The 70,726-nt window shown below is 37.8% G+C and overlaps 7 protein-coding genes across 12 annotated transcripts in view; 3 read left to right on the top strand and 4 right to left on the bottom strand.

The window, feature by feature from the left end:
* The window catches only part of dtd1 (D-aminoacyl-tRNA deacylase 1), an 8,818-nt gene extending 5,216 nt beyond the window's left edge, over positions 1–3,602 (bottom strand). The window contains exons 1-2 of the mRNA XM_027146324.2: positions 3,491–3,602; positions 3,061–3,151 (exon numbers count right to left, since the gene is read on the bottom strand). Coding sequence (XP_027002125.2) covers positions 3,061–3,151; positions 3,491–3,533 — 134 coding nt within the window. The 5' untranslated portion in view covers positions 3,534–3,602. The remainder of the gene's footprint in view (positions 1–3,060; positions 3,152–3,490) is intronic.
* Positions 3,603–7,950: 4,348 nt separating this feature from the next.
* ahcy (adenosylhomocysteinase) lies at positions 7,951–18,703 on the bottom strand. Its single transcript, XM_027146975.2, has 10 exons — positions 18,545–18,703; positions 17,159–17,349; positions 14,487–14,562; positions 13,944–14,096; positions 13,638–13,750; positions 12,814–13,021; positions 12,646–12,733; positions 11,777–11,894; positions 10,169–10,363; positions 7,951–8,438 (listed from the first exon to the last, which is right to left on the bottom strand). The coding sequence occupies exons 1-10, from the start codon at positions 18,570–18,572 to the stop codon at positions 8,307–8,309; spliced, it is 1,302 nt and encodes a 433-aa protein (XP_027002776.1). The 5' UTR covers positions 18,573–18,703; the 3' UTR covers positions 7,951–8,306.
* A 5,819-nt stretch (positions 18,704–24,522) lies between these two features.
* chmp4ba (charged multivesicular body protein 4Ba) lies at positions 24,523–44,206 on the top strand. Of its 2 annotated transcripts, none has more exons than XM_027147111.2 (5): positions 24,523–24,883; positions 33,547–33,724; positions 36,539–36,653; positions 36,770–36,896; positions 42,624–44,206. In XM_027147111.2, the coding sequence occupies exons 1-5, from the start codon at positions 24,700–24,702 to the stop codon at positions 42,680–42,682; spliced, it is 663 nt and encodes a 220-aa protein (XP_027002912.1). In that variant the 5' UTR covers positions 24,523–24,699; the 3' UTR covers positions 42,683–44,206. The 2 variants fall into 2 exon arrangements, with proteins under 2 accessions (XP_027002912.1, XP_027002911.1); XM_027147110.2 differs by having other exon boundaries at positions 42,621–44,206.
* A 3,194-nt stretch (positions 44,207–47,400) lies between these two features.
* Positions 47,401–48,070, top strand: atp5f1e (ATP synthase F1 subunit epsilon). Its single transcript, XM_027147284.2, has 3 exons — positions 47,401–47,560; positions 47,782–47,906; positions 48,002–48,070. The coding sequence occupies exons 1-2, from the start codon at positions 47,529–47,531 to the stop codon at positions 47,903–47,905; spliced, it is 156 nt and encodes a 51-aa protein (XP_027003085.1). The 5' UTR covers positions 47,401–47,528; the 3' UTR covers position 47,906; positions 48,002–48,070.
* A 1,295-nt stretch (positions 48,071–49,365) lies between these two features.
* Positions 49,366–57,211, bottom strand: LOC113643182 (cytochrome c1, heme protein, mitochondrial). Of its 2 annotated transcripts, XM_027147282.2 has the most exons (7): positions 57,036–57,193; positions 55,003–55,193; positions 54,417–54,543; positions 53,218–53,375; positions 51,876–52,036; positions 50,182–50,282; positions 49,366–49,650 (listed from the first exon to the last, which is right to left on the bottom strand). In XM_027147282.2, exons 1-7 carry the CDS (start codon positions 57,111–57,113, stop codon positions 49,546–49,548), a joined length of 921 nt encoding a protein of 306 aa, XP_027003083.1. In that variant the 5' UTR covers positions 57,114–57,193; the 3' UTR covers positions 49,366–49,545. The 2 variants fall into 2 exon arrangements, with proteins under 2 accessions (XP_027003083.1, XP_027003084.2); XM_027147283.2 differs by lacking the exon at positions 55,003–55,193 and having other exon boundaries at positions 57,036–57,211.
* Positions 57,212–59,232: 2,021 nt separating this feature from the next.
* ergic3 (ERGIC and golgi 3) lies at positions 59,233–70,274 on the top strand. 2 transcript variants are annotated; one of them, XM_027146907.2, is made up of 14 exons: positions 59,233–59,413; positions 59,743–59,813; positions 60,853–60,940; positions 61,041–61,160; positions 61,265–61,358; positions 62,534–62,699; positions 62,844–62,901; positions 66,420–66,434; positions 66,631–66,662; positions 66,781–66,877; positions 68,602–68,666; positions 69,556–69,692; positions 69,794–69,849; positions 69,926–70,274. In XM_027146907.2, the coding sequence occupies exons 1-14, from the start codon at positions 59,326–59,328 to the stop codon at positions 70,003–70,005; spliced, it is 1,167 nt and encodes a 388-aa protein (XP_027002708.1). In that variant the 5' UTR covers positions 59,233–59,325; the 3' UTR covers positions 70,006–70,274. The 2 variants fall into 2 exon arrangements, with proteins under 2 accessions (XP_027002708.1, XP_027002709.1); XM_027146908.2 differs by lacking the exon at positions 66,420–66,434.
* Positions 67,364–68,522, bottom strand: romo1 (reactive oxygen species modulator 1). Of its 3 annotated transcripts, none has more exons than XM_027146911.2 (3): positions 68,371–68,522; positions 67,834–67,981; positions 67,364–67,576 (listed from the first exon to the last, which is right to left on the bottom strand). In XM_027146911.2, exons 2-3 carry the CDS (start codon positions 67,962–67,964, stop codon positions 67,468–67,470), a joined length of 240 nt encoding a protein of 79 aa, XP_027002712.1. In that variant the 5' UTR covers positions 67,965–67,981; positions 68,371–68,522; the 3' UTR covers positions 67,364–67,467. The 3 variants fall into 3 exon arrangements, with proteins under 3 accessions (XP_027002712.1, XP_027002710.1, XP_027002711.1); XM_027146909.2 differs by having other exon boundaries at positions 68,353–68,511; XM_027146910.2 differs by having other exon boundaries at positions 68,313–68,473.
* Positions 70,275–70,726: the final 452 nt, after the last annotated feature.

The following is a 70,726-nucleotide window of genomic DNA, read 5'->3' as shown; positions in this document are numbered from 1 at the left end:
TATTTGCCCATCCACCTCTTGAGGATTGACCACAAGGTCTCAATGGGATTATGGTATGGGGAGTTTCTTGGCCATGTACCAAAAATTTCAATGTTTTGTTCCCTGAGTCACTTAGTTATTACTTTTGCTTTATGGCAAGGTGCTCCATCATGATGAAAAGGCATTGCTCATCACCAAACTGGTCTTGGATGATCGGGAGAAGTTGTCTCTGAAGATGTTTTTGTACCATTTTTTATTCATGACTGTGTTCTTTAGTCTACTTCCTTGACTGAGAAGCAAACCCACACATGAATGGTCTCAGGATGCTTTACTGTTGGCATGACACAGGACTGATGGTAGAGCTCACTTTTTGTTCTCCAAACAAGTGGCAAGTGGATTTATCAGAGAAAATGTTGTTACCCCAGTCCTCATCAGTCTAATCCCTGTACCTCTGGTACAAGATCAGTCTGTTCCTGATGTTTTTCCTGAAGAGAAGTAGCTTCTTTGCAGCCCTTCTTGATACCAGGCCATCATCCAAAAGTCTTTGCCTCACTTTGCATGCAGATGCACTCACAACCTGCCTGTTCTATTCCTAAATAAGCTCTGCACAACTGGTCCTGATCCTGCAGCTGAATCAACCTCATTAGATGGTCCTGGAATTTGCTTGACATTTTGGGGCATCCTGAAGCCTTCTTTACAACAACTGAACATCTCTACTTGATGGCGCCATAGATGGCAGCCTCGGCACAACTCTCTTACTTTCTTTCTTTTTGTTTACTGTCTGTGTGTTTGGTTACCCTAAAACTGCTTAACATCAGGCAGTTCACTCCAGACACTTTTTCACCAGTTTTTACAAACTTGAAAGTTTTTGGAACTCTTAGTTATAGGAGCAGCTTCTCTCTATGATACACGGAGGAGACGCCGGCAAGGGAAGTGTGCAGGTGTGCTAGTGAAGCTACGACAGACGGGATTTAGAACTGCGCTACCGTCGATTCACCTGGGGAACCTCCGCTTATTGCCAAACAAAATGGACAAACTGATTCTTCTCAACGGAACAATCAAACACTTTGCATGCTCTGCTGTTCTCTGTTTTACTGAAACTTGGCTCAGTCACTCAATCCCAGACAGTGGATTACTTTTCTCAGGCTTCCACTTACACCAAGTGGATCGCGTAACGGAGCTATCGTGTAAAATGAAAGGCAGAAGAATCTGCTTTTACATTAACGTATGTTGATATATAGATGTCACAGTGCTGAATAAATACTGCAGCCCAAACTTGGAATCACTGTTCATATAAACCCTTTTATTCACCGTGTGGATTTGCCTCATTTATTCTGATCAGAGTTTACATCCCACCGCAGGCCAACGTGAGTGATGCACTGCAAAACCTGGCAAACCAAATATCCGGGTTTTTTATTATCTTTGGAGACTTTAACAAAGCAAAACTAACATTTGAACTTCCAAAATATACACAGCATATTAGCATAAATACACCGGATCTTTGGGCAGCCTTAGGGAACTCCGATCACTGCTTGGTTCATCTTATTCCAACATACAGGCAGGCTGTATGAGGCTGGAACTGACAGCCTTAATGAACTGACTGACACTGACATCTTACATCAGTTTTTGTGAAGACGTGTCTGCACCATCCAAAACCTTCTGCAAATTCTGCAACAAGCCACGATTCACAGCCAAACTGAAAAAACTTCAAAATGCCAAGGAAGATGCCACATAGCCCTGTATAACCAGTCCAGGAACCTACTGACAACAGAGTTCAAAATAGCCAAAAGAAGCTACTCTGCAAAGCTGAAAAGCAGGTTTTCAGCTAAAAATCCTGCAACAGTGTGGAAAGGCCTGCAAGACATCACAAACTACAGAAGACCTTTGAACAGCTGAACCAATGTTGACTGGATCGTCCACTGTTCTGTTTGCCTACCGAGCAAACAGAACAGTGGACGATCCAGTCAACATTGGGCTGCATTACATTCTGCAACATCCTGACTGCCCAGGGACATACACCCGGATTCTCTTTGTTGACTTCAGTTTTCAGTTTTAATACTATAATTCCAGAAATTCTCCATTCCAAACTGCTAAAACTCACTATAGAACTGAAAACTGATGTAATCAGACAATCACCCTGATTAACAACTCACCATAATTATATTCCCTGCTTCATATCTATAAGTACTGCATTATCAGAACTGTCAGTCATCACATCATCTGTATATTACACACACTAATGCTGCTGCATATTGTACAAAAAAGCAAAATATTGCACAATATTGTTATTTGCACTCCTATGCACTTCTCACACTTTATGTACATAACTGATCAGTCATATATTCTGTATTCATATTTAATACTCGTAGTGTCTATATTGTCTCACATCATCTGTATTGTCTTTTATAGACTGTTTTGTCTTGTATATCCCAAGCTAAAAGTACTGTATAGTGTTATTTATGTCTGTACTTTTGAGAGTCACAAACAGCTGGAACGAAATTCCTTGTGTGTGTCAACACACTTTGCCAATAAACCTGATTCTGATTGAAGTTCCTGATGATCCCATAAACAGTTGATTTTGGTGAAATCTTACTAGAAGCAATATCCTTGCACATGTTTCCTTTCAGATAATCTTGGTTAACAAAGGAAGAGTAATTATTTTAAGCACCACCCTAATTTCAAAGCTTCCAGTCTGTTATTCTAACTTAATCAGCATGACAGAGTGACCACTCTCAACTGTGTTAACAAGAGAATGGCTCATCTTTTGTTTTTGGGGTTTTGTTTTTTTTTGCAGACTTTGTGAAAATTAATATTTGTCATTCTCAAAACGTTCGGCCATGGCTATACATACATACATACATACATACATACACACACACACACACACACACACACACACACACACACACATATATATATATATATATATATATATATATATATATATATATATATATATATATATATATATATATATATTTTGTGTGTGTGTGTGTGTCTGTGTGTGTTTAATTATGTATAAAAAATGTATAAACAGTGGGGGACAAAAATAGAAAAAGTTAAATATATACCAACACTTACATGTAATCTACATCCTTCTGTGTATCCTGCGTTGAAATCCCAAGAAAAACACAAATGCCTCTCCCAATGGAACTGATGTGGTTCTCCCCAACTGTTTCAGACACACAATTTATTAAACAAAAATGACCACTGATCACTACTGCAATCTAGACCACTGCAATCTAGACCACTGCAATCTAGACCACTGCAATCTAGACTACAAACCAGACTACAAACCAGACTACAAACCAGACTACAAACCAGACTACAAACCAGACTACACTCTAGACCACTACACATATTGAGCGCTCAGGGATCTGTGACCATTTTTTGCTTTTGTTTATTTTTTGTTGTGTCTCTAAAAGTTACTATTATTATTGTTATATGAATGAAGTCAGAAAGGACATCTGTCATTACTGCACAACATGTCTAGCACAGACTATGTTCTTACCTGTTACACTCGCTTTAACGACTCTTTGAATAATTGCTTTCATACTTTAACCGGTTCCCACCCGTTGTCTACATTTCCGGTTTCCAACACTAGCCTCACACTGACAGCGCACTTTTACACCGGAAGTATTTTCTCCACAGACTATACAGAATAGTCTTTAAAAATTGTTTAAAGCGTGTGGGGAGGAGAAACAGCTTCGAGATTAACACGAATGTTCACACGAACATTGTTTCAAATTCTGAAAGCAATAAAACTGAAAAAGGGTGAAAACTCTTCTTTATATATTTTACAAGAATTTGCAGGAACTACCACTCCCACAGTTCATTGCGTTTGCTAAGGTACAACTGGGTGGGTAGAAAGATGCTGCCCCTGACAGAGATGAAGACGTGTCTCTTGTGTTTGCAATTATAAATGTAGGTCAATTATACAGTGGAGAACCTCAGTGTTTTAAGTCTAATTGCTGCACAACTAGTTTCACCAAACAAAACTACAAAAAAAACAGAAAGAAAATAAAAATTGTTTCAGACTTATACTTACTTATAGTTGTCTCTGCTTAATAAGCTGGGATAGGAGAATGTATTTTAATAAAAAGGCACCTGTCAGCTAGATATACAGAGTTCTTCTATTATTTTAAGTATTCATAGAAATAAGAATCAAGGAACTTTTACAAACCTGTGGAGAATATGGTTTACAGTTAGGTACAAACTAAGCCACCTGATGCTCAAATGCTGCAGTACCTCTGTGTACATTGTATCACAAAACACACTGAACAAAACTATCTCAGAGAAGTGAGTACACACACTCATATTATTGTGTTCATGTGACAACAATTCATTAATCAAACACATTACCGTACTATATACTATGTACCTGAAAGGCCGCCCTTTCTTTCTAAGGTTTTAGAAAGTTTTATATATTGTTTTATATATTGTTTATATATTAAGTATATATTGTGTATATATACAATTGAACAATTTTTTGGACAAACACAACATCCTGGAGGATTTCCAATCCGGATTTAAAACATTGCAAAGCACAGAGACAGCTTTGTCTGCGTTTTTAATGACATCCTCATTGCGTCTGATGCTGGTGACTTTGTAATCCTCATCCTGCTAGACCTGCTGCGTTTGACACAGTCAGCCACCACATTTTAATATTTTTAATAGCTTGTGGGTATTTGTGGCCCTGTTTTACAATGTCCTATTTAACAAAACAGAACTTTTTCTGTTTGTCAGGTTCACTTGCCTCCACACATTAGACAGGTGCCCACTGTTTCCATGAAAACCGAATTAAAACATTTTTATCAGCTGGCTTTTAAACAAACATGAATTATTATTGCTTTTATTTTATTTATTATTTATTTATTTCATTATCTGTATTTAATGGTGTACAGCACTTTGTGTCAACTGTGGCTATTTTAAAAGTGCTTTATAAATAAAGTATTGTTATTATTAAGATTTTATATCACTTCATGAAATAGAACTTGTGAAAAGGATCTAAACACAGAAAACATTGTGACTGTAACATTGTGAAGAAATTACCTCTGAATACACCAGTACATTTTGTGTACAATATGGCAGGGACGGTTTAGAATAAATACTGGTCCAGGACCCTGGAGAATGAATTTTCTTTTTACCCATGCTGATAATGGCCGTTTCAAATGCATAAGCAACACAGATGCTTTATTAGATGTTGTAACATTTTACTAAAAATGGCCTCTGCTTTATAGCAGTTGGTCACTCAAGTTAGGCCCATAATGAGAGATCTGTGAACCACGCATTTTCCATAGTTTCTCCATAGTTTCACAATGATTGCATTCATTTTCTGTCTTCCTCTAAAAATGAATATATCCAACTTTTAAATATGCTTATCATAATATATAACATTTAGCATCTATGAATCAAATTAGTTTCAAATATTTATATTATAATTTATATATTTAGGAATATATAAATGATTACTCAATTGTACATAGACCTTAGTACTCAGAATCACCTGTTCAACATGTATACGCACACCAGTACTGTAGGCCACATTGATGACTTTAAAAGTCTGATTACAGAGGTTCTTTACTAGTTCATTCATAAGTTAGGGGATACACACTTGTTGATTATGGTATTGGTGCAATTTCTGGCAGAAAAATAAGGAAGCAGTTCTCTTAAAATCTCAATTGAATTGAATCTTTGCATAATAAATGTTGAATTTTCTTAGTTTTTTTGGAACTATGAATGATTTGAAAAACTAATAAGGTGACTGTAAATATGGTGAGCCCCTGTTTTTATGCTTGTGACAATTGTAATATTCTGAAAAATTATCAAAAAATTATGTTCAGTAAGGGATTTGCAGCTCCTTGATTGAGTGGTAAATTGCTGTAATAATATTAATAATTAAAATCTGTAATAATGTCATACCCCACCTCATGTTTAATGCACAAAGCAGGTTTTAAAAAAAACAACAACAACATGAACTTAAAAAAAATTATGCAATATTTTGGACTGAATCTGCAGTACAGCAAGAAATGTAGACAACAGTGAATAGCTTATGCTAATGTTAAAGAAATAATGTTGATAATTACTTTTGATAATTATTAATGGCAAAACAGCCATTAGTATGGTCAGTGTTATGGATTTAAAAGGTTGTGAGTCTGTAAAGAAACTAATTTAAAGACAATACTGCTATAAATTAATTCAAAATTTGCACTATATTCACACGGTTCACTGTATGCTCAGCCATGTTGATTTGGCATCACTCTTTAAATGGGGAAGGAACTGGCAAGATGGCAGTGAGAGTGGATATTTTGTTAAAATCGTGAATGTTGTAAATTTAGTTGTGTTATTACAAGGATATTGTTTTAATGGATAATGATTTTTTTTTAATTTACAGACTATTGATGTTTGTTGATATTGATGACTTCTGAAACCAAGTTTGTTCTTGTACTTTTACTTTGGTAATCAAAATAACACTGCTAATCAAAATTTGACTAGACAAAAGACAAAATATATTTGTACTGTATTTAAAAAAGAAGAAACTCTTGATGATGTTTTAGAAACGGGTTTGGTAGATAATTATGTTGTTATTCTAGGTGAGGATTTTAATAATGTGCCAGATATTAGGATAGACATCATTCTTGTTCTTATTAAAACATCTTTAACTGACTCATAGCTATCTAGATTATCTTAAAGGTTTGGTGATAATTAATATATAGAAATATAAACATCCAGATTTAAAAAATATATATAAAATGGAATAACTGGAATCTAAACAATAAATTATCAGAAATTAATTGCTTTAAACTTGAAATTAAGAATACAAAATAATACAAAAACAGACCTTTATGTCAACAGAAGTGCATATTCTGTAAACAAAATAATACTTCAGACGTGTTGATGAAACGTTTAAAGCCATTTGTGATAAGGAACTTTCCATTTTTGATTTTAGAACACCAATTTAAAAAGTATTTTAATAGATCAGGACAAATTTCTTTTAATGTTTGTTAAGGGACCTTATTTATCAGGGTGTTTTGCCACTCTCCATGACATAATGTCTAATAACATTTCCAAAGCCTGCTAAAGACCCTTTGTTAGATACATATTTGGTGACCTATCATTTCAATTAGTAATGACTGACATTATAGCTTACATTTTTTGCAGAAAGGGTAAAATCAGGATTTTACTGAATTACTGAAGAAATACAGTCAGGTTTTATACAAGGAATGCAAATTTGAAATAAAATTCATTATTAAATTAATTTTAATGCCAGAACATGACATTTGCAGGCAAACTGACATCTGCCAGGCAAATAAATTACACAACTCAAGCACTAAATCCCCAAAAGTTTAAGGGACCACTATCCATGCCATTAATCCTTTTCTTTTAAACATTTTCCACAAACTCCCTCCTTATTGTAAGTGTATTGCGAGTATGATTCTTCCTGGCTCTGTCTATAAAAGGTCCAATCTTTGAATCCTCTTCTTGCAACAAGCCAGTCTCATGAGGATTTTATCTATTGGGGCCATACTCTGTTCTACATGATATCAGAACATGCTGCAACAATTTGGTGTTTTTCTTTGTCACCTCTGTCTTCGATTTCTTAGGTTTGGTTGAACCTCAAGGTCGCACCCATAATAAGGTAAAGCACCAAGGTACTAATTACATGCAGTTTCTTTCTTAGCCATTGCCCATGTTACAGCTAAACTATAATTATTATTGGTAGGAAGGATGTCTAGTGAACTTGATCCAAAACTACTGGATATGGCAGACTCACAAAAACATGAAGACTTAGAGAGGATTTTGATTATATACCCTGTGGCATACTGAACACTCCAATGTATTCTTTACATTTTTAAATAATACATGATCGAAAACTCAAACCTACATTTTAAATATATTAACACTGGAGCTAATTTTGAAGTATGGCAGCATAGGCTTATTAACGGAAAGAAGAAAACAGTAACAATGAAATACAGGCATGTCCTTTATTTGTCAAAAAGGGTTTTCTGAAACATGATAGCCAAATGTTCCATGTTGTCACTGAGTATACTCATTACTTTTAAAGTCACAATTTTCAAAATAATACTTGGAACATAGTAACAATAAACTAGTAAACTACTGTAACTGTGCAGCGACAGAGTGCTTAAAAGTCTGACTTCCAAAAAAATAGCCATTGTTTTCACTTTGGAGTTTGTCTTAAGGGTGAAAGATATGTCATAGAACAGCCCGAATAATCTTTTTATTAGGAACGCAGGCACAGAAAAGGCTAGTGCTTGTGAACTGCCAACTACTTTGATCATGAACAAAGACCAATTGGTAGAAGCTCCTCAGTAGCGATAGTGGTCTGGCTTGAAAGGTCCCTCACAAGGTAGCCCCAGGTATTTGGCTTGACTCTCTGTTAGTTTTGTCAGTCTAACACCAAGTTTGTCCAAGTGGGCAGCAGCTACCTCCTCATCCAGCTATATGTAATTGGGAGAATAGAGAGAGAGATTTGAAAACAGCCCATGAGAAAAATCCAATGTATGGCCAAAAAAAAAGACACTCAAAATCTAAGATTTTGTTACAAAAAAAGCAAACAATAGACATTCTAATAACAAATCAGAAAAGTAAAAGAAAAGACAATTACTCCCAGGTAGTCTGTAGAAATGGTTATGGTGATAAGGCATGCATATTCATTACCACATAATACTGGTATCAATGCTGGTGTACATTATTAGTAATTTAGCCGGCTAGTCCAGTCCAGCTTGCTGTCATAACTTCTCAGGAAACCAAAATGCTCCTATACACAAGACCTTAAGAATCTAGAGGAATCTTCAATCTTCTGCTTGCTGCTAGTTTAGCTTTTGGAAAAGCACCAAACTAGCAGCCACTTTAGATGAATTTTTAAAACCCCTGTAGTCTAGTCTGATCTGAGATGTTCTGTATAAAATAGGATCCAAGCCAAATTAACCAATTTAAAGGCAATGCTATCAAATATTAAAACTACAACCCAGTGTGAATGATTTATTGCAGCTTTTAATTCTTTTCACGGTCATTCTCTAGAATATTATTCTAACATTTGGCATTCTTCCTCTATTCCCTCATGACTGCAAGCCTGTGGATAAATCTAATTCCATAATCAAGTTTGCTGCCAATCACTGTGCCGTGGTCCTCATTACCAACAACGATGAGAAAGCCTACAGGGAAGAGGTACAGAATCCGGCCGCATGGTGCACCGACAACAACCTGCTTCTTAACTCCAGTGAAACAAAGGACTCATCATGGACTTCAGGAAGGAGAGAGGGGAGACGCAGACACACCAACAAGTTGCCGGTTGAACGTGTTTTCAGCTTCAAGATCCTAGAGATCCACGTCTCTGGGAACCTGTCCTGGACCACCAACACCTCCAGCCTGGTCAAGGACACTTGAGGACACTGAAGAGACATCACCAGTCTTCAGCTATCCTGGAGATCTTTTACCGCTGTGTGAATGAGAGCATCCGGTCCAGCTATGTCACAGTTTGGTTTTGGAACTTCACTTCAGCCATTGAGGCGGTCCAAGAAAACAGTGTCTGTTGAGCTTGTAGCATTCTTAAAGACTCCTCCCATCCTGCTCATAGACTGTTTGCCCCCCTTCCCTGAGTTAGGTACTGTAGGAGCCTCCAGACAAAAGGAACAGCTTTTCCCCCCCAAAGAGCTATCCTTCCTGAACTCGGTCCTCTGGTGACTGTACCCTCCAAACCCCAGTTTATTGTGTCTATAGCACACAACCTGTATAATATTCAGCTTATTGCTGCTTATTGCACTTCTGGTTACATGCCAAGCTGTATATCATTGCCTTGTACATGTGTAATGACAATAAAGTTGAATCTAAATTAACTCTTAAAATAAATTAGTGATCATAATTTCCCAATTGATTTCTATGGCTGGATGTCTGGAATGGTGAAATACTGACCTTAAAATGTACATAGTGTGTGTGCGTGTACACATGTATATTTTATACATGTATATATAAAAACTTGTTCTACACACAATTAAAAAGAGACCCTTGGTTTCCAATAACCATTTTGTTCAAAATGAATCCTTTGCCAAGTAAACTTCAGTGGTATTCTTCCTGCACATGTTTGGATATTCAACTTTTTATATGCGACTTCAACAGGGCAATTAAAAAATTTATTAAAGAAAAAAAAAAAAAAAAAAAGATAAATTACCTTCTTTGGCAGGAAATGCACACCTAATTTGTATTTGCTACTATTGGTCCAGAGCTCAATCTGGGCAAGCACTTGATTGGAAAAGGAGTTGCTCATAACAAAGCTGGGGTGACCCATGGCACATCCCAGGTTCACAAGTCGCCCTTCAGCCAATACAATAACATGGCGCCCATTCTTCAAGCAGTAACGGTCAACCTGGTGAAGGAAAAGGGCAGAATTGAGAGGGGATCCAAACAGGTGAAACGTGTACATTGTTAAACTAAATCATTAAAACATTATCTAAATTCCAATTTTTTAATAAGAACAATATCCCAAAAATATACTAAAGACACTCAAAGAACTGTCATAATATTCTGATTCAAATATTTCACATTGTTGGCAATATGGCAGTTAGTCCAATAGTCTAAGGCGGGCATCACCAAATGGCAGACCGCGGTCTGGATCCGGACCGAGTGATGGGTCTGCCCGGACCCGGTAAAATTCTAATATTATCACTTATAATTTTATAAGTGCTTAAGCATCTCATTATTATCTAATATTATAAGATAATATAAGCTCTTTGATATTAATAAAAAAGATAAATCTTTCGTTCATGCGCAGTTAATCTAGTTATTACGACAGGAGCGTCATCAAAAGCCAAGCCAAAAACAGATTGTTTCTGTTCCATACTCCAGAGCAGAAGGTGACAGTAATGCACCTAATTACGGTTACATGCCCATTTCTCTCAGTAGGAACGGAAGGTGGAAAGGGAGTAAAGGAGAGGTGGAAAGGAGAGAGGAAAAAGGGAGCTGCTCAAAGCTCTGTACTTTTCTTTTATTCAGTATATTCTGCCCTGTTCTATTTTACTTGAAATGCTCTTTTGCCTAAGGTTCCTGTGTTATTAATGTAGTCAATGTTTAAAAAGGGCAGCTCAAAAGTCTTTTGTTTAATTTTTTTCTTAAAGACCAAAAGCACTTTTATTTTATTCAAAAGATTCTGAATGTTTTACATTACTTGAAATATAGGCCCTAAGTTCAGGCTGCTCAAAGCTGTGTTTGCACTTTTTATTTATTTTATTCAGAAGAAATTCAGTGTCTGTTGTCTGTTACTTGACATGTAGTAAACTACAGTATTGCTTTCCATTCAAGTGCCATACAAGTTCAGACTTTGAAAACACTTGAAATTTAACAATAAATTATATAGAAATGTATGTGCATTATTGATTTTATTAACACGAGGGTACACTATTTTAAGTGACAATATAAGATTCGGACCTTTCCTGGGAGGAAATTTTAGTAACTGGGCCTCTTTGAATTTGAATTGAATACCCCTGGTCTAAGGCATCCAAGCTTGGGGGTCGGAGCCCAGACCACTTGATGGCAGAGCCCAGACCACTCGATGCTTCTACTACTACTGCCCAAGTGCAGAAAATACAACCTCAGCACCCTTGATGTGGAAAACAGCACATGGATGGAAGGTGGGGTGGGCAGAAGCACGCAAGGCTAAGAGTAGTAGCAAAGACTTCTCATGCTCATTGAGAAGAATAAAATGTTTTTATGTACAAGATCATTGTTTAAACTACAGTTTCTCTGGGTTAGCACTCAAACACCAAAAACACCAATGTACTACCTGAGGTTTAACGTTGATTTTCTCTGCAGCATTTCCATTGAGCCATTTCATGTCAATCTCACAATCAAAATGGCCAATGTTGCAAACAATGGCATCGTCCTTCATCTGCTCAAAGTGCCTGGAGTTTAAAAGACATCAAGAATGATTATGATAGTCTATTACAAATGATGGAAAACAGAACACCACTTAGTAAATCCTTTGCTGCAAACTAATTCCTTTAACACTGATCATTACTGTTGATACATTTTTAAAGAACTATGCATACATAAATTAAGGAAAAACTAACAAAACAATGAAAATCACTTCTTTAATTTCTTTAAAAGTTGCAGTATAAAATACATTACAAGCTATGCCAAGTACAGCCTCTCAATCCCTTGCAGGTGCACTTTCATTGGTCTGGTTTCTGTGGTTCACATCCTGCTATGATTTCTGCTATTGACCTTATAAATGAATATGGACTCCGCTAACATACAGGTACCCGATAAATATCTTGTTACATTATTAATTTAAGTTATTATGCATGTTGCCCTAGAGTTGCATGTCTGTTATTGGCACTTCCATCACTGTTCGTTACAATAGAGGCAGTGCCATGTTCAAATGTACACAGATGACAGAGTGGATAAAATAAGAAAATAAATGTAATTTGTTCGCCTTGGAGATATGCCCCATTAGAGGCCTCCATCACTGACTAAGCATCAGGCAGTCTGGTCCCAAAGAGGCATGTGGAAACCTAGTGTGAATCTGCAAATTCTTATTATTTGAGACATCACCACATTGCACCTTGCTTGAAATGTGGCTTCAGTGAAAACACAAATACATACGGTCTCAAACAGTATGTGAGGAACGAGTGGTTGTGCCTAATCACATACCTGCCCAAAATTATATCTTCACAGCCAGTTGTTGTCACAAAAATGTTTCCCTCCTTACAGGCCTCATCCATTGTAGTCACCTCATACCCTGTACAGCCAATAAAAAACACTTAAACACAATCAGTATATTTTAATTTGAAAACATGATAGCTAAGCAAAAGTTCATACCTTCCATTGCAGCCTGTAGGGCATTGATGGGGTCAATTTCTGTGACTATGACTCTGGCACCAAAGGCTCGAAGAGCCTGAACACATCCTTTACCAACGTCACCATATCCAGCTACCACAGCCACCTTACCGGCAATCATTACGTCAGTCGCCCGTTTGATTCCATCAATCAGGGATTCACGGCACCCATACAGATTATCAAATTTACTCTGCAAAGAAAAGAGATTAAATAGCCTCCTCAAAATATTCCCTAATTTTTTTTTAGGTCACCTGAGTGTTTAGAAACACTAGTCATCCATGACCTCCTGCTTCACCAGGGTTTACCAAATTGTCAAAGTGATTCCTCAACATTGTTTGAGATGTTTCAGACAATACAAAAAAAAAATAAACTGTGTGTTTAACTGTGATGCTTGGTGGATTGTCTGATATATGAAGTTCAAGATTTAAATCAAACACCACTGCAATTTTACCATTGTTAACTCCGACTAATGAAAGCATCCAACTTTAGTACCTAGATCTTTAAAAAAAAAAAAAAAGCACTTGCCTAATACTTGAAACTAAGTTCTAACGTAAAACTGAGATGTTAAGTGTGAAAAACAAAAGACAAAGTTACATGTAACTGTGGGGATGTCTTGATTAGCTAGTACATAATATGTGAAAGTCAGTGTATTAATTGAATTAGCAACGATTGGCAATCATTCCCAACCAACTATATTTTTTACTACAGTACGAAAGTCATGAAATATGTTCAATGTATTGATGAATTTGTATTTATTATTACAAACAGTGAGCAATAGCCAACTATGTAGTAAAATTTGCAGGTACCTTGGTAACGGAATCATTCACATTAATAGCAGGGATTTTGAGTTCACCCATCTTGAGCATCTTGTACAGTTTGTGAACCCCAGTAGTGGTCTCTTCAGAAAGACCCTTAATTCCTGAAAACAGTTGATAAAAATAAATAAAATCATTTACTTTTAATTTTTTAGTAAATAAAAAGGTTAGACTTGTGTAGTGAATGGCAGCAAAATAGCATTAGTATAAGGAAATAGGGATAAAATAAACCGCATAGCCTTTTGTGACATACATTTCTAACATTATGTGAAAATGTTACAGGAAAATGAACTATACCTGATAGCAATTTAGGATATTTCTGGTGAACAAGGTTGGTTAGATCTCCACCATCATCCAGGATCATGTTGAGAGGTTGACCCTCCTTGAAGTAGATCGTCTGCTCGATGCACCACACATACTCCTCATCTGTTTCCCCTTTCCAAGCGTACACTTTAAATAAATAAATAAATACACAGTGAAGATAGCAGAACACTAAATTAAAGCAGGAAGCTTTATGCTGCTAAATATAATAGTTTCAGATAATCTTACAGTCAGAGGGTAAGAACATCATTTCCATTTATTTAACCAGGAAGGAGGTCAAGATGTTCTAACAGTTCCATTATTTGTCTTTGATCCCACAAGCAATAAGTGTTGCAAAACATAGGCAGTACAAATCTTTACACAGATTTGCAAACACTTATCGTGCAGATTTTGGAAAAGGTTCAATATCCTAGAATTTTTATCTACAAATAGCCTACCACTTTACACACAACTTTAAACTGTAATGACAGTCAGTCTGCATTGACTAAACCAGCCTTGTAAAGACATGCACAGACACACCTGGAACACCAGTTTTGGCGATGGCAGCAGCAGCATGATCCTGAGTTGAGAAAATGTTACAGCTAGACCACTGAACCTGTGTGGAATGAGATGGGGTGGAACAGAAAGAGAGAAGAAAGTAATTTTAACCACAAAATAAAAATGTATAGACAGCTTCAGTCATTTAAAATGAAATCTTTTTGTATACTATATGATTTGCATAAGAATTTGCAACATGACACCAAATCAACTTGTTTAGCCTTAGCAAAAATGATCTGGCAACAATCCAGTAACCCAGAAAATGCCAAATGTTCCAGCGAGGCTTTTAATCTCCAAGCTTTGTAATATTTTCAGATATTTCTTTGGTACTATATTTTCACCGCTTTTGCCCTCAGCCCTGACCAATTATCCAAAGTTTTGGCACCTTTACATGCACTTTAGTAAACTTAATCCATTAGGTTTAATATGGAGTTGGCCCAACCTTTGCAGCGATAATGGCTTAAATTCTTCAGGCAAGTCAGGTAAATCCTGTTTTCCAGGCAACCACCAAACCCAGACTTGTCAGACAGACATGTGATTTGTTACTCCAGAGAACACATCTCCACTGCTATGGAGTCCACCGCTGCATCCGACAATTAGCATTGCAATTGGTGATGTAAGGCTTGGATGCAGCTGTTCGGCCATGGAAACACAATCCACGAATCTCTATGCACTCTTCTTGAGCTAATCTGTTGGCCACCTGAAGTTTAGAGGTGTGCAGCTATTTACGGAAGTTAAATTGCTTCCATTTTGTCACCCTGTAATATTTAGTAGAGAGGAAATTTCACGAATGGACTTACCAGACACACGTTTGGAAAGGCCTCCCAAAACATCTGCCAATATATAGCAATCCTAATAATTATTTTAAAAAATAAAATAAAAAGAAGAAAAATCAAACTGAATGCCAAGAACCTGAATGTATACACCTCTTACATGTACACCAGTGGCTGAAACAACTGGAATGTGAAGGGAATAATTAAAATTCTCGTTAGATTTGCACCAGTCAAGGATTAATATTAGGCAGCAAGTGAACAGGCAGTTCACAAAGTGGATGTGCTAGAAGCAGGAAAATAAGAATGCATAAGGATCTGGGCAACTTTGATGGCAGGCTTTTTGGAGTGTTCCCTGTATGAAGTTCAGTTGTGACCATGCCCTGGGTGAACTGGTGCATGTGGAGAGCAAAAACTTGCCAGTCAGGTTCAATTCCACACAAGAGCCAACATGGCTTAATTAAATTGCTGAACAAGTTACTCCTGGCAATGATAAACAGAACACATCACATCGCAGTGTTTGGGTCTCCATAGCCACAGACCAGTCCGAGTGCCCATCCTGACCCCTGACCACTACTAAGTGCATGTGAGCATCAGAACTGGACTATGTAGCAGAACAGACGAACGTAGCCTGGTCAGATGAATCACATTTGGATGCACTATGAAAAGAAGGCCAGCTGGCAGAAGCAGTTTTCTGCTAGGAAATCTTGGCTTCTAAGAGGACCCCTGGATGGGAGTGTATTTCGGATTGAGGGTCTGTGGTATAGGATGAGAATGGCTTAGTGCCAGATACCATAGCACATTTTCACAGGGTTTGGAGGGCAAATGCCTCATTGGGTCAGAGCACTTTAGACAGCACAAGGGGGGAAAAAATACAATAACTAGGCATGTGGTTTTAATGTTATGGCTGATCTGTGTATATCTTCTTTAATAGAAACACAGCTAAAGCACAGTTATTGCATCCATTAACTGAGGTCCCCTAAAATATCTTTTCTTTTTAAAATTTCATGGACCTATTCATTGAATTAGATTGCAAGAGGGCATCAATTTGTGGTAGTCCTGGTGGATTATATAAACGTGATGCACAGAATCTGTGCCTTTTTGCTCCATCTTGGCACACAGACCTGGGACCTGCAGTTAAAATTGCAAGCTCTTGTGATCAATGTAAGATCATTTGCCACCTTAATGCGATATAGAAACCAAAGTTCAAGTGGATAAGAAATATTTTTTAAACAATTTCCTTTTTTTGGTAGGAATCTTAAATGCACGTTTTGGCAATTGTATTTCACACTTCCATGCAGAAATTCTCCAGATATTAAATTGAAAAATATAATATTGGGACATGCAGAAATACAAAGTTACTGCTTGCATCCCCTTTTGTCATTTTAAATTAATCTTTAAAGTTTCAGAAAGTATTTTTTTGCACCCCTCTCCTGATCTGGGCCTCCTAAGCCTGCTTTGCAAGCTATTTGAAGACCATAGCTTCTGCAGTCATATGAAACCAAGATGAGATGATGTCAAGGGCTAATCACTTCCTTGAATGCAGTTGTATTGAAATTTTGAACCACTTTTGAACATTAACTAAGCAATCACATTACCCATTATTAAAAAGGTTATTGTAAGTCCCCCCCAAAATAAATAGATAGATAGATAAATAAATAAATAAACAATCTACATTTCATTGGTTGCTACATCATAATCAAGGTGTAAAAAGATCTGCCCAGATTCCTCTTTTTTTTACCTCACATGCAAATAAAATAAATGCTCTGTTGGCTCAGGTTGTGGTCATAAATAAAAAATTAAAAAAATTAAATAAAAAAATAGACAAATCACATCTATTTAAACTCAAAGTCAACTTTCAGTGCAAGTCCCCCACCACCTCACCTCAGCTCCAAGGGCCTTGAGAGTCTCAATGAGCACAGCTGTCTGGACGGTCATGTGCAGGCAGCCAGCAATCCGAGCTCCTTTTAGAGGCTGGGTTGGCCCATAAACGGCTCTCAACTTCATCAGCCCTGGCATCTCATTTTCAGCAATGTCAATTGCTTTACGCCCCCACTCTGCAAGGCTGATATCAGCTGTGGACAAACACATGCTCTGATCATTTTACCTAAAAAAAAAAAAAGGCATGGGGGGGAAAGAAAATATACCCTTTGCATTCTATGTTTTTACTTATCAGGGCCTGAATAATTGTGTGGTCTTCAACTTCTATAAACAAAAAAAAAAAAACACAGTAAGTAGTCATTTATTTTCCTTGAAAAGGAAAACAAATATTCAGAAAACAGGTAGGGAAAAATAAGCACCCCCGAATATGCAGAAACAGTCTGAACAACTTGAACATTACCAAAAATGACCCAATGCCAATTTTATTTATAGAAATGTGTGAGGACCACACAACTGTTATTTAGTCCATGGTAAAACATTACTTTAAAGATGGGTGTAGTTTCTTCTTCATGAGTTAGATTACATCCTGTCACTTAAAACAGAGAATACTGCATGTTGCCAGCTGCATCATTATATTCATGCCTTTAAACTGCTTAAGCAATATTCTGTATCCATTTTGTCATGAAAAGGGATATTCACTAGTTGATCTTTCTCAGGGTGCAATGTGTAGGTCAGATATTGTTGATAATCAAAGTGCAACTACATTTCCCCAGACCTGAGCCATACAGATGTCTGGAACAGCTCAAACACAAGTGTTACGAGTTAACAGATTAATGCTTGCCTTGCTTTTGAAACTAACCTCTGGACTCTCAGATCAACAGAACAAAGTCCACATAATCGAGCCTGCTTCAGGTTATTATTTGATTACAAACCGGTCCCGGTTTAAGTGGCGCTTTCACACAGCAGCGCGTTATGATTACAGGGATTACGGAAGCCGAGCAGCTACATGTGCGATATTAAAATACTACATGTGCTATCGCCATTTGTTAAACAGCTTCCAGACGAGAATAATATCGTTTTGTTTTTTTTCTCCGTAAATTTTTTGTCTACTTTCAAAACTTCCTAAAACACACAGGCAGCAAGTAAATAACGCTAATTTACCGCAACTGAGTGAACGTTGCATGTCATTTTCTCAGCCCTGTCACAGCTCCATATGTCAGAACAACAAGCACCTGACATGCGGCTAGATTTAACCAAACGTACACAGAAAAGAAAAAGTGCTATTTGTGGATGAAATGGCTTTTGTTGGTTAGCTGTGTAACGCGTTTTGAAGCTTGCTCCGGAAGTAAAAGTGAAAGTAGCATTTCTGTGCACAGACTCTGTACCGACCGACTTTGAAGGGAAGCTTGTCACACATTGCAGTTCGTCCTGAAGTTCAGCGGCTGGATGAAGACCAAAGACGGATGCGAAGAAAGAAAAAATCCCAACCGGGAGCTTGTATATAAGTAGCTTAGACCCGCCTTGTTTGTAATATTCATAAGCTTGTGCGTCCAATCTGAGCTGCGACCTTAACAAACCTTGCCCCGCCCCTTTTAACCTGGAACCGAAGGAGGGCGCAAAACACTACTGATATTTTTTATTTGGTCAAGTCCGTTTCGGCCCCTAAAGAATCGTCCTACCTTTACAGCACATTCAAAGCTCTTCGTAAAACAATCCCGAAAGTAATTTGTGATATTTAATCTACTTTATATGACTTTTTTTAATCATAATAAAGTTACATATGCTACAAAACTCCATACGATTCCTCAGGGGTGTTTTACAAGCCCCCAACCACCATAATGGAATCCCTGGACCTGTCAGGTGTTCCAGAGGATTACTGGGACCTGCAACAGGTCTTTTTCTAAGCACAGGGCCCAGGCCTTGCTACCCCAAAGGCCCTTTGAGTGTGCTATTTACCTGCTTCCAGGTACAATTCCCTCAGGGCAGGCTATTTTCCTTTTCTCCTCCTGAGTCTAAAGCGATGGATAAATTCAAGATCTCTGGGACATGCCTGCCCATTTATGTGGAGTCTGTGACCCTGTATTGATTACCGAGGCCTTAACGCCATAACCGAAAAAAGACTGCCACCCTCTGCCCCTGATGAATTCCACCTTTGACCACCTGCAGGGGGCCAAGGTCTTCTCTAATCTAGTCCTACATATTGCTTCCAACTTGGTTCATATCAAATAAGGGTTTGATGACAGCATAAATAAAAGAAAGAGCCAGAAGGTAACATGAGGGCTTCCTGAGACATAAAAGTGTCCCACCACTCCACACTCAGCAAACCTGTGCGACTTGCGAGTATGGTAAGGCGACAACATCCAGACATCTCAGTTCACCAAACACTCTATGCCCATGAACCCTTCAGATCTTCTCTTTAAACTAAGAAATGCTATTCATAAAAAAGCTAGACTAAACAAATGTGTTTTCAGCCTGGACTGAACTGGACACTCAGGCTGTGTCTTAGTCCCTAATTGGAAGTCTGTTCCATACTGTAACTGTGGGGATCTGTAAGAAAATATCTGTCCCCATTAGTACTTAAGGTACTACAAAATAGCCTGCACATTTTGATTGCGAGACAGATCATAAAAAAAAACCAAAAGATCTCTCAGGTACTGTGGCGTGAGACCATTAAGTGCTTTACAGTTTAGTTATAGTATTATACATTCAATGTGAAATTTGACTGGACATCAATGCAGTGTGGATAGGATAGGAGTGATGTGTATCTTCTGGTTCTACTTAGGACGCTACCTGGAGCTTTGTTTATGCTCCTACTGGAATATCCAGACAGTAAAGCATTACAATAATCTAACCTAGAGTAAACAAAGGCATAAACAGTGTCTGTGCTTCATGTAGTTACATCATATTTTTTATCTTAACATTTCTGAAATTTAAAAAAAAGGCTACCCTTGTGGTATTATTTGTGAGCTTCAAATGAAACTCAAACAGGCCATTCACACAGACAGTAGATGAGAAAAAAGGTAAAATATTTCCGAGTAGTACATGATTTTGGAACACTTTGGAAACTTCCTCCATCAACAGGCAAACCAACATCACATTGCATCATTTGGTTTGCACAAAACAATCTTTTTTTAAATAATGTGGTCTTTTTTTTCAAATAAAATTAAACAGAAAAGTATCCAACTCTTTAATAACCATTTGTGGAGTGTCTAGTGGATTAGCTGTGTACAATTAATTTGACAAACCTTCAGTTTTGGATAATAATATTTTTCCTTTTATTGACATCTCTCATTAGCCCTGAATTTCTTAATACCTTTATTGGAATAACAAATATGTTATTATTGTTATTATTACTATTACATTTTTTATATTTACACATAAACCAGATACAGATGAGAAAATATTAAGACAATCAATAGATTTAATTTCAATTTTATAAAAATAAATAAATGGCAGTGTCATCCACTGACTGAGAACATTTAAATTCTTTCTCCAGAATTCTAATATCACAAAATTGATCTTTTTTAAATATGTATGGCCATAGTTTGTGTTACAAACAAGAAAAGAAAAGAGGAAGCCTTGTTGTATGCTGCTGTCATTGTGTAGTGTTTAAATAGCTTTTTTATAATATTCTCCAAAACCAAAGAAATGTAAGGCCTCCAACATAATGTTATGATCAATACTATCAAATGCTTTAACAAAATCAACAAATAAAACTATTATCAGTAACAAATTCATTGTTGTCAAACAGCTTAATATTATTAGACATGAGTCTATTTTTTTTTTTTTTTACATTTTTTTTATCTAGAAAGGCTTAGAATTTCATGTAGTATAAGTTTTTACTTATTTTTCTCTTCTATATTGTCATATATATTGCTATTTCTGTTCCTCTCTGTATGGCTAATGTTCTGAGTTTATATTTTATTACTTCCAAGTAACACCAAAATAATTAGTTTAATGTGCCTCATTCCAGCAATATATGATCATCTTTTTTGCTTAATCTCTAAACTGTGCATCTGTCAATATATTCTGGTTCATTTTCCAATATGTATTTTTTATTTTTTTTTGGACTTTAATTTAATGATGAAAAATAGCTTTATATAGTATGTCAGAACAGATGGCTCTATGTAGACCTCATTAAAATAATTTCATTTATATCCCATGAAATTAACCAGTAATCTATTATCACAGATCACACCGTGTAAACTGAATGTTTTCTGGATACTTATGTCTCTACATATCAATCATGTCAAGTGTAGAACATAAATTACTCAATTCTGAAAGAATGGACCTGTTACTTGGACAGGGTGGCAAACAATCCTTTTCAGGATCCCATATTGTATCAAAATCCCCTCCAACCACTAATTTTACTCATTTTAAAAATGATTCGGACTTCAGAATTCAAGAATAAAGTTCAGCAGTACTTTTTCAGCATTTTCTATTAACAATATCACCTGTCGACCTGAATTATGTATTCTAGTTTGAATTAAACACATGGACAAAAACGTTAACATCCTTCCATATAAAGAATAACCCAAAATGGTCACTTAAATAAATACAAAAATACTGAAAACTGACTTTGGAATTGTGGTTCAACAGAAGCATTAAAAAAACAAAGAAACTAGCCTGGACAAAAATTATGTTGAAAAATGTTGAAAATAATTTGACCATAGGGACATGTTAACCTAAAGTGTGTCCTGTAATCACATGTCTTTAAACTTGTAATCAGTCAGTCTGCCTAGTTAAAGGGTAAATAGTCACTTTTCTTTTTGGTGTGCATCACACTGAACATGGACCACAAAAACCTAAGGAGAGAGTTGTCTCAGGAGAAGAAGCCTTTAAGAACTTCTCCAAGCAGCTTTGGTTTTCCTGTGCCTGCAGTTGCACATATTATTCATAAGTTTGTAAGCCAACCTCCCTGGACGTAGCCGCAAAAGAAAAATGACAAATTGTAGAGACAGATAATGCATATGGTAACCAATAAGCCCGGAACAACTTCCAAAAAGAATAGAGGTGAACTCCAAGGTCAAGGTACATCAGTATCCGATCAAACCATCTGTCTCTGTTTGAGCCAAAATAGACTTAATGGAAGACAACTGAGGACTCCACTGTCAAAAGCAAATCATAAAAAAGCGAGACTGGATATAATACTAGTGTGACTATCTTTTACCTTGCTTCGAATCAGGGGCACTCTGGTGGAATCCAGTGAAGGAATTGTAGCACCTTTCACCACATATGAGTGCATTGGTTGAATGTGCCAGAAATGTGCACTTCTTTAATCTTCATCTTTGGTAACGGCTTTGTTATGCTCTTTTCTTTGTCTTTAATCTCTCACTTTCTCTTCCCTTTTTTCCGCCATTCGATGCGGTCTTATTGGTTAAGTTGCAAAGCTTAACAATAACTTGCAGTAAAAGTTAATTAGACAAGTAATGAGAACTTACATTTAGATGTCAGAATGGTCGACTTTTTAAACAAACAAACAAACAAACAAAAATACAAAAACAACATGAGGTCTCCGAACTACCTCCTTGTCATCATCTTGCCCGAGCCCCCAATCTTTTTCTCACAAAGACTCAAAGTCAAAATCTGAGCTTTTAGGTCATTAATTGCTTAGGGGGTACAAGCTGTCCTGAATTATTTATGTGTGTTTACATGCTGTTTTGCACACTGTTTTTGCTCTTTCCACATGCTGGATCACATTTCATTCGATTGCTGTTTTGCACAATATCTCATGTAACTGCTGCTATAATAATAATGTGTTCATTCCAGTATTTCTGCACACGCAATATTTTTTGAATATACAGTATTTACACTGGTCTGCTCTGTTTCTGTTTATTGTCTTTTGTGTATTATCTTGTATTTTTTGTTTGCACTGTCTTTTGTCCTGCACTGTCTGTTTGTCTTGTCCTGCACTTTTTACACCAGGTCACACAGATACACTTTATGAATCTAGGACTTACTTGCTAAGTCCATATAGCTCTGTCCATGGTCCTGGAGAAACTTTGTCTCATTTCACTGTGCACTGCAACAGCTATGGTTAAAATGACAATAAAAGCTTCTTGACTTGACTTGGCTAGCGTGTGAACAGTCAGTGGACCAGGTTAATCCTTCTCTGATTGGCCTCATGAGTTAAGATTATTTAGATGAATGCTTCCCCTGTATTTCAGAAATCGGCGCATTTTACATATCGAACATTATCGTGCGACACAATAAAAATCTCCTGGTGCGAACTGGGGACGCGGATCGAGTGACAATGCCACCTTGGGAAAACATGCAGTAGTTACGTGCATGCACCTAGATGTCGTCGCCTTGGGGTTCTAAAAATGCATCAAAACCATCTTGGAACAGGGGTCTTGTACGATTCCTGTGCTGCGTTTGGATGTTCAAATGAACGAAATCTAAAAACCAGACAGCAAGGGATTACAGTTCACAAGTGAGAATGTGTTTTATGATATTGAATGTTATGGAATTATATTTCTTGTTAAGTTGGTTTGTTTCGTTCCTTGATTTACAACCGCAACTAATCCATGCTAGTTACCCATTAGTTTTTTACAGTTAGAAAAACCGACAGAAAAACCAGAAAAACCGAAAAACAGAATATGGGGCCAACTTTACTTAAGTCAATGTTTGTACATTCCGAAGCTCTTAATAAGGACATTAAAAATTGACCCATGCTTTTTTTGCTTAAAGGTGAAAAGACCCAACTTTATGTATGCATTGTAAAATTCCCTTATCTGTGAAACATATTTTATTAGATTGTCCTAGACTTAACACAAGCAGAATGCTCTTTTATCAAGTTACTTCACTTATGGACATATTTAATGACATTATGTCTGAAAAGGTTTTGGATTTTTTATCGTATGTTAATTTAAAAAAAAAATATTTTTGCCATTAAAATAGCTTTGATTGCTGACATTGCATTAAATAAAATAATCTGAATCTGTCACACCATTGTAGTAGTGTTGCATGCAGTAGGCTAAGGCAAGTAGCAGTTGTTCAGTTTACTCAAGTGGAAGAATGTAAGTAATAAACTTAGACCTACTAGCTTTATGCATTATATTTTGAAAAAGTCGATTATCTTAATATCAAAACCTTACATTTTCTCTGGACTTAATGATAAATACATGTCTGACCTTTGGAGCGAACGAAAAAAAAATTAGAAAATCACATTCATGACGATTTATGGTGATTTTATTTCTTTGCCTACATTGACGCTGATGCATTAAGAAGAAGGGGTCCCCTGTACCAAGATGGCGGCTCTATTAACGCATTCGTTCCAACGTACTGCCGTTGCCAAGGCGACATCTAGCTGTAGATATCTATCTATGCCGTTCTATTACGTCATTACGTCACTCATTCGCGACGTTTCTGTCGTCACAGGGCCTGGTTAATAAAAACACAACACGGCTAAACCTGTTTGGTCAGTGCGAAGTGTTACAGGGAAGCCGCTGTGTTCTCTTTTATATACAGACGTACAAATTAGACGTTTGTGTGGTCCCATATAAACGTTTCTTTCGTCGATTTTCCTGGTGTTAAATGAGAGGATGTCTTTGTTTGGGAAATTATTTGGTAGCAGTGGCAAAGGAGGTAAAGCTCCCAGTGCCCAAGAGGCTATCCAGCGGCTTCGAGATACAGAGGAGATGCTGACGAAGAAACAAGAATTTCTGGAAAAAAAAATTGAACAGGAACTCCTAACGGCAAAGCGAAACGGCACAAAGAACAAAAGAGGTGAAGTTTCCGTAGGTTTAAATACTTCCCAAAGATACACATGCTAGCTAACGAGGCTAGAAATGCTAAATATCTTACAGCAAGAATGAAACAACTCGGCTAGTCAAATTGAACTAAGCGAGTTTCGTCTTTATTCGTTGACTTTACCAACATAAAGTAGTTAGTAGCAAATGTAAAGTGAAGGTAATATTTATTATCGTGTTATATCAATCAGACCCATGTATAACGCCTCCCACTTAAGATTTACCTTTAAATCAAATATGTCGTTAGGAAAACTTTTCCCTTTCACTGATTAAACCACAGGTTCACAGCCCTGGTCCTAGATGACCACTTGTCAAAATATTTGCCTGCTCCAACACGTCTGATTAATTTAATTTGAAGCTTTTAACAGCACTTCCTCAGTTGATGCTGTTGTGTAAGAGCACTAAAATGTGGAGTTTCAGGATCAGGCCTGGCAACCTGTGGAATAAGCCTTCACAATAGCATCCAGATTCACTTCTCTCATCATTTTGTATTGTGAGGTTGTGTATTAAATAGGACAGTTTTACATGGAGAACAGACCTAGAGTAATCATTTTAATTCTTCTTAATGCTACACCGATTGTGAATAGATGTACACTGGGATGGAAAACTAACATCAGATACTCATGAGATAGGATGGAATTCTCTTCATGGTTTCTTTAAAAATATGGGTCTATTTCTACTCCGATTCTATTCCTAAAATTCACCGAAGGATAAAAAAGTGACCCTTTTGAAACGACAACATTTCTGTGAGACCACCAATTTTTAGGTGCATAAAAGTATTAGAACATATCTTAAACTAAATAACACTTAATATTTGGTTGTCTAGCTCTTGCCTGTAATAATTACATGAATCAGGTGACCCACCAACACCAGCAAACACTTAAATTCTTCTGTTGTAGCCTTTTGATAATTTTATAGGATTATACTGCAGTTATCTTTTTCTGTTATTTGTTTTGAGGGTTTCTCCCTTCTGTCTCCTCTTTTGGAGGTGAAATATGTTAGTCTGGTCGTAGCCAATATACTGTAAAACCTTTCAGTTTTTTCCCTGTTCGATTGGATGCAGACTTTTGAATTCATTATTCCGCTACCACCATGAGTTCCATCGTCAATAAAGTTTTTGGAGCCTGTTCCTGAAGCATTGCAAGCCTAAGCCACACCCACATTGCTTGACCGATGAGCATGTATTTTTTGACTCTTCTGGGGAAATGATGCTATAGCCTATTTAGTTCTGTTTTATTTAGGGCAACTATAACAATTATGCAGTTCTCACCAATGTCTGTGAACAACAAAAAACTAAACAGGAAATTTCAGTATGTTGTCAATATTTCCAAAAAGTTACATGCAGAAACCCGTAGAAAAGAGAAGAAAAGAGCACGCTAGAATTTCACCTCCTAAAGAGAATGATGGGAGAACTAATTTGTCCAATATTTATCTTTTGTTCTCAAACCCAAGTGTCTTCAGTGTGTAGCAAAAAATAATAGAACTGACCTTGTTGTTCCATTTATTTCTGTTAAGATTTAGAATTAGATCAGCCTCTTTTTGCACTTTTGCAACCTATTTGCACTTTATGTGCAAGACTACTTACTGTACAAGTCTTTAGCCCTGTCTTTGTTTTATGTAGCACCTTGAACCTGGAGAAACATTGTCTCATTTCACTGTGTACTGCAACAGCTATATATGGTTGGAATGACAAGCTTCTTGACTTGACTGACTCTCTCTCTACCCCTCTCTCTACCCCTCTCTCTACCCCTCTCTCTACCCCTCTCTCTACCCCTCTCTCTGTCTCTCTCACTCTGTCTCTCTCACTCTGTCTCTCTCGCTCTCACTCTGTCTCTCTCACTCTGTCTCTCTCACTCTGTCTCTCTCACTCTCACTCTGTCTCTCTCACTCTCACTCTGTCTCTCTCACTCTCACTCTGTCTCTCTCACTCTCACTCTGTCTCTCTCGCTCTCACTCTGTCTCTCGCTCTCACTCTGTCTCTCGCTCTCACTCTGTCTCTCTCGCTCTCACTCTGTCTCTCTCGCTCTCACTCTGTCTCTCTCGCTCTCACTCTGTCACTCTGTCTCTCGCTCTCACTCTGTCTCTCTGTGTCGCTCTCACTCTGTCTCTCTGTGTCGCTCTCACTCTGTCTCTCTGTGTCTCACTCTGTCTCTCTGTCTCTCTCTCTCTCTCTGTGTGTCTCTCTCTCTCTCTCTCTGTGTGTCTCTCTCACTCTCTCTCTGTGTGTCTCTCTCTCTCTCTCTCTGTGTGTCTCTCTCACTCTCTCTCTGTGTCTCTCTCACTCTCTCTCTGTGTGTCTCTCTCACTCTCTCTCTGTGTGTCTCTCTCACTCTCTCTCTGTGTGTCTCTCTCACTCTCTCTCTGTGTGTCTCTCTCACTCTCTCTCTGTGTGTCTCTCTCACTCTCTCTCTGTGTCTCTCTCACTCTCTCTCTGTGTCTCTCTCACTCTCTCTCTGTGTGTGTGTCTCCCACTCACTCTCTCTCTGTGTGTGTGTCTCCCACTCACTCTCTCTCTGTGTGTGTGTCTCCCACTCACTCTCTCTCTGTGTGTGTCTCCCACTCACTCTCTCTCTGTGTGTGTGTCTCCCACTCACTCTCTCTCTGTGTGTGTGTCTCCCACTCACTCTCTCTCTGTGTGTGTGTCTCCCACTCACTCTCTCTCTGTGTGTGTCTCCCACTCACTCTCTCTGTGTGTGTGTCTCCCACTCACTCTCTCTCTGTGTGTGTGTCTCCCACTCACTCTCTCTGTGTGTGTGTCTCCCACTCACTCTCTCTCTGTGTGTGTGTCTCCCACTCACTCTCTCTCTGTGTGTGTCTCCCACTCACTCTCTCTCTGTGTGTGTGTCTCCCACTCACTCTCTCTCTGTGTGTGTGTCTCCCACTCACTCTCTCTCTGTGTGTGTGTCTCCCACTCACTCTCTCTCTGTGTGTGTGTCTCCCACTCACTCTCTCTCTGTGTGTGTGTCTCCCACTCACTCTCTCTCTGTGTGTGTGTCTCCCACTCACTCTCTCTCTGTGTGTGTGTCTCCCACTCACTCTCTCTCTGTGTGTGTGTCTCCCACTCACTCTCTCTCTGTGTGTGTGTCTCCCACTCACTCTCTCTCTGTGTGTGTGTCTCCCACTCACTCTCTCTCTGTGTGTGTGTCTCCCACTCACTCTCTCTCTGTGTGTGTGTCTCCCACTCACTCTCTCTCTGTGTGTGTGTCTCCCACTCACTCTCTCTCTGTGTGTGTGTCTCCCACTCACTCTCTCTCTGTGTGTGTGTCTCCCACTCACTCTCTCTCTGTGTGTGTGTCTCCCACTCACTCTCTCTCTGTGTGTGTGTCTCCCACTCACTCTCTCTCTGTGTGTGTGTCTCCCACTCACTCTCTCTCTGTGTGTGTGTCTCCCACTCACTCTCTCTCTGTGTGTGTGTCTCCCACTCACTCTCTCTCTCACTCTGTCTCTCTCTCTCTCACACTCTGTCTCTCTCTCACTCTCACACTCTGTGTGTGTCTCCCACTCACTCTCTCTCTGTGTGTGTGTCTCCCACTCACTCTCTCTCTGTGTGTGTGTCTCCCACTCACTCTCTCTCTCACTCTGTCTCTCTCTCTCTCACACTCTGTCTCTCTCTCACTCTCACACTCTGCCTCTCTCTCTCATTCACTCTCTCTCACTCTCTCTCTGTGTCTCACTCTCTCTCTGTGTCTCACTCTCTCTCTGTGTCTCACTCTCTCTCTGTGTCTCACTCTCTCTCTGTGTGTCTCTCTCTCACACTCTGTCTCTCTCACACTCTGTCTCTCTCTCACACTCTGTCTCTCTCTCACACTCTGTCTCTCTCTCACTCTCACACTCTGTCTCTCTCTCACTCTCACACTCTGTCTCTCTCTCTCTCACTCTCACACTCTGTCTCTCTCTCTCTCAATCTCACACTCTGTCTCTCTCTCTCTCAATCTCACACTCTGTCTCTCTCTCAATCTCACACTCTGTCTCTCTCTCAATCTCACACTCTGTCTCTCTCTCAATCTCACACTCTGTCTCTCTCTCAATCTCACACTCTGTCTCTCTCTCAATCTCACACTCTGTCTCTCTCTCAATCTCACACTCTGTCTCTCTCTCAATCTCACACTCTGTCTCTCTCTCAATCTCACACTCTGTCTCTCTCTCAATCTCACACTCTGTCTCTCTCTCAATCTCACACTCTGTCTCTCTGTCTCTCTCTCAATCTCACACTCTGTCTCTCTGTCTCTCTCTCTCACTCTCACTCTCTGTCTCTCTCTCACTCTCTCTCTCTCTCACTCTCTCACTCTGTCTCTCTCACTCTCACACTCTCTCACTCTCACACTCTCACACTCTGCCTCTCTCTCTCTCACTCTCACACTCTGTCTCTCTCTCTCTCAATCTCACACTCTGTCTCTCACTCACTCTCTCTCACTCTCACACTCTCACTCTCTCTCTCTGTCTCTCTCACTCTCTCTCTCTCTGTCTCTCTCACTCTCACACTCTGTCTCTCTCTCACTCTCACACTCTGTCTCTCTCTCACTCTCACACTCTGCCTCTCTCTCTCACTCGGTCTCTCTCTCTCACTCACTCTCTCACACTCTCTCTCTCTCACTCACTCTCTCACACTCTCTCTCTCTCTCTCACTCTCACACTCTCTCTCTCTCTCTCTCACTCTCACACTCTGCCTCACTCTCACACTCTGTCTCTCTCTCACTCTCACACTCTGTCTCTCTCTCACTCTCACACTCTGTCTCTCTCACTCTCACACTCTGTCTCTCTCACTCTCACACTCTGTCTCTCTCACTCTCACACTCTGTCTCTCTCACTCTCACACTCTGTCTCTCTCACTCTCACACTCTGTCTCTCTCACTCTCACACTCTGTCTCTCTCTCTCACTCTGCCTCTCTCTCTCACTCACTCTCTCTCACTCTCACACTCTGTCTCTCTCTCTCACTCTCACACTCTCTCTCTCTCACTCTCACACTCTGCCTCTCTCTCTCACTCTGTCTCTCTCACTCACTCTCTCTCACTCTCACACTCTGTCTCACTCTCTCACTCTCACACTCTGTCTCTCTCACTCTCACACTCTGTCTCTCTCACTCTCACACTCTGTCTCTCTCACTCTCACACTCTGTCTCTCTCTCTCACTCACTCTCTCTCACTCTCACACTCTGTCTCTCTCACTCTCACACTCTGTCTCACTCACACTCTGTCTCTCTCACTCTCACACTCTGTCTCTCTCACTCTCACACTCTGTCTCTTTCTCTCTCACTCACTCTGTCTCTTTCTCTCTCACTCATTGTGTCTGTCTGTCTCTCTCTCTCACACACTCTGTCAGTCTCTCTCTCTCTCTGTCTCTCTCACACACTGTCTGTCTCTCACTCTAGACAGTTAATGAAAGCACAAAGAGCACAAATGTATCCTGGTATTAATCAGACACAGATTCTTTCTGTCTTGATGAAGATCACACTTAGTAGTTCAAATTAGTATGCAAAAAGCATTTCAGTTTTCAGTAAGTCACATTGTGTTAAAATAATTGTCTATAGTGAGGGGAAAAAGTGTATGCTGCATGTTTAAAACTAGGATTACCAAAGATTTAATAACAACTGTTGGACACAGTTATAACATTTAAAAAAATGTTGCACTGATATGATACTAAATTAGATGATTTAATTTATGCTGTGTTTTGCACAATAAGGACATTTAATGAGTTTTCACAACTTATAATGCATTTGTGAATTAATTAATTAGAATGAAGCCTTTATTATCACCATATATACATTACAGCACAGTAGAAATCTTTTCTGTGCGTATCCCAACTGAGCACAGGGGTAGTTATGATACAGCACCCCTGGAGCAGAGAGGGTTAAGGGCCCTGCTCAACAATGGCAGCTTGGCAGTGCTGGGGCTTGAACCCAGATCTTCCAGTCAACAACCCAGAGCTTTAACCAATTGAGCCACCACTGCCCCCTCACAATGAATACTGAACTGAAGTTGGAATAAGTCACAGCTCACAACCTTGGGGTAACCATGGACACTCAACTATCATTTTCCTCGCATGTTGCTAATGTGACACAATTCGGCCATTTTTGTCCACACAGGCTGCTCAGGTACTTGTTCAGGCTCTTCCCATCTCAAGACTTTTCTACTGCAACTCCCCAGTGGCAGGTCTGCCCATGAACACAATTCATCCTCTGTAAATCATCCAAAATGCAGCTGTATTGCCCCTTTTCCACCGAGACTGTTCGAGTGCTGGTTCGGCGCCAGAGCCTAATTTAGAACCAGTTCTTTCTGTTTCGACCACCAAAGCACCGGCTCTGAACCAGGAAAAGTGGTTCTTAAGTAGCACCAAAACGTTGCTGGTCTAGACTTAAGAACCGCTTGTGTCAGGGGCTGGGGGCGGGGCTACTGTTAGCACATTTGATAATGTACCTAAAGTATACTAATGTTTAATACACTTTACCGCAATATGATACATTATCAGCGCACATGATAGTATGTAGCTACATGCTAAGGCTAACTTTTTTCTGTGTTAACGATAAAATAACGTTATGTACTTTATCGATTACAACCTCCGTTTATACAGATTACATGGAGCTGCACGTACACGTTTTAATCGCCGCGTTTGGATGTCAATGTATGTTCACAAAGCCTTGAGCATTAACAGTAAAGCAACATCCGCCATTGTTGTGTTTGCTGCCGCTGCGCTAAAGTTGCTGGGACAAGTGACACGTATACAGTGACGTCACACTCGGCGCTGTGATGGCTCACTAGCCGGTGGAAAGGCAAACCGGTTCTTAGAAAGTTCGCCAGTGGAACCAACTTTGCACCAGCTCTAGCTCTGAACCAGCACCCGGTTCTTTCCAGTGGAAAAGAGATATGACTTTTTTTCAACCTGATTAAGTTCTCGCATACCACCCCGTTGCTGCGATCCCTCCGCTGGCTTCCGGTAGCTGCACACATCAGAATCAATGCCAAAAGTGGCCTACAAAGCCAAAAATGGACCAGCTCCTCGCACTGCACCTTGCACAATTAGAGCTACCAGCACTGCTCGACTGGTCCCACCATCTCTTAGGTGGTGGAATGAACTTCCTCTAGAGTTCCAGACAGCTGAGTCACTGGCTATTTTCTAATTACGGTTGAAGACCTGCTTATTCATGAAATACTTCAACTAGCACTTCTTTTGAACATTGATTTAGGCTCATGGTATCTTAAGTCTGTAACCTAGTGAACCAGAGTTAAAGTATTCAATAATAGAGACTGAAATGCACTTTTGTACGTTGCCTTGGATAAGGGCGTCTGCCAAATGCTGTAAATATAAAAAATGATCAAAGCAAGAGCACTGAAAGATCATATGTGGCCTGAATGTGCAGAATTCAGCAGAAGTCTCAGTGCTCCACCCCATTCTGAAATGGAGTTTTCAAAATCCATATCTGAGCCCCAAAGTGGTATCCTGCGGTGTTAATGAGACAAAAAACCTGATGAACACTGTGGGATCTTTCTGGCCTCTTAACCAGGGACAAAGGTTTTAAGATTTAATATTTTTTTTAGCTACACTGATAGTGCCTTAGCTACACTGTGTTCACTTTTCTGTTTAGTGAAACTTTTATTTTAATAACTTTTTGAAGGACTCTGTAAAGTTATTGCACACACAACAATATTTTTCTTCATTTTAGAAATCTCACAATCCGTACTCAGTTCACCAGCATTATTTGTTGTAAATACTGTACTTTATATAGAACACAACACTATTTTAGGCAAGATCAACGGTACATTGTAACGGTACATTGTTTAATGTTACATTATTCAATGTTATTTTTATTGTTTAATTTTCTCCTATTTTATAACTACATATCTTGCATGTGCGACAGCAGAAGATGCCGAGGACAGAGTTAGGTGGAAACAGATGAAAAGCTGAAATTAGAAGAAGACCTCGCATGTGAACATTTCTATAATGTGCGACTAAATAAAATAAAAAAAATCTAGGTTACAAATGTTAGTGTTACAGAACATCATAAAGCCGCCTCGGGTGCAGAATGGCAAGACCACTGAAATCCTGTTGTGGTATCTGGCATGATGTTGGCAGAATTGATCAGGCTTGTTTGCCCATTAAATTCCGTAGACGATCGATTGGATTGGAAATCATTGCTAAACAAATTTTTCTAATTTGGCAGGGCGTATTATTCTGTTGAAAGAAACCACTGCTACTTTTTCTCAAAGTGAATCCTGGTGCCAGCTCTTCCCTACGTAAGTGATGCACACACGCCTGGCTGACCAAATGCTGTCCCATTTACTCCGTAGTCCAGTTCTCATGCTCACATATCCACTGGGGACTCCGGCCAGTCTGCGACTACTCAGCCCACTGGGCAGCAAGCTACAATGCAAATGCACTGTGTGTTCTGACACATTTCAATCATAACCAACATGCAGCCATTTGAAGCCCCCCCTACGTGCATCGGAAGCAAATGCTGATTGATGGTAGAAGAGAGAAGCAAATTTGAATGTCTTAAAAGCTGACTTATAACCAGCTTTTTTTATTTTTAATTAAAACATTTCATGTGCCTAAATCTTTGTTAACCTAGACATCAGGTACAGTATTATGGGCCACAGACATGTACAATAACTTTAAAATAAGTTGTTCTTTTATGTCTAAAACAGCTGCACTACAAGCACTGAAGCGCAAGAAGCGATATGAGAAGCAGTTGGCGCAGATTGATGGAACATTGTCCACCATTGAGTTCCAGAGGGAGGCATTGGAGAATGCCAACACGAACACAGAGGTCATCAAGAACATGGGCTTTGCTGCTAAGGCCATGAAAGCTGCTCATGATAACATGTGCGTTATTGACCATCTACTGTTCTGGTTTAAGTTAAATTTTGTAAAAAAATTTTGTGTTGATCTCTTGACATTTAGGTCTTTGCTGAGCTACAGCAGTTGATGCAGTGTAAAGCAACCAGAAGGTTTTCATTAATGGTTGATCTAAAAATCAACCAATAATTAGATCGCTGCATTTTTTGTGTCAATGTGCTGAGGTGAAGGATGGCTATTGAGATTTAAATTTAAAGAGTATTTTTTTTCTGACTGGTAAACTACTCTTTAAATTTAAATCTCAATAGCCATCCTTCACCTCAGCACATTGCCACAAAAAATGCACACATAGCTCACCCTATAGAAACTGTCTGTTCCCCGAGCAGTGAGATCAAAAAGTAAATACATGAGAAGTTCTCGAAATAATCTTACTGTAATTAGACCATAAAAATGCCAAAGAAACAAACAAAAACAGTTCTTAAGGTTTGGACTTCTGAACATTAGATCGCTTGCACCCAAAGCACTTATTGTAAATGAAATGATCTTAGATAATAGCCTTACTGCACTCTGCCTCACCGAAACGTGGATTAAACCAAATGAATACATCAGTCTAAATGAGTCTACACCATCAGGATAGATCTATAAGCACGAGCCTCGTCTGACTGGTCGTGGAGGTGGTGTCGCCACTATCCTTAGTGATTACCTCACTGCTACCCAGAGAACACAGCATAGATTTAGTTCTTTTGAAGTGCTCGTCCTTAATGTTACACTATCGCATATGCACACGAAGAAATCCCTGATGTCTCTTGCTCTAGCGACCGTGTACAGACCCCCAGGGCCCTACACAGTTTTTCTTAGAGAATTCACAGATTTTCTCTCAGACCTATTGGTTAACTTTGACAAAGCATTAATTGTAGGAGACTTTAACATTCGTGTTGACGACACAAACGACGCTTTAGGACTCACATTTATGGACTTACTAAACTCACTTGGGCTCAAACAAAACATCACTAGTGCAACTCATCGACGTAACCACACATTAGATTTAATAATATCACACAGAATAGATGTCACCTGATCTAGATATCATACCTCAAAGTGATGACCTCACAGACCATTACCTCATAATGTACACACTACCTATAGAACAGACTATCTATGTCTCCCCACGTTATCGACTCGGTAGAACCATTATTCCGACCACCAAAGACAGATTCACAAATAACCTGCCTGATCTGTCTGGACTTCTTACTGTACCCTTAAACTCAAACGACCTAGATGCAATGACTAACAGCATAGAAGCTATATTCACTAGCACATTAGACACTGTTGCCCCAGTCAGATTACAGAAAGTTAGAGATAAAACACTTGCACCATGGTATAATAGTCATACTCACACCCTCAAGAGGGAGACCCGTAACCTCGAACGAAATGGAGAAAAACTAAATGAAAGGTTTTTAGAATTGCGTATAAGGACAGTATGTCCAGCTATAGACAGGCTCTAAAAGCTGCTAGGGCTGAGCACCTGAGCAAACTAATAGAAAATAACCAGAACCCAGGTTTTTATTTAGCACAGTGGCTAGTTTAACAAAAAAACAGAAATCTGAACATACTATTCCATCACATTTCAGTAGTGAGGACTATGAGATTCTTGGATCCTAATGAACTATCAAATTACAGACCTATCTCACACCTTCCGTTTATGTCTAAAATACTTAAAAAGGTTGTCTGTTCAACTGAGCTCCTTCTTACAGGAGAGCAACATCCTTGAAGAGTTTCAGTCAGGTTTCAGGCCCCATCATAGCACAGAAACTGCACTTGTTAAAGTTACAAACTTGTTCTTAGCTTCGGACCAAGACTGTATGTCACTATTAGTTCTACTTGACCTTAGTGCTGCATTTGACACTATAGACCACAAAAAAAAAAGTTTTATTAAGTACTTTGATAATATATTTGTGTCTTCTGACACAAACTTCACTAAAATAGCTACTTATATAGTTTCAAAAGCTTTACTTCTTAGATTATTCCTTTAATACATTATATGGCCAACATTTTGTGGACAACATTTGTGAACAACCGTCTCGCATACATGTGGCCCTTCCTCAAACGTCCGCCACGATGTTGGAAGCACATAATTGTATATGATAATTTTGTATGCTTTAGTTTTACTGGAACTACTTGTTCCAGTATTAGTTTTCCCTGTGTATACAGGGACGTCCATAATTGAAATAATGGCCCTGAACTGCACTTAACTAAACATGTAATGTCTGGAATATAATGTCCGTCACACCATTTCAGACTATCTGGTCAGCCCTCATTATTGCCCTTGTGACTGAAAATCTCTCAAGCCGCACTTCAAAAAAACTTTATAAGAAAACTAGTGGTTATAACTGAGGAAATAGAAGGCAGGCATTGGACAACTTGAAAGATGCTCTTTCTTTTAATGAGGGCATTTCTCTCCTTGCTTATCAGTGCTTTTAGACTCTTAGATGAACTCATGCCAAGGATCACGCCAGCAAAATATAAATGTGACTCGAATCTCTCCCCTCATCTCCTCGCCACTGCTCACTGAAACATGGAACCAGTCTTAGATAAATTTCCAACAGCTGACACGTCATCATTAATACTCCGTCTTGACTCCACTCTCCATTCACAAACACTCCCTTTCCTCCACAACGTATGCGTGTTATGACAGATGTCCACAAATCTTTGCCAAATAGTGTAGGAAACAAATTCAGTCTTTCACAATAAACTTGTGGATTAAAAAAAGCCTTCTTACAGTAATTAGTATGGTGTCTACGTGCCTGTTACTGAAAACTGTGTTTGTTTGTCGTTCCTTAGGGATATAGACAAAGTTGATGAACTCATGCAGGATATTACAGAGCAGCAGGAGTTGGCACAAGAAATCTCTGATGCAATATCGAAGCCTGTTGGGTTTAGTGAGGAGTTTGATGAGGTAAGAACAAGATGTATGCTTTCTGCTGTCTTTGAAAATCATGTGTGCAATGATGTGCTGCTTTGTTAGGATATTTGTTAGCTCTTTTGCTAACTTTGTCCACGTTACTGGTCCAGGATGAGTTGTTGGCTGAATTGGAAGAGTTGGAACAGGAAGAGCTAGATAAGAACCTGCTAGAGATTGGAGGCACAGAGAATGTACAGCTGCCGAATGTACCCTCTACATCCCTACCTTCTAGACCAGGTAATTGCTACCCATGGTTTGTACTAATGTTTAAAGTCTTTTGCTTAGTCATTTTAAAATTGTATGGAAGTTGTGGTTTAGAATGTAATGTAACCTTATTTTCATTCTGCATCACAGTCAAAAAAACCAAATTGGAATATCCACTATTGATAATGTTCAGTCAGTTTAAAGCCTAAATATGTTATTGCTAATATTCATTTTACCTGGCTGATGGTGAGCCAATAAGAAAGTGTGTGTGTGTGTGAGAGAGAGAGAGAGAGAGTCAATGCTTTTTTTTTTTTTTTTTTTTTTTTTTTTTTTTATATAAAGTTTATAAAACCAAAACTAATACTAAACTTAATTGTACATTATTCAAACTGTGCTTTTCAAAAGCTAGCAGAACTTGTGATGACTGATAACCCATCACCATCAAAGCAAACTCTGCAGACCAAAAGTAGAACAGGAGAAAATTTAATATTATATTATTATTATTATTACTTGGATCCATACAGTGCGAACTACTGTTCAGATGTCCTGGAGATGAACTACATATTAATCTGAAATGATTTGCAGAGATGTTTTCAATTCTCTGATATTAACAGACATGCACTTGTGTAACTTGTATACTCTTGACTCGGCTTCCCTCACTTTGTGTCAAAGTAAAGTGAATTTTTTTTTTTTTTTTTTTAAATTAGCCAATGATTCTATAGAGGGTTTTTTTATGGGCTTAAGTAACATTTTATTCAGTTCCAGCATTCTTCAAACTAATTTATTCTTCAATTAATCTTAGGTCCTTGATTAATCACATTTTTCTAGTGTTGGCATGGGTTGCACCAATTGGGTGGATCTATCCAGTATAGGGTTAAGGATACCTCCAAAGAAGACATGGCTAAAAATATTTTTTCAAAGAACAACAGGTTATCATCATCGGAACAGTAGATGACTTATGATTTACTTTTTGTCACAAGATATTCCCTAGAACAAAAAAATATCTTCCAAATGGATCTTGGATGGCTTTTGTAGTTTTTAAATTATATTGATTTATGAATGAGAACTGTACTTATGGAGGGATTTTGCAGACAGTATTAAAGAATTGCAGATTATATTTTTTAGATTATATAATTGCGTATTCCTAATTGTTGTAAAAACCATGACATAATCGAAATGCAAACAAACCCATTTGCTATTTCACTTCCTCTGGCTTCACGTATGGAGCCTCGAATGTAATCACAGTTGAATGCACCCTTTTTCCTTTACATTTCTAATATGCCTGCATGTAAAACCTGTCAATCATTGTTGGGTGTGGGATTATAGCATGGGGCATGTTTTTGTATCTGGAAGTGACGTCATTCTCAGTCGACTGTCAGCCCGAAAAGAATATGTGCAATCACTCTGGTTTTTATTTACTCTTTTTAGACAGAAATACAGAATAGATTGCCATTACACTGTGTTAATTATAGTATTCCAGTTTCTCCTAAAGACTATGCTGTGGTTATGAACGTTATTCCCAGGTCTTGAGACGCTTCTTAAAATACCTGCCTCCAGCATACTCCTTAAATACTACTGAAACTGAAATTGGTTGCATTTGTTTCTCTCATTCCCCAATAAAAAACAATAATCACTCTCTTCTGGCTCTGTTTCAAAGGGATATTGTCTCTAGTACTATTATTTCATTTTGGGATGGTTTTATTGATGACCTGTTGTGCAGTAAAATTTGGAAACTTCACCATAAATGTTAACAAAATCAAACAATACTTTAAGCTCATCTATAAGTATTAATTATCCTTGCCATTATTACCTTGTAAACTGATTTAATTGTGATAGGCATGCTGTATTTTTTTGTGGTTTAAATGATGTATGTACATCAAGTATAGACATGAAGAATAAATGGCTTATTGTTAGCGTGATCTTGATGAGGAAACGCCTGGGAGAGGCTCGATTTCTGATCTTGTTTTCCTGTATTTGATCTGCGGAAAATGTTTACACCTTATGCCCTAATGGCTAATGTTTCCTCCTGAAATAACTGTGTGATGTTTTTTGTAGCCATCGACCAGTTTCTAACATCAACTAGAAGAAAGTTTCCTCCACTGCTCAATGCAGAATTCTTTCAGCTGTGTGATATTTGAGGGGTTTCTTGCATGCACAGTCCGTTTCAAATCACCCCAAAGGATCTCAAAGATTTAGATCTGGGCTTTCCAGAATTCTCCATTGTTATTTTTCAGCCAGTCCTTGGTGGATTTACTGGTATGTTTTGGGTCATTGGTCATGTTGGAAGGTCCAGTGCTACTTTTAGCTTAATTCTTTTGAAAGATGGTCTTGCATGTTCCTCAAGAGTCTTCTGATAAAATGGAATTCATAGAGGATTCTGTGATGATGATCTGGCCAGGTTCTGCTGCAACAAAGCTTCCCTAAACCAGAACACTTCCACCTCCATGTTTCACAGTTGGTATGAGGTTCTTTTGCTGAAATGCTGTTTGGTTTACGTCAAACATGCCCTCTGTTATTGTCCCCAAATAATTTAGACTCATTTTTCCAAAGCACATTATTCCAGAAGTCTTGGCTTTTGTCTCTATGTTCTTTGGCAAACTTCAATCCTGCCCTCATGTTTTTCTTAGACAGCAAAGGGTTCCTCCTTGCACACCTCCCATGATAATTAATGTTTTGCAGTCTCTTTCTTGCAGTCTTTCTGACAGTAGGTTCTTCTTTAAGCATCTTGTGGTCTGCTCTTGGGATGAATTTGCTTGGATGCCCGGACCTGGACATGTTGGCAGTTGTTTAAATGTTCTCCGCTTCTTTTAAGATCATTTTATATCCCTTATCAGACTCATAAGTATCAGCAATCTACTTTCTGGAGGTCTCCGAGAGCTCTTTTGGATATCACCATGCTGATAACTCTCAACAATTTTAGAGCAAACCAAACTAAATGTCTGAGGTGTAAATAAGTCAAGCCTCCCATCTAAATGCTCTGTAACAACTTTCTAATCATTTGCACCTGATGTGATGCATCTGTAGGTAATTTTATCCATTTTAAGTACAAACTAGATTTGTAAAGTTCGTTGCGACAAACTTTAGACCAGGGCCTACAACATATCCGAATTTGGTGCATGTGGCTCGAAAGCCCTAGGCCGCATTAAATTTGATACATTTTTGTCTAAGCATAAATGGGAAAACAATGTTGGCTTTTACAAAGCCAACACAATAATTGTAGTTGTGTCCTTACTTTTTTCTCAAGACTTTCTTTTTTTTATTTGTTTATTTATATTACTCAAATCTTCAAATATTGTTACAATGAAGATCAAATGCGCATATGTTTAACTATGTTGAAAAAACACTTGTCCTATTTTTTCCACATGACTATAAATGGAACTTGATATAGATGGCGCTAGATACCCAACTTAAAAATATTATATTTTGCAATGAGAATTCGCTGTTATTATAATAATTTTTCTATACATGTACAGGTGGAACACACAGACAGGGTTTATATGACAAATACAAGATAATATAAGCAGCACACTACACATTATAGATCCTATACAAAAATACATTAGAATTTTCATTAGTGTTGTATAGATTTGGTTGGGGCAGGGTTGTGCTTCATCACTGCTGCTCTTTTCATTTTGTCTGATGTATTGAGCTGATGTACTGGTTAGAAGTAGAATGCAGATATCAGGGAAATTACAAATAAAGATATTTTACAAATAAATAAAGTGCCCTGTTACTCAAATTGATGCAATTCTTTTGAGCAGTAATTATTAGGATATAAGACCAACAAGGAGTTACTTTCTTATAACTATAGAAATCCAGAAGAGATTGAATGTACATATCCTTTCACATGGCAGAGTCTTTTAAATAGCCTGCACTGCCTTGAAAGACCACTTCCTGAATGTGTGTGTGGTTGTGGTAAACCTCGTCACTCTTGGATTGTATTTAGACTAAATCAGAATTAGGTTGTGGCCTGCTTTCCCCAGTGCAGGCAGCGGTATGGTGGCGCTGTATGCGTCCTTTACATTTGCATACAGTAAATCAATAGTCCTGTTTTCCCTGCTATTACAGTCCACATACTGGGAGATAGCAAGTAATGTGTTGTCCAGAGTCACATAATTAAATTCCCCAGATATTAACACAAGTACCTTGGTCTGCTGTGTTAGTAGTTTAGCAACAGTGGAATGGATGACTTCTACGAGCTAAGGACTTAGTGGGCCTTTTTACACCTGGTCACCTCATGTGTTTTCTCTGATCCGATAGCTATCTGATTTGTTAAAACTGTTTAATTTACATTAGGCCACGTAAATGCATCTTGGCCAATCGGATATCAATTTGATCTTTCTACTCCCGCCCAAAATGCTAATATATTTTACCTTATTTCCGGGGAAATTGAAATGGAACACACTTTGGTGTATGCGGTTTTCAGAATGCAATCAAAAAGAAGACGAAAAAACTTATGCTACAAAAAAAACAACCCTGCGTTTCGTCCATGTTATTTGTTTCTGGAGCGATGCACGACTTGTGAGTCACTTGCGAGTGATGTACTTCCGTTTGGGAGGAGTATAGCGCTGATGTATGTGGCTTGAACAACCACATGCATTTACACCTGTCCAGTTTCATCTGAAATGCGTCCCAGACCACCTCCTGAAGTGGTTTGAGTGATCAGATTTACATCCGTCTCGAAAACGTTTTGGAGGGCATTTACACCTGGTCTTTTTACAATCGGATAGCTATCGGATCACAGAAAACGCATGAGGTGACCAGGTGTAAAAAGCCCCAGTTAGTAAATGACAACAATGGTGTGCCAAAAGTCTCTGGGCAAGTAATAGGGATGCAAACTTACAGCCAAAAGTTCAAGCTCCATCAAGTCAAGTCACTTTTATTGTCACATCACCACAGCACATGTGTCTTGGTGAGTGAAATTCTTAGGAGCAAACTCCAGAAATTACAGAACAGTTGTATAGATATAGAGATAAATATATAGATAAGGAGTTGACGTGAAAATGTTCAATTTGCTCATACATATAGTTAGTGCAATGTGTGTGTACAATATGTACAATTAACAAACAATGAAATCCACAGGTGAAATGTGCAGTATGCTCATACATATAGCCGGTACAATGTGTGTACAATATGTACAGTTAACAAACAGCTAATGGAACCAGCAAATGAACATGTGCAATATGCTCATATGTGTCAGTACACACAGTGTACTATTGGGCATCCTTACAGTAGCACTACACATTATATGCAGTATATGTGTAAATATATTATATATATAAAAAATACAATAAGGTGCAAAATAGATTGTATATGTAAATATATTATATATAAAATACTATAAGGTGCAAAACCGATTGTACAGGTACAGAAGTGACATGGATGTGCATCCATGTATTAACAGCCTTATCTTGATGTATGTTTTTCTACCTCTTGCTTCCAAAAAGCAGTCACTGACATTTTTCAGCTGATGCCCATGTGTCACACTGTAATTGCCTTCTCTATAATGTTTATACTCAAATTTTTATAATGGCTTATTATTATTATTATTATTATTATTATTATTATTATTATTATTATATTTGCATCCTGTTTTATTTACCTAAGTTATGTTTATATAAACTTTTGTACCATTTTAGCGAGCTACTCCATACCTTAACATGTGACACACGAACACGGCTTCACAACCTAGTTTCTCACCTACATACTGTGCAGTTTTTACCAGCTAATGATCATAATTTAAATGTATTCTTTTAGCAGCAAAGAAAGAGGAAGAGGATGATGACATGAAGGACCTGGAGGCTTGGGCAGCTAATTAATGCCTGCTGTTGGTCAACAAACCTTCCCCAACGCCACACTTTAACAGAAGCAGCTGGTCAAACAAGACAGATTTTGATGGTCTGGCTTTTGGACTGATTAAATTAAAAGAAAAAATATGAACTGAAGGAATAAAACAAAATGCTGTGACTGTGAAAGAAATACTACTACTTAAAACACATCCTACCACAATTTTTGAAGTTTAGCAAAAATTGTCATCAAGCATGGTAAATATTAAGCTGCATACATCTCAGTGCTCTCCCTCATTGTGGACCTAGAAGGAAAAGGTATGTATTTTGGAGGACTCTTATTATGTTTGAAGTATTTATCCAAAGCTTATTCTCAAACACACCCATGGTAAAATAATCCTGTATACATTATGTATAATATTTTAAATGGGGAAACTGAACAGATTATACATGAATATCCATAAAACCTTAACATTTTATTTGAAAGGTTTACTTTTTTTTTTGTTCTTCCAGGTTATACAAAAACTAATTTCTTCATGAACATTTCTTCATTTAAAAATAGGACTTATTTTTCCCTTCTTGTATTGAGCACAAGTAGAAGGGTGCTTGAGTGGAATAGTCATAACCATGACCAAAGCTCATCAAGCATATTCGTGCGTTGGTTTCTGAAAAATTCTCTTGAAGTGCCCTCTTTGTAAACAACTTTTGAAGCATGCATTATGACAATATGCAATGTTCCATTTTTCCCTTGATATCCTAGTGAAAGCATGTATCAGAATGATATAAATGCTACTAATTATTTCATGATTTACTTTACAAGACAGTTCTAGATTCCCAAGGAATGATGAACATGTGTCTACATTTTAAGTATGAATGGGTTTTTCCTCAGAAGGGGTTTGGTGATGCCGGTTTATTAAATCTAATTAGTTTTTGTGTGTTTGTGTTCTGCCTCTGAATTCATCTTAGTACATTTTTACCTCTTGTTTAAAAGTATATTTATAAGCTGCAATTTATAACATAAACCTATGTCATTTAGATTTGTTGACATTAGTGTTTAATTTATGTGCAAAGCTACTAATATTTGCTGGTACATGCAGCTGTACTTTTATACATGCCTGAACTAAAGGTCTTGCATTCTTCAAATTTTGATGAAAGCTTTCATTTATTTCAATTGACCCTGATTTGAGTGTTATTTTCCAATATAAAATTGTTTTCCTTGAATCATAAAATCTGTTGCAAATCTCTGTATATGGTATTGATTAGAATATTGTTTGCAAAGCAGAAACCAAATGGAATATCTCCCCATTTATATTTTTAAACAACCCACCATAGAATAATATATTGGTTTGCCCATTACATACACATGGGGAAGAGCTTGTAACAGGTTGATGGCTGGTGTAAGTGGTGGGTTTGTTTGTTCTTTTCGTTTTTGATGAAGGACACTCCTGAACAACTTGGTGTCTGAAACAATGCAGGCTCATTTGTACAGGATGAAAACATTTTTGTTTTCATTAACTTGTTGGATTTATTACTGTTAGTAAAATGTAATTGAATGATTTTGACTGACTGTTCTTGCTTGAAAAGATACTGACTTAGTGCAGCAGGGGGCTAACATCACACCAGGAAAAACCACGACTTCCTTCTTATTGCAGTGAACAAGGTAGTAAACTGGGCATGGGTGACAAAAAAAATCTTACAATAAAATGATTGATTTCCTGCAATGATCTGCTGCTAATGTTATCGGTGGAATAAGTGTAACTCTAGCTGGATCCCTTAGAGCAGTATACTGCCACTGGAGATTGGAGCATGCCACTGAATCAAAGTAGGAGTCCAAGCTGAACCTTGAGCAAAAATGATTTTTTTGTCTAATTGTTGCAAGGTAAGATTACAGGTCAGGAGAAACATCAACGTTTTTCTTGCATTAATGCTAGTTAGCTTGAGGTGATGTCATGCTATACATTTTGTCTCAGTTTGGTCATATACGTTGAAATGTAAAGCTCAGATTCAAAACACACGTTCAAGACCAGCACCCTCTTACTTCACCCTCTCTCGAATCCACTAGCACTTCTGGACTGGTCCCACCATCTCGCAGGGTAAGCGGAAAATCAAGACGCCTCTGGCACCAAGGTGGTGGAAAGAACTAGATACCCAAACAGCTGATTCAATACCTCTCCCTGAAACACTTAAGCACTTATTTTCCCCATGTTTTTTGTATATATTTAGGAAACATTAAATTGTTATAATTCCTACAAGAGTTTTAGGTATCCTGGTATCCTGGTGTCCTGTGACGAAGTGAACCAGTGTTGATGTATTCACTGAGAACTCAAAGCACTTTTGTACATCACCAAATGCCATAAAGTTTCTGAAATAATCAAAACCTGCTCTTCTGGCACCAACAAATATATGCCATAGTTGAGGTCACAGATAATTTTGAATCATTCTGATGTTTACTGTGAACACTGCATTGTGCTGCTGTCACGGGATTAACTGATTGGCTGATATAAAGAACTGGTTGATATAAAATATACATTCACCTTTAAATAAAGTGGAAGGTGAATGTATATAATTTTGTAAATTATTATAAATTGTATTAATTGGCAAATTGCTAAAAAGGTCCTCGGATATGTATATAATATTAGTAGTAACTGTAGATGATAGTGTAGCTGAAAGAAATTCTAATTTGTTAAAGGAATCTTGAAAGTAAGGGCTGCTTCATGTGTTTTATGGAATGGTTCATTTTGTACTTTTAGTAGTGGGTATATTGTAAATAATTACAGGAGGAAAGGGGAGGGGATTACATGGGAAAATATACATGTCAAGTCAAGAAGCTTTTATTGTCATTTCAACCACATATAGCTGTTGCAGTACACAGTGAAATGAGACAACATTTCTCCAGGATCAAGGTGCTACATAAAACAAAGACAGGGTTAAGGACATGTAAGTAGTCTTGGCCACATAAAGTGAAACTGTGCAACCTGGTGTAAACAGTGCAGGACAAAAGACAGTGCAGACACAAAGTTACAAGACGATACACAAAAGACAATAAACAGTGACCGAAACACCGCTGACCGACCAGTGTATATACTGTATGTGAATACTGAATGTTCAAACAATATTTTGTGCAGTAACATTTGAATGAACACAGTTTCTTAGCAGCAGGTCCTTGGGATAATATATAGAATTGTGCAAAAAACAGCAAATGAGTAATGAAATATTGTATAGTATGTGCGAAATGGCCGTGATATTGTACAATATGTGCAAAAACAGCAGAAAAGTGTGCAAAACAGCATGTAAACAGTTTGATGGATTGTAAGCAGAATGTAAACAGTATGATGTGTCAGTGTGTGTGTGTTGTGAGGGTCTGTGCAGTCTATACAGATGATGTGTGTGTATGTTGTGCTCAGTACAGTATACTTCAGTTATTGAGAAGTCTGATGGCTTGTGGGAAGAAACTGTTACACATACACTGTTATTTGAGACATACAGCTGTATCCAAAGGTTTTGAGAATGACACAAATATTCATTTTCACAAATTGTTACCTCAGTTTTTATGATGGCAATTTGCATATACTCCAAAATGTTATGAAGAGTGACCAAATGAATTGCAATTAATTGCTATCCTCTTTGCCATGAAAATGAACTTAATACCCAAAACATCTGTCATCGATTCTCTTATAAACAGGTGAGAGCGTTGATGAAGTCAAGGCTGGAGGTCACTCTGTCATGCTGAATAAGTTAGAATAACAGACTGGAAGCTCTAAAAGGAGGGTGCTGCTTGAGATCATTGTTCTTTTTGTTTTTTGTTAATCATGGTTACCTGCCAAGAAACATGTATGATCATCATTGCTTTGCACAAAAATGCAAGGATAATTCACACAGGCAAGGATATTGCTGCTAGTAAGATTGCACCTAAAGCAACTATTTATAGGATCATTAAGAATATCAAGGAGAGAGCTTCGATTGTTGTGAAGAAAGCCTCAGGGTTCCCGAGAAAGTCCAGCAAGGGCTCGGGGCTCCACCAGTGCAGAGCTTGCTCAGGAATGGCAGCAGGCAGGTGTGAGTGCATCCGAACACACCGTGAGGAGAAGACACTTGGAGGATGGCCTGGTGTCAAGAAGTGCAGCAAAAAGCCTCTACATTCCAGGAAAAACATCAGGGTTGGTCTGATCTTCTGCAAAAGGTACAGGGATCGGACGGCTGAGAACTGGGGTAAAATAATTTTCTATGATGAGTCCCCTTTCTGATTAAGGCATCCATAAAAAAAGGCTTGTCTGGAGAAGAACAGATGAGCGCTAGTCATGTCTCATGCCAACAATAAAGCATCATGTGTTGGGTTGCTTCTCAGCCAAGAGCGTGGGCTCACTCATAATTTTGCTTAAGAACACAGCCATGAATAAAGAATGGTACAAAAACATCTTCTGAGGGCAACTTCTCCTAACCATCCTAGAACTGTTTGGTGACAAATAATGCCTTTTTCCAGCATAATGAAGCATGTTGTCATAAAGCAAAAGTAATAACAAAGTGGCTCGGTGAACAAAATAGCAAAAATCTTGGGTCCATGACCAGGAAACTCCCCAGACATTAAGTAGACCATTGAAGTATACTTCAATACATCACAGTAACATCTGCTGTTAAGTGCAAAGCGACAAACTTTGTGAACATTTATATTTGTGTGTCTCTCTCAAAACTTTTGGCCACAGCTGTAATGACTCCAGGCCACTTGGGGCGCTAATAAGCCCACGAGTCGGCTCGTCAAAGAACGCCACAGAAGCAACAGAGAGGATAGAAAACATCGCCGCTTTAGCGTCCGTGTGTGTAGGTCGCGTCCTTGGTAAATCTCGCTTTTGGAAGGTTTACCTGATCAACTACAGCTAAAGAAATGGTTTCCTACTGGCGACAAGCTGGTATCAGGTACGTAACGGGCAGCATTTTATATCTGTTCGACTCTGCAGTGATGTTTTTGTGCTTAAAGTGTTGTACAGTTAGCAGCTGTTAGTTAGCACGCGTGCTACGTGTCTTACTCGTGTTATGTTCGAGTCCTAACTAAATGTTATGTACGCGGGACATATATTTATGTACCCAGGCGTTAACATAACCGTCTTTTGCTGTGATATTTTTATTTTTCCCCCCAGCTACATTCGGTTCTCGTCGATCTGCGCCAGTGTCGTGCGGTCAGCGCTGAAACCGCAGCTCCGAACTGAAGCGATCAAAAATGCGGAAGCTAACGTGAAGGTCACTAAAGTGAAGACGACTTAACGTGAGTGTGCAGTCTGGAATAATCCACACAATAACCGATTGATTGTAGTGTCCTGTTTGTTCATCTGTCGTTTCTTTTCTTTTCCTTCTCTGTAGGTGCAGACACTACGAGCCTCAACATGAACGTGTGATCTGTTTGATAATAAATTATGATTCGTTCTGTCATCATGACCTCCTCCTTTTTCATGTCCATCAGTGGACAACATTATACTGATGAGAGCAGCACTGCTGCTAACCCCTTAATAAGGTCTATATACTATTGAGTGTTGGGAATTACCATGACACTAGATATATTTATACAAAAATATGGTGCATTCTTCTAAATAATCCTGAATGAAATGCTGTAAAATGATTAGAATTTGCATATCAGGGACTTTTATTAAAGCTTCTTAAAAAGGTCTTACTTTTTGGGGGTTTTTTGGGTCACCGCTAAATTCCCCACATCTTTTTAACCATAGTTTTATTGAAACTAGACCTTTTTGCATGAAATACAAAGCTAGAGCATGTGCAAAATGAAGTCTATTGTTATTCACCATTAGAACCTGCAATGCAATAAGTTTTCGAATCAGATTAGTGATGGCAGCATGAGCACTAAAATAGAGCCTTTTATCTTTTCTATTATTTTTAAAATTAATTTAAGGGTTTAAATCGTCGTAGGTGTTTTGCCAGAGTATGTTATTCCAAGTGTTTGTTTCCGGACACAAGCAAAAGGTTTGAAAGAAATAAAGTTTAAAACTTCCCAAATTTTGTTATAGAAAAATAATTGGTCTCTAATTGGTTTTAGTGTCTACTCAAGATTAATCCAAATTTAAAAAGAAGCTAGCACCATGGTATAATAATTATACTGGAATTTTAAAATAGCTCACCAGAGATAGAATGGAAATTGTGTCAAATGGATTTCAGGGTCCAATAAAATTACTATACCAGCAACAGTATTTAGCAGTAAACTTGTGTTAAATTCATACTATGAAATGTGCTAAGATAATAGTAATACCTATTAAATAAAGAAGTCTGCTGGTCACAAACATGCCATTCCTACTGTATTTCTCTTGCTCTCCAGACCTGAGGTGTACATTTAAATGCCCTAGTTCTTATTTCTTCATCTGGAGCATTTAACCCCATTCACTCACCTCCTGTAGCTGATTAAAAAAATCATATCAGAATATACTAAATACTCATTGTTTCCTACTGTATATCAAACATTTCTCAACATATTAACATTGAACTTTTCAAGACATTTAGCGTGGTTTGTAAAAATGTTTCTATTTGATTGGTAGATGTAATGATTGATTCTCCCATGATCATTGCCTGTACAGAATAGGAAGTGGATTGGAGTCTCAATGTTTCTTTCATGTTGTTTTTTTTCACGGAGTAAACATAAAGCTGTGGGTAGAGATACGACTCTAATGTAAAGTATAAATAAGACAAAAATGCTAGAGTGAAAAAAAATCAAAAACAAATGTTTTGATTAGATAATTTATATTTATACAGTAAAACAAAATGCAGTTGTAGTTGGTGGCCATTTCTCAGGTAGCAAACAATGTGGAACTCTACATGACAAACCAGTACATGTTGAAAAGTCTGACAAATGTGAATCTGGATTTAGCAACTGTGACAGGAGCTGGACCCTCTGACCAGCTTTATTTGGGAGGCCTGTAGGCGATCTTTCTGCTCTTCAGCACAGACCATTTATGCCTCTTCAAGTAGTAGACAAGCGGAATAAGGACAGCTGAACCCATTAGTAACTAGAAAGAGAATGGGGGAAAAAAGAAGCATTACACAAAATCCACACCAGACACAACACATATAATCCACAATGCTATCAGCAAAGTTATGCAAGTAAGAGAAACCAGAAGCGGTTTTCATTATTTGTTATGGATAAGTGAACAAACATATATTTTCTATACAGCTGAACCTAAGAGAGATGAGCAAAAATGCTTGTGAGTAATAGGCATACAATTAAAGGATATAAATTCTTTATGCAGAATGCGACACCCAACATATGCTCTCTGTGCTGTAAAAGTCACTTCATGGCAAGAGCAATACGCTTACCATGCACGAGTGATCACATACAGTGATACAGTACAAGAAAACAGAATATTAGCTTATGTGTTTATCATACCATTCATTATTCCTCCCGTTCCAACCATAATTCAAATCACCCCAATAACCAACCAAAAAAGATACACAAGCATAAAGCTTATGTATCTGTTTGTATCAAGAACAGTACAAAAGATGAACAGCAGCAGTGTGGAAATCGTAATGCAGAACTCAACCTTTAGTCCCATGCGTTTGCGCTGGTCATGCTCCGGCTCAGCAGCCCATCTCAGGAAAGTACACACATCTTTAGCCACCTGACTCATTGTGGCTAATGTTCCTATGAAACAAGAGATCATATTGTGTGAGAAATTATAAAATTCTAGTCTTTTTCTTTCACAATAATTGGCAAATTCTATCTGTACTCTTTTTTTTAACTGTATGTGACTACAAATGTTTGAAGAAATCATTCCCCCCACCATTACACCACCACCTCCAGCCAGAACCACTGACATAAGGCTTCATTCTACCGACCATGCCACAGCCAAAGTCTGAATCATATGTATTGTTGTGCTGTCTAAGTCAGCACAATGTTGTAAATACAACTCAGGAACTCATTTCACTGTGACCCAAACTTTCCAATTAGTGAGCACAGTAATACCAAATGTCATAGCAGTTGCCAATACAGCAGCAATTTTCATCCTATGCCACCCCTTTCCCCCTACCACAACTACTTGAACATCTACTTGTGATCTAAAAATTCCTATGTATGGCTTCTAAGGAGGACAGCAATAGTGTGCTAATAGCTAAACAGTATGCTATTATGTCATGAAATGTAAGTTTAAGTACTAGATGTAATATAAGCAGTATTTTATGATGAATACCAAACTATATTGTGCAGGCTGTCGAATATTTTTCAAACTCAATGTGCCATGTCATTATGGCTCGAATATATAAATCATCTGCAATTTGCACAATTGCATAACAACGCAAATGTTGTGAAAACTGAACAGAAATTGAGGCAAATGCAGGCCCAAAAGCAAGTGCATCTCCCAACAAAACTACAAAGGCTTACACACAGCTATCACTCATGTGGTATTGCTGGGGCAATGATATATAAAAGCAGTTAGAAACAGCAGCTAATGCAAAGGTTTGGTTTCTCTATAAGGCTTTAGGCTTCTGATGGAAGGTTGAGAGTTCAAGCCATTAAACCTGCTTTTGGGATTTCTGCTCCCAATCTAGCTTTACTTTGGACTGTTTAAAAGTCTGTCCAAATATACTAATTGATTATGTTTTCGCAGAGAGGTTTAACTGCACAAGGTAACTAACTGATTGATTATTATAATAAGTAAATTAAATATAAACCTCACAGCCAGAACTACAGTTAGAGCTGTTTTTGCAGAGAATCTACACCATCTGACCAATCACACGTTCACCTGTGTCTTTTTCTAATGTAGCATGTAAGTTTCAGACAAGATTGTAACACGTGTTTGTTTACATGGATAGAAGAAATGTCAAACTACCAACAACTGGCAAACTGCATATGTCTGTTTAATCAGGGGTTCTCTCAAGTTAGTGAGTAAATTAGTGGGATAATAAACATTCTGATAAAAAAAAATCTTTGACAAACGGGTTTCCTCTTAAACTAACCAAGAACACAGAAATAAAAAAATAACCACACCATTAATGAAATCTAAAGTTCCTTATTAAGCTGGAAGGTGGACAAGACGACCTTTGACTTGTATATAAACACAATTTGCCATTGAATAAATGATTTAGTAATGTTATAGTTGATAGTTTCATAATACAAAAGTCAATGAAATTAGGAGTGTAGATTAAATAATTAGGTGTAAATTCATAAACCAGAATAACGTAAACTGGAGACAGAGAGATACTTGAGTGACACTTTTGGGAAGCTTTCATCATGACTCACCATCATCATATTCAAGCACCTCGTTATAAATAGGTGGCGCCATTCCAATTGCCTGGCCTGGGAAGAAGGGGTTGTAGTAAAGGCCCTCTCTCATAGACACACCTGCTGGTGGGTCACAGTAACCAGTTAGTAGAGAGAAAATGTAGTCTTCACCTCCATGCCTGTGTGAGAGACAAACAGAGAGACCAACAAAGAGGGAGATTTCATTTTAAATGGTTCGTCAAATGAAATGGTTCAAAGAGACCATATATAAATGTGTGCATACAGATTTTCTTTTTTCTAAAACATTTAAAAGGTCTGATATTATGTATTGAAGGATTTTGTGTCTAGTTCTTTCATGTATAATCAACGCCTGTCATTCATATGTAATCAATGTCTGATGTTCATGTAATTAAGATATAACTGTAAAGGGCGAACCAAACGGCTGAGAACATTGTGCCTGCGCCCCACCTGTAGTTAACATAATGGCTCCAGATTTTCCAGTAGGGGGTCCTAACTGTATCTGTATATTATTTGAAGACCATTTGTTACCAGGGATAAAGTCTGGTCACACAGACAGTACAGGTTAAGTTCCAGGAGACAGCTATGCTACACAAGCATCTTCAATAAACACTTCCAATGAACTTGGTCCAGCTTCCTTTTTTTTTTTTTTTAACACATTAGAAGCACTCTAGTACGTTGGCAAGCTACCCAACAACCAAATTCAAGGAAAATATATTGCATTAATTGTTTTTAAAATAACAAAACCTAATATTTTAACTGTGATGTGTAGAGTTTGTATATCTAGTATAGAACAAGCATTGGTCAGAAAAGGCTATTAAAGGAAAATATTACATAAATTACAGAATAAATAATCATATATTAAAGGAAACATAAAATGATGTGAACCATGTCTAAGGAAATTTGCTTCCCAAAAACGTAACTGATGCTTTTGATTTGACCATGTGTAAGTATGAAGGCGGATGAAGGAGCAAGCTATCCCATGTAGCATGAAATCATGTATAAAAAAAAAAAGAAACTTAGATTATTAGCTCTCTTCCTCATCTCCATTACAGTAAGACAATTTATTAATTCATTCATTATTCAAATTTAAACTAAAGTAATTTTTTGGAATGAATTTTATTTTTCATTAAAAAGTCAGAAATTTAGGATATTTTATTTATGCAAGAAGACTATAGAACTGTAGAGGTTCAAATACGACTTAAACTGCAGTGACCTTAAAGTGTTTTGATCGTGTCTAATGTACACATGCATGCGATGTAGGCTGTATTTGTCAGTTAAGACCACAGCAATGTTCTAAGAAAGCCATATTCCAGCTTCCTGCATGTCCTGAATGTGTTACCTGGCATTGACGATATAGCTGAGGTCAGGGGGCAGAGCTCCGTTGTTGGCAGCACGAGCAGCTTCAGGACTGGAGTATGGTTTCGGGAAGTAATCAGAAAGTTTGCCAGGCCGAGTGAACATTTCTCCCGCCTCATCAGGTCCATCCAAAACTTCAATCTGCAAATTATTCATACCATGATGTTAACATTGTATGGTGCTTATAAAAAAACATCCTGGATAACAGAAGGCTCTTGGCTGCAATGTACAAAGTTTTACAAAGTGAACAAACACAGTAACTTAGCAGTTATGCTAATAAGGACAAATGTTTGCATTTTTCTTATTTTTGAAAAAATAACTGAGAAAAGTTTACATCCTCATATAAATAGCACAAGTGATTATTTGTTTGTCTCTCTAGCAGGTCAATATGTTTACATTAAGTGGCTGGTAGATGGCAAAAGGTCTGTGCTCTGTTGTTCACGGAGTTGTGTAGCAGGGCTAAGCTTTTCAAATTAACAATGAATCCGATTACTCTTTATGTCATTAATAGATATCGTACGTTCTTTGCTTTTTGGCCATGAGCTGAACCAAAGTTAGTCAAAGACAGGCAGGACTACTGCACTACTGCACCCACAGGTGGACCTTCCCCAAACTGTGGGACCTTCAGGACAGTGTTACCTTTTCGGTCTTATTTTGTTTTCTCATTTTATCAGGTTCAAAACTATAGTTTTTACTGCATTTTAAAAAAGGTGTCACTACACTATACCCATTTTGTATATTATTGCTAGGAGGGGAAGTCGTGGCCTAATGGTTAGAGAGTTTGACTCCTAACCCTAAGGTTGTGGGTTCGAGTCTCAGGCCAGCAATACCACAACTGATGTGCCCTTGAGCAAGGCACCAACCCCCCCCCCCCCCCCCCCAAAAAAAAAGGGGGAAAAAAAAAGAAGCATAAATGGCTCCGGGTGTGTGTTCATGGTGTGTGTGTGTGTGTGTGTGTGTGCACTTTGGATGGGTTAAATGCAGAGAACGAATTCTGAGTATGGGTCACCATACTTAGCTGTACGTCACGTCACGTCACGTCTAATGATGCTGAATAATTTCTATGACAAATAAATCCAAATCAATATTTTCAACCAAACCAACCCTTCACTAATGTTAATTCGCATAAATACATATAAAAAATGTACTTAGAAGACATTCACCAACAATGAAGATTGTTACCTCCTCAGCTAATGCTTTTGCCTCCTCCTCTGTGTGTGAAACTCCCACCAAGTTACGGAAGGCCAGATATTCCATACTGTGGCACGCCGAACACACCTGCTTGTAAACTTGATACCCACGACGGATGCTACAAAGACAAATAAAATTGTGAGCTAAACTAAATGATCTGATTTGGGTTTGCTGATTTATGCATGTTTCAAAAGAACTTCGTAATCTGTCTGAAAAGATGTCTTTTTATATGAATGCTTCAAATCATATGAGCTACCAAACAAAATGACAAAGTGTCTGAACGACTGACTTACAAATCCTTCTGAATATAGTTTAAAAAAATCTAATTTAAATCGTATGGAACTACGTTGGTCAAACATACTAAAAAATTCCAATGCAATATTCAACTTCTATTAGATTTTCAAAATACCACCAGTACCCCTGCATTCCATTTCTGGAAACACTAAAAACTGAAAAAACAGTTTTATAATAAATCGTTTTTAGTTCTGATTTTTAAGCTAACCATAATGTGAGATCAAAATCTAAGCAGATATAAAAATCTAAGAACATGTCTTGTTTATTCTAGGGCATTTAATACCTGCTGTGGTCAAGAGCAGACACTAAACCATTATGGCTCCAGGGATAACTGGGAGGATGCAGCTCCAATTCTGAAGCACTAACGGACTGATGGAGCACCAGAGCCAGTCCTGCCCCTCCTGTAGTTAACACTCCCAGGGTGGTCAGGGCCAACTTTCTCCCCTTTGGCAAACTAGAAAAGGACATGTTGAGCTAGAAGGCACATAAAGATCAGAATCATTTATCTGAAACCTATGCAAGCAAAACAAGTGCACTTCAGTTAAGGTGGTTATAACCAATGAATAATGGCAGATTGTTTTGATGTTGATTTAAAGATAAATGGAAAGCTATGCGACAGCAGTTATCTAGCAGAAGACTATCATTATATAGCTATGGATAAAATGCAGCATAATGCAAGTTAGCATTAGACTTCTGATATGCAGTGGTCTGTACATAAGTGGTATTTTTTTTATTGGTTAGTAAGTAGTGGATAAATTAATAAATTCTTTATTGAAAATCATTTACTAATTTCTAGCAAATTAATTTCTGGCAAATAATAAAGAAACACTATCCTCTGGACTCAAAAACATGTTACACTTAGTTTATATATATATATATATATATATATATATATATATATATATATATATATATATATATATATATATAAAAAGCATATTTTGATTTCATAAAACTGGAATTAATACTAGTGGGTTTATATGTAAAAAGTAAAAATGATGTAAAGTAACAGTTGGGACTTCTTTTTGTATGTGCAATTTTAACACATTTATTATTAACATTATTAAAACAGATGTTTATATGTAGTGTTCTAATACATATGGTAACGTAAATCAGCTGTAAAAGTGTTTCAAAACCTTGGCACAAAGTCATTCATAATCAATGATCTTGTATTCTGAGGTGTTTCTCCTCAATAATTACTGAATTTATCATTATTTAATTCATTATTTTTCTATATTTTTCTATATATCATATATTTTCGATTTGTGCTTGTCTAAGTTATACGTTATTTGTAGAGTCATTCTAAATTTGTGGGGCCAAACAAACAAAAAAGTAGCAATTTGAAAAACCTGGACTGTCAACCTGCCCAGTAGTAAGTCTGTAGGGAGAGAACAGGCATGTGTCCAAATTAGTGAGAACATGGGGAATGTTTTATACTTTTTTGTTTTTTCTTTTTTCTAATGCAAGACATCTCAGAGATTGCTGTACCTTCCCTAAAATAGATTAGTATGAGGAAATAAAACTTGTACTACATCTGATCGATCATTCCGTTTCTTTGGCCAAAAGCATGCGAGATGACGACAACGACAACGATGACTGGCTTTGTCATCGGTTGCTATCAACAGGAAACTCAAAACTTATTTTGAATATGTGCTAGTAAATAAGCGCTGGAGATTGAAATCTTGCTCAATTTAGGTTAAAGCTTGGTGCTTTTTTATATCAGTTAATACCTAAAGCTTGCATTCAAAACTCAAAAAGGTCATGATGTTTAAAGAGGTGGGAGAAACTCAATCCACCAAAAGCCAAATTAAAATGACAGAGTCTCCTTTACAGATCAACTCAAGAGTACAAATGATGCCCGAGTGTCAGCTCTGATATTTGAAAAAAAAGCTGAAAAATAATCACAGCACTATAAAGGACAAAAAGATAATTTAGGTAATAAATGTAGTAAGAAGTCATACAGGTAACTGATCTACTGCAATAGAACAATACAAGGCTTTAGATCACCAGATCATCCAGATTAGGTCAGTGATAAAAGATTCCCATTGAATCCAAAACTCGAGCAATCACTAAATTTGTAACCTTTGGGATTAGATCAGATCAGATTTGATCACTTAGCACAGTGAAGAAACGCCCTTACAGTATATAAGTGCCACTGTGACCTTTAGCTCAGTCTCACAGGAACACAGCGTTTATATTCTAGCTTCTCAAAGACAAATAACACAATTAATGTACTTAGGTTAATATGTATATATGTATGTATACATATACAATTATATTTATACATACATATATACATATATATATCTAACGTACCCGAGGTACGTGCTCCGTTTTTGGTGCATGTAAGAAGGTCCTACCGCACCGGGACACGACCAATCTGAGCGCCGCCATATTCTTCCCTTTCGGATAGACTTCCGCTGGCTGCGGCTACTTCTTCTTCTTCTTCTTATATGACAAGTTCCCACTAGCAGCATTTCCGCCACCTACTGAAATGCCTTTAACTTTTTCTCACAACGTCTCGGTGTGGAGTTATATGTATGGAGTTATATGTATGGCGTTATATGGAGTTATATGTATGGAGTTATATGGAGTTATATGTATGGAGTTATATGGAGTTATATGTATGGAGTTATATGTATGGAGTTATATGTATGGAGTTATATGTATGGAGTTATATGGAGTTATATGTATGGAGTTATATGTATGGAGTTATATGGAGTAATATGTATGGAGTTATATGGAGTTATATGTATGGAGTTATATGGAGTAATATGTATGGAGTTATATGTATGGAGTTATATGGAGTTATATGTATGGAGTTATATGGAGTAATATGTATGGAGTTATATGGAGTTATATGTATGGAGTTATATGGAGTAATATGTATGGAGTTATATGGAGTTATATGTATGGAGTTATATGGAGTTATATGTATGGAGTTATATGGAGTAATATGTATGGAGTTATATGTATGGAGTTATATGGAGTTATATGTATGGAGTTATATGGAGTAATATGTATGGAGTTATATGGAGTTATATGTATGGAGTTATATGGAGTAATATGTATGGAGTTATATGGAGTTATATGTATGGAGTTATATGTATGGAGTTATATGGAGTTATATGTATGGAGTTATATGGAGTTATATGTATGGAGTTATATGGAGTTATATGTATGGAGTTATATGGAGTAATATGTATGGAGTTATATGGAGTTATATGTATGGAGTTATATGGAGTAATATGTATGGAGTTATATGGAGTTATATGTATGGAGTTATATGGAGTAATATGTATGGAGTTATATGTATGGAGTTATATGGAGTTATATGTATGGAGTTATATGGAGTAATATGTATGGAGTTATATGGAGTTATATGTATGGAGTTATATGGAGTAATATGTATGGAGTTATATGTATGGAGTAATATGGAGTAATATGTATGGAGTAATATGGAGTAATATGTATGGAGTAATATGGAGTAATATGTATGGAGTAATATGGAGTAATATGTATGGAGTAATATGGAGTAATATGTATGGAGTTATATGGAGTTATATATATGGAGTTATATGGAGTTATATGTATGGAGTTATATGGAGTTATATGTATGGAGTTATATGGAGTTATATGTATGGAGTAATATGGAGTTATATGGAGTTATATGGAGTTATATGTATGGAGTAATATGGAGTTATATGTATGGAGTAATATGGAGTTATATGGAGTTATATGTATGGAGTTATATGGAGTTATATGTATGGAGTAATATGGAGTTATATGTATGGAGTAATATGGAGTTATATGTATGGAGTTATATGGAGTTATATGTATGGAGTTATATGGAGTTATATGGAGTTATATGGAGTAATATGTATGGAGTTATATGTATGGAGTAATATGTATGGAGTTATATGTTGTTATATATATATGGAGTTATATGTATGAAGTTATATGTATGGAGTAATATGGCGTTATATGTATGGAATTATATATATGGAGTTATAGGTATGGAGCAATATGTATGGAGTTATATGTATGGAGTAATATGTATGGATTTATATGGAGTAATATGTATGGAGTTAGGAGTTATATGTATGGAGTACCTCCCTCTCTCTCTCTCTCTCTCTCTCTCTCTCTCTCTCTCTCTCTCTCTCTCTCTCTCACACACACACACACACACACACACACACACACACACTCTCTCTCTCTCTCTCTCTTTCTCTCTCTCTCTCACACACACACACACACACTCTCTTCTTTCCTTTGTCTCTCTCCTTCTCTCTGTCTCTCTCACACACACTCACTCGCTCGCTCTCTCTTTCTCTCTCTCCTTCCCTCTGTCTCTGTCTCTCTCTCTCTCTCTCTCTCTCTCTCTCTCTCACACACACACACACACACACACACACACACACACACACACACACACACACACACACACACACACACACACACACACACACACACACAATGGCGATGAATTCCAATGACAAAACAGCGCCACCTGCAGGCACCCGATTCTCCCAGAATTCGGTGTAACACCGGAAGAGAACCAGTGGAACCCGAAAAGGCGGAAACGTCACTGCAGTAGGAAAGGAAGATGGATGCATTTAATAAACTTAAACAATTTGATGCCTATCCAAAGACTCTAGAAGATTTTAGAATCAAAACGTGTGGCGGGGCAACAGGTGGGTTTGGTTAAATCTGCATAAATAAAAACTCTAAAGGCTTTAGACAGTGTAATCTTTACCAAATTGCTAGTCTGTAGCAAGCTAAGTGTACTGACAGTTTCTGTATGTTATCTAGTACAAATGTGCACAATACAGCACTAGATCGTCACAACTGTAGGTGAAAACTCGATGTAAATTTGTCCTTTCGGCAGTTTGTTGAATTACAAACGTCAAGAAGAAAAATGTAAACTTGTTTACAATTAGCATAAAACGTCAAAGGAACGTCAGCGTTTTAAATACCTGTTGGTTTGTTTATTTATTTTGTTTGTTTGTGTGACATTTGACAGTAACAATCATCAGTGGGCTTATTATGCTGATCCTGTTTGTCTCAGAGTTGCAATATTATCTTACCAAAGAGGTGAGTATAAAAATAAACTGCTGAATGAACAAACACAAACTGATGAAGTGTGTGTTTTAAAACATGTCTACATTTTTTTTATCTAAATCTTATTTTAATTTAGAATTTTTAAACGGGGGGGGGGGTGGAACAGAGAACTAAATAATGAAGTGAAGGAGCACTTTTACTGTCAAGAAGAAACTGGTTCCACAGGGGTGGAGTCTCTGTCACCTTTTAGTTTGAGGCGTGACAAGTGGGAGAACTTTATTGGCAGATCTAACTGACTTAGAAGCTCGATGCAAACAGAGACGTTCTGTGATATAAGATGAGAGCAGGATTTTAAACTGAACTTTAAAATGGATCGGTACTCAGTAAAGAGAGGACAGGACAGAGATAACGTGATCATATTTTTTAGTACCAGTCAACAGATGTGTAATTCCATTTGTGGACCGTGTGCAAGCATCTTGGTAAGAGCAGTTAGGTGGCATGTCAGAGAGAGGGCAAATGAACCATGTTTTAATGTTTGAATTTTTTTCTATTTGTAAAATCGTCCCACAGATATAAGTGGATACATGTGGAACACCATGAGAGATACAAGGATTCAGGACAGAATATATAGTGCTGGACAGAATTTTAGTTGTAACATTTCAGAAATAAAGGCCCAAACTGTACTTTACACATTCATCTATCCGGGTAACACGTTCCAGTCCTCACTGCAAAATTAGACATATAGACAGGTGCATGATTCTAATTTACTGGGTAGCAGGATTACAGCAGTTACAGGACTCTGTGTGTGTGTGTGTGTGTGTGTGTGTGTGTGTGTGTGTGTGTGTGTGTGTGTGTGTGTGTGTGTGTGTGAGGAAGACCAAAACAGACCAGAGTGTTTGCAATTTGTATCCTGCACACAATTCAGTGTGTGTAAGACAACTTTTTTGATTTTGATTAGCAAGGAAAATATTTCTCGCGTAATTGGTAACACTTTACTCTAACATACACTGTTATTTTGACAGCTAAATATAACCTAAAGGAAAGATTTGTTGGGCAAAACCTTTCATTACAGGTCCACCCTGAACTCTTTGTGGATACCTCAAGAGGAGACAAGCTAAAGATTAACATTGATTTCATATTTCCTCATATGCCATGTGCTTGTGAGTAAATAAATGTCTTTTCCACATTTTCATTAATAACCATGTCTCCCTTGATATGGTATTGCATTTTATAAGTGCTTTTTATATTCATATCCAACAGATCTGAGCATTGATGCCATGGATGTAGCAGGAGAGCAGCAGCTGGATGTGGAGCACAACCTCTTCAAGAAGAGACTGGATAAGGATGGCAAATCCGTCACTGCTGAAGCAGAGAAACATGGTTGGTATAATCCATTTGACTATTGGACATAACTGATATACTTAAGTAAAAGTGAAATGGTGAAACATGGCTCATTTGCAAACAGAATGATACTCTCTCTTTAGATTTGGGCAAAGAAGAGGGTGAGATTTTTGATCCTAGTACGCTGGATCCAGATCGTTGTGAGAGCTGCTATGGAGCAGAGACAGAAACTTTGAAGTAAGGTTTTTTCCTCTTCCTGAGCTGGGGCACGTTCTCTGTACATTGATTACTTAGTTGATCGGATTGGATTGGAAATTTGACAATAGATTTATGTGTACTTTATGGCTGTTTGAAGGTTAATTACACATTACTAAACTAGATTTGCATTTATTGAAGGAAATACAGTGCTTCAAAAGATAAAATCAGTACTTTCAAATGATAAGAGATCAGACCAAGTTGAAAAGAACAAAGGCTGAAAACAAAGTTCAGTTTCTCATTAGTGCCTTTTTTGAGTTTCAGGGCAACTAGCAACGTGGTATTTATATTTCTGTTTATGGCTATCGGTGGTTATGTGGGTATTTGATTTTGGGTTTTGGTGCAATTAGCAGGCAAAGTGATATTTATATTTGGGTTTTGGGCTATTAAAGATTACAGTAATATTTTTGTGAATTAGGGGAAATAGAAATCATGGGTATATTTATTTTGCAATTTTGGTGCAATTAGCATTAAGGATTGTATATATTTAGGTTTTGGGGGTATCCTCTTTTGCACTAGTCACAGAGACCCAAACTGCTTCTAAAAGCAACAACAGTGCTTCGTGTACTTCATGAACTGGGTTTCATTGGCCAAGCAGCTGCACACAAGCTTAAGATCACAATGCCAAGTACCAGCTGGAATGTCGTAAAGCATGCCAACACTGGTCTCTGTAGCAGTGGAAATGTGTTCTGGCATCTGGCAATCTGATGAAACTGGATTTAGCAGCTGCCCAAAGAACGCAACCTACCGGAAAACATAGTGGCAGCAATACATTCTGATTCAAGAGTGATAATAATCTGGGTCTTTACTTGATTGCCTATGGTTTTGGAATGTCCAAGAAGCACATATAGGAGTAATCTGATCAGGTCTGCATATTTCACTTTTCTTAATATTCAGTTGCATGTTTTAACTGAATATAGCAAAAGATGACTATTTACCTCCCATAAAACCTCTGGCACTTCAACACACAGAGCTGCTAAATCAGGAGGCAGAGATGGAGGGTGTGTGTGTGTGTGTGTGTGTGTGTGGTTGGGGGGGATTCAAACTCACAAATTCAAATTTCTCCACAATGGGAAGAGAATACTTTAATATTTATTATAAAGAAAATGTAATATCGTTAAAGGATCTCTAAATACTACTGGCTTACTGATTTTTAGGTGCTGTAACACGTGTGATGATGTGCGTGAGGCATACCGTCGCCGTGGCTGGGCCTTTAAGACACCTGACACCATTGAGCAGTGCAAGAGAGAGGGCTTCAGTCAGAAAATGCAAGAGCAAAAGAATGAAGGTTGCCAGGTCTATGGCTTCCTCGAGGTCAATAAGGTAGCACTCAAGCCCTAAAAGCAATGCATATTCATGACATATAATTCCATTCCAGGCATGCAATGAATACTTATACAACACACCTTTTCTAATCATAATCTTACTTGGAAGTTGCCTTAAATAAAAGTTTATTTCTTGCTTTAGGTTGCTGGTAATTTCCACTTTGCCCCTGGAAAGAGCTTTCAGCAGTCTCATGTTCATGGTGAGTACTGATGCCAGTTTATTTTCCTATCAGCCCAGATTCAGTCTTGGATTTTTGGTAGCAATTAGTTTATAAAGTAAGGTTCTCCATAACAGGTGATGTATGCATGTAATCATCAGCTCATTAGAAGACTAAAAAATACAGTATTAAGTTAGATTTTGTAGAGCATCCTTCATCCTTCATCTCTTCTTTGTTTGATGTCACAATGCATGTGCTTGTAAATTCTTCCACTGGCTCTTATTATTATCATTATTTTTTCTTCTGTTGTTTTTTTCACCTATCTTGTATCGTGAACCAAGCAAACTATTTGTTTTGTTTTTTTTAGTTCAGCTTATTTTGACAGGTGTCAAGATCAGGGGTCACATCCTCATCCAAGTGAACCATGATTTAGTTTCATTCTGGTGGGAAGAATTTTTATGAAAAGTAACTCAGTTTATAACCAACACTTCTGAATACGCTGAAGACTTTAGGGTTTGAGGTCAAATGATAAACATGAGACAGTACGATATATATAAGAATATATAGAATATCTTCATTGTTATTGCACAAGTACAATGAAACTAGGTTTTCAATTTCCTTTATAGATGCTATATAAGAAATAGAAAATAAACTATACATTTAAAACACGTACAGTACTTCCTTAGTCAGTATACGGTGTTGTCAATAATGGTGCAGTTTGGGATATAGACTATGGCTAAATATATTATTCCCTGAGAAATAAGTTTATTAACTATAGCAGCTGTCAGTGTTCTGTAGTGCAACCTTCTTGTCCAGATGAGAGGTTTAGGATGCAAATGAGCAGTAACCTGGACATGCCAGATATTCCTGTAGCTCCATTAATGTTGCTGTAGGTCTTTTGGCAGCCTACCTAGAAAGATTCTTTGTCTTTGCTTGAGCCGTCACATGCTGCCAGAAACCAAGACGAAAATCCTACAGAAACCGTTGATCTTTATTTGAATCAGAATAAATAAACTGATGACAGCTGTATGATCGTTTATTTTGACCGCGAGATTGGTTTATTCTGAACACTGGTGTGCAAACTTTTTTTTTTTTACTTAATTTTTATAGTTTCACATTGAGGGTGAAAACATTTGGACATAACTTTTCTTAGTTTTTAAAATTCCAAGGGTGTGTAGACTTTGTATATCCATCGCATTTATGCAGGTGCATATGGCTTTGTATTGTATCCAGATGAAACAAACAGATGGTGGTGTGGGCAGTGTCCCAGATCTTTTCTGAAGTTGTGTCAGCTGTAGATGTCTTTCAGGGCTGAGAGCTGTATCCCAATGATCTGTGCACTGGAGACATCCTGCTGTATAGCTTTTTCTGCTATCAGTTTCTGTGCACACAGATGCTGTATGTTAGATTATTCTATAAGTAGAAAGTCACCAGCAGCTGTTGGGGCAGCCCAGCTTTCTGCAGCATCCTCCGGAAAACAGACATTGGTGTTATTTGGCCATCTGAACTCCTGCGTCATTAAATCCCTGGGAACCTGAAGCTGGCCATGCTGTCCACTCTGTTGCATTTGATAAAGACTGTGACCTTCCTTGCTACTTAGGTTCTTTGTCTTTGAGGGACAGGTTGTTCTCTGAGCACCAGCTCACCAGTTTTTGCACTTGTTACCCTTGTCATCTGTAAACAGGTCAAATCATTTTGTTTGTGGCAAATGTAGGAACACAGTCATGTGTGAAATGGTAGTAGAGGATGTGCTCAGCAAACATCATTAAGGTATGCCAAATCTCAGAGTTAAAGTGGAGTATAGGGCCCTGTCTCACTGCCTGAGCATGATCTGTTCAGGATCCAGTTGCATTGTGATGACCCAATGCATTATTTGTGGTGTTTGGAGGTGAACTCGCTGGGATTGACAGCAGATTTATGCCACATATAACATCTTCATGTACAGTACAGACCAAAAGTTTGGACACACCTTCTCATTCAAAGAGTTTTCTTTATTTTCATGACTATGAAAATTGTAAATTCACACTGAAGGCATCAAAACTATGAATTAACACGTGGAATTATATACATACATAACAAAAAAGTGGTGTGTTTGGGGTCATTGTCCTGTTAAATAGGTGGTGTGTCCAAACTTTTGGTTTGTACTGTATGTGCACTGTTGCTCCAGGTGAGTCAGGACAGTATGAAGCACAAGAAAATGCCATCCTCTGTGGATCTGTTAGTTCTGTTACTGAACTCGTGTGAGTCTAGCGAGGATTAGCCTTGATGTGAGAGACGATTGGTTGCAGTGTTGCCATATTTAAAGGCATTAGAGCTTTTCTCGCTTTTAAAACATTTTTAATATATATAAATGTTTTTAAAATATATAACCTTTTAGTTCTTACAAAAGTTTCTGGGTTTTCTCCTCCATTGTGACTTTGTCCAGCTGTTGATGTAGAAAAATACACTGCCTGTGTATTCCTTCCTAAATCCACCTTTGTGCAGCCTAATAGTGCACACGGGTTTTGTGGATGAGGAATCTGTATGATGGTGTCAGGAAAAATGAAAGACCAGATTACCCCAGGTGTGGGCAATGGAAGGTATTAGTGTTAGGGGGCTAACAGAATGAATGAACACATCCAAGAATGTCAGCTTTTATTTTCTGATCTTTACCTCAAAGACATGTTTAACAGCTTAGAATATGGCACCTTTGTTAGTAGACCACCCAGTATTTTTAAATGAAGATGTATAGGAACAGAGAGACTTAACAGCAACTACATCAAGCCTTAAATATGTTCCCTTTGAAACCGTTGAAAACCTTTCAGGTTTTTGGTTCATTGTCTTGCTCCATGATGATGGAGATTTGCTGCATTTCTCAGACAGAATGGCACTAAATCTGATGAGCTTGTATGTTTTGGATAATGGACAGTTCCTTCCTTCAACCATGCTTTAAACTTCCAAAGTGGTGAAAAGACCTATATAATGTGTACTGTAATTTTTCAATATAAAACATCAAAGTTTTGTCAGTTTATTGCAGATTTGTGGTGGACGTAAATTTTATTCATTTATTTTTGAGGAGGGGGGTGTTACATAAATATTTGAAGATTTTCAGCCCAGTATGGAAATATTTTCCAGACAATTTTTAAACGTATTTGCCATTACGTCTTCTATTTGTGAACACAAATTGTGACATCATTCAAGTGAAAATGCAAAATCATTTATCATTTGCATTTTCTTTTACACAAAGGTACAATGTCTAACAAATTTCAAATGGACAAGCAAAGTTCATTTACAATTGCGTTTCCTATGTCTTACAACCCTGACATATCAAAATAAACAAGTGTTACTTCACTTCCTAAGCAGTGTATGGAGCTTGCCAAAATTCAGGTGGATTCGCAATTCCCTTTTGTATTTGCATTTCTGATGCCTTGATACATTTGTCCAGAAAATACTTCCATAAAACAGGACAGTTTTGCCTTTTAGTTTGCTGTTCATTGCCCTTTATAAAAAGAAATGGGTAAAATGTTAAGTGATTTATGGAGCCCAGGTATTACCATGACTCCTTTCTCTTCTTTCTGCAGTTCATGCTGTGGAAAGTAAGTAAATCTTTTACTTACACAGATTTATAGTCCCCTTAATACATTCATATATTGTATTTAAAAGTCTCTCACTGTTTTATGCTTTGCTTCCATTCCAGAATTGTGACTTTGTTGACTAATCAGAATCAAGGAGTTACTTTGCACAACCAAACAACTTATAACATGTTTGCCAAAACTTTTTTTTCCTCCTCAGTTCATGATTTGCAGAGTTATGGACTGGATAATGTAAGCCCTGATTATTGTTTTATTTATTCTACAATGTCAAATATCATATCAATATTTATTCCATTTGTGGAATAAGAATAATATTCAAGTTAATTTCATTTTTCTTAAATATCCATAGATCAACATGACCCATTTGATTAAACATCTTTCATTTGGAAAAGATTATCCTGGAATTGTCAACCCACTAGATGAAACTAATGTTGTAGCAACACAAGGTATGTAGCTCTTGTTAATAATACCAGCTTTAAAGAATTACGGATTTTACCTTTCACTACAGCTATATGTACTTTATCAGTACACAACTGTCAACTCAAGAGTCTGTCACAATTTATTTATTTAAATACCAAACTCTCAATTGGAATGTTATTTTCTATCATGCAATTCAAAATGAAGCAGGCCTAATCTTTCAATGAAAATGGAAATTTATTTTGTTTGGCAATCCAGTTGAACAGAGGTCTGCTCTAAATTGAACTTCAGAATCAGTTTACTTTATATCCAAGCTACTGGTTGTCTTGACCCTGAAATAGTCATTTACATTAATATTAGCAGGTCACTTTCAACTATTTGTGAAATTTTGATCTTAATTTGTAGTACAACGGATATATCCATGCTAGTAGGAGAAACTGATGATTGCGTCTCTCCTTCATTAAATCCCTCCGATAGCAATCACAAGAGGACAAATTCCAAAGTTCTTGCACCTGTTTATCTTAAGTGTTTTTAATTACAATTTAAATACAGAAACTCAGTTGTGTGGCATTCTGAATATATGAAAGGAATCCAGAGTAAAGTAAAGTGAACAGCAGTGTCAGCATCGAATACCCATGCCAATGGCCATGAAGGTCCCAAATGTACCCCCGCTTTGCATCATGGTCTTTCCAACTCCACTCATCAGCTCTCGACCTCTCATCCCAATTCTGTGTAGAAACAGGAGTATGTTAGTTAAATAATATAGAACCATAAAAAGTAGTCTACATGCTGTGTCGTATTGGACACAATGATGTCATCTATCTAGTTGCAGCAAGTCAGGGACACTGGGCTTATAATCCTTACATAAGGCTCCTTGTCTAAATTGGGTTATACAATTGGACCACTGTACCAGACAGACCAGGTTGGTTTTATCCTCAGTAAGCTGGGAACCATTTTATAGCCTGTAGTGAAGTAGAGAGCTCACCTGAGACAGGAGAAAGTTCCAAACATGGCACCAGCAGCCATTCCGACTGCAAAACCCATCATGAAGCCCATTTTGACTCTGTCGAAACAGTTTGGCTGTGTCTGTCCATACGGTCCTACAGCTACAGGCATCTGTGCTCTGTGGAGATCTAAAGGAGATAACACACACGTTTAGCTGCTGCTAGCTAGTAACCCAAACAATTCCTTTTTATTACCAATTAATAATAGTGTATATATCATGTATATATCGAGCGACACACATCAACATCAAGGTACTTTAATTTTAGCCGAAGACACAATAAGCGACGTTTAGATACTCTCTGTATTTCTGTTAGCTAGCTGCTTTGTAGTAAAACAGCTAATCCAGTTGTGCTCGTATGCATTCGGGTAGTTAAGTGTAACTAGGTAGCAGTTAAGCTAATGTGCAGCGATGCTAATGTGACACCTAGCTCTTGCTTTGAAACCTTTAAAAAATACGACCTTGGCGTTGCAGAATGTAGAAAGTCCAGATAGTTTATACCTTTCCCAAATAACTGACCGAGTTATTATTATTTTGTTCCCCCTCAGAATCGTTTTAAACTTGATTCGAGGCTCGTAGTTTGTAGCTGCTGCGTGTTGTCGATTTAGAACGTAACCGGAAAAAGGAAATGGAGGAAAGAGAAAAGAACCAGTTGGCCGCCCCCTACAGGCGGAGCCTAATACTGCAGCTGTGTGTGTATTTTTTATTTTTTTTTTATTCTTTTTAATTACAGCCTCCTTTATTTTCCAGCGTCAATGATGTACCAGTACTTCGTGAAAATAGTCCCAACAGTTTACGTGAAGGGAGACGGAGAGGTGAGTTTCCTACAAGTGAAAAAGCAAATTAAATTTAAATCATGAGCTAAAGTGAGAAACTTACACTGTACGTTCAAGTCATCTTGGGAAGTCGTAATTACGACGTGCTTTTACATTTAGCTCTACAAAACGAACAACAATCGATTTATTGCCCATTAAAAAGCCAGTTAAAGACTTATCACAAACTACAGACACTGTTTTCTTACTGACAAGCACCAACTCGGAAACTCCGACATCACAGAGTTCGCCACTCGTAATTCCGACTTTGTGGTGGTGTTTATGTGCTTTCAACTCGTAAATACGACATTCCTACTATGCAGGAGACTGTAGCTGTAATGCGGACAATAAAACTATTAAATCGATACGTTGTTGATATATTAGTTCTGAAATCTGCATTGGCTTGTAAATAAGAAGGATGTATGCTATAATATAAGCCCCAGATGGGATGCCAGTACAGTGGCGGGATCTTATAAGTTATATATAAGCAAATATTTTTGGGAGGTATCCCATAGAACCCACAGGAACCGACCTTGGACATGAACATTCAGAGAAACTCAACACAGACAGGAACCTGAGCTCACGATCAAACTCAGGATCATAGCGCTGTGAGGCAGCAACAACTGAAATTAATATTCCTCCCAGCAAAATCATGTATATATTTTTGTCATACAAAATATAGCAATAAAGGGGAAAATAAAGCAATTTAGGGTATAGATATGTGATTTTGCTAAAATCAAAATATTACTCAACAAAATACTAATACAGGAGGTCTTTGAATTAAAAAGGAAACTTCACAGATGTCAGTGATGTGTCCAGCTAAACAGAAAATTGTATGTACTGTACTAAACAGTGGCTTGATTCTATGCCTAAATGGTTTCTGTTAACTTAGGTGGTGAAAACAAACCAATTTTCAGTGACCAGACACGAAAAAATAGCCAATGGTCTAATTGGGGATCAGGGCTTGCCTGGTGTATTTGTGTTGTATGAGCTCTCACCCATGATGGTCAAATTCACAGAGAAACAGCGGTATGTTTTCACAGAACACACAAGCTCATATATTGTTTACATGTCATTGAAATAAGCATTTACAAGAGAGCACTCTGATTAACTGTTGTTTGTTCTCCCAGGTCATTCACTCACTTCTTAACTGGAGTGTGTGCTATTATAGGTGGTGTTTTCACAGGTACGTGACATGACTGTTTGTACCCAACATTTATGCCATAACTGCAAGTTAGATTATTCCTTTTCTCTTCTTCTAGTTGCTGGACTCATCGATTCTTTAATATACCACTCAGCAAGAGCCATACAGAAGAAGATTGAGTTGGGAAAAGCTTCATAGCTATGTCTCTGAAGCTGCTGTGAACAATTGTGTAACACCTTTATTTGTTGAAAGAGAGAATGTCAAGCTGTTTGTGTGTGTATCTGGCCACAAGGAACACTTTGTTGACAAATGGTCTTTCCACTGTACACACACTGGAACCTCACTGAACTTTTCACGTTAATGAAGAAACCAACTAACTGGCCTTCACATGTAACTGGACACCGGTGATGTTCATTATGACAATGAATAAAACAAAGAATTGTACATTAAATTGAAAAATACTTTTAGTACAGCGAGTATTTCTAGTTCAACTGGCTATTGTCCCTGAAGGCAATCCAGAGCTATTGTTTACTTCACACAGATTTAATGGTCATCTTCACACACATCTGTACATTTACGGCATTTAGCAGACACTCTTATTCAGAGTGACTTATAATTTATACACCTTAATTTATACAACTGAGGGGCCCAGCAGTGGCAGCATGGTGGGCCTGGGGTTCGAACACATGACCTTCTGAGCAACACCTAACCACTTAGCTACTCGCTCTGTCAGTGTAGATACTCTCATAGATACTCCCATTTCATCTATGCCACCCACTCTCTTTACCCATATCAATCTACCAGTACCACCCTCTCTCTGTCTGTATTTGCTTGGGAGACAGTGGGCCTAACCTGACACCACAGAATAAACCAGACTTGTTTCACTAAAGAGGTGATGAACTAATCACATAATCGCACA

The sequence above is a fragment of the Tachysurus fulvidraco genome, chromosome 5 (assembly GCF_022655615.1).
Source record: "Tachysurus fulvidraco isolate hzauxx_2018 chromosome 5, HZAU_PFXX_2.0, whole genome shotgun sequence".
NCBI lineage: Eukaryota > Metazoa > Chordata > Actinopteri > Siluriformes > Bagridae > Tachysurus > Tachysurus fulvidraco.
The sequence above is the reverse complement of the archived record's forward strand: the minus strand, read 5'-3'. Positions and strand labels throughout refer to the sequence as shown.

Excerpts from the sequence above, each read along its gene's own strand:
- ahcy (XM_027146975.2), bottom strand. The coding sequence starts at position 18,572 with ATGTGTGACAAGCTTCCCTTCAAAGTCG. Across the intron at positions 14,563-17,158 it reads TCAAGGCCCTTGGAGCTGAG|GTTCAGTGGTCTAGCTGTAA; the intron begins GTGAGGTGGTGG and ends CATTCCACACAG. Across the intron at positions 13,751-13,943 it reads ATATCCTAAATTGCTATCAG|GAATTAAGGGTCTTTCTGAA; the intron begins GTATAGTTCATT and ends AACTGTTTTCAG.
- ergic3 (XM_027146907.2), top strand. The coding sequence starts at position 59,326 with ATGGATGCATTTAATAAACTTAAACAATTTGATGCCTATCCAAAGACT. Across the intron at positions 59,414-59,742 it reads AACGTGTGGCGGGGCAACAG|TAACAATCATCAGTGGGCTT; the intron begins GTGGGTTTGGTT and ends GACATTTGACAG. Across the intron at positions 59,814-60,852 it reads AATATTATCTTACCAAAGAG|GTCCACCCTGAACTCTTTGT; the intron begins GTGAGTATAAAA and ends CTTTCATTACAG.
- LOC113643182 (XM_027147282.2), bottom strand. The coding sequence starts at position 57,113 with ATGGCGGCGCTCAGATTGGTCGTGTCCCGGTGCGGTAGGACCTTCTTA. Across the intron at positions 54,544-55,002 it reads TCTGCTCTTGACCACAGCAG|CATCCGTCGTGGGTATCAAG; the intron begins GTATTAAATGCC and ends TTGTCTTTGTAG. Across the intron at positions 52,037-53,217 it reads AGCTATATCGTCAATGCCAG|GCATGGAGGTGAAGACTACA; the intron begins GTAACACATTCA and ends TCTCTCACACAG.
- romo1 (XM_027146911.2), bottom strand. The coding sequence starts at position 67,964 with ATGCCTGTAGCTGTAGGACCGTATGGACAGACACAGCCAAACTGTTTC. Across the intron at positions 67,577-67,833 it reads GGAACTTTCTCCTGTCTCAG|AATTGGGATGAGAGGTCGAG; the intron begins GTGAGCTCTCTA and ends GTTTCTACACAG.
- chmp4ba (XM_027147110.2), top strand. The coding sequence starts at position 24,700 with ATGTCTTTGTTTGGGAAATTATTTGGTAGCAGTGGCAAAGGAGGTAAA. Across the intron at positions 24,884-33,546 it reads CGGCACAAAGAACAAAAGAG|CTGCACTACAAGCACTGAAG; the intron begins GTGAAGTTTCCG and ends TGTCTAAAACAG. Across the intron at positions 33,725-36,538 it reads AAAGCTGCTCATGATAACAT|GGATATAGACAAAGTTGATG; the intron begins GTGCGTTATTGA and ends GTCGTTCCTTAG.
- atp5f1e (XM_027147284.2), top strand. The coding sequence starts at position 47,529 with ATGGTTTCCTACTGGCGACAAGCTGGTATCAG. Across the intron at positions 47,561-47,781 it reads TGGCGACAAGCTGGTATCAG|CTACATTCGGTTCTCGTCGA; the intron begins GTACGTAACGGG and ends TTTTCCCCCCAG.